The sequence below is a fragment of the Rhinoderma darwinii genome, chromosome 5 (genome assembly GCF_050947455.1).
Source record: "Rhinoderma darwinii isolate aRhiDar2 chromosome 5, aRhiDar2.hap1, whole genome shotgun sequence".
Taxonomy (NCBI): domain Eukaryota; kingdom Metazoa; phylum Chordata; class Amphibia; order Anura; family Rhinodermatidae; genus Rhinoderma; species Rhinoderma darwinii.
Window position 1 is genome coordinate 49,249,370 of NC_134691.1, and position 60,948 is coordinate 49,310,317.

At 43.6% G+C, this 60,948-nt stretch overlaps 1 protein-coding gene across 1 annotated transcript; it reads left to right on the forward strand.

Moving 5' to 3' along the window:
* Window positions 1–22,111: 22,111 nt before the first annotated feature.
* On the forward strand, window positions 22,112–60,726 carry MTDH (metadherin). Its single transcript, XM_075825937.1, has 12 exons — window positions 22,112–22,714; window positions 37,357–37,458; window positions 40,628–40,709; window positions 46,548–46,700; window positions 49,234–49,443; window positions 51,512–51,601; window positions 52,466–52,564; window positions 53,903–54,027; window positions 54,664–54,780; window positions 55,272–55,382; window positions 57,985–58,144; window positions 60,335–60,726. The coding sequence occupies exons 1-12, from the start codon at window positions 22,355–22,357 to the stop codon at window positions 60,403–60,405; spliced, it is 1,680 nt and encodes a 559-aa protein (XP_075682052.1). The 5' UTR covers window positions 22,112–22,354; the 3' UTR covers window positions 60,406–60,726.
* The last annotated feature ends 222 nt before the right edge of the window (window positions 60,727–60,948 follow it).

The following is a 60,948-nucleotide window of genomic DNA, read 5'->3' on the forward strand; positions in this document are numbered from 1 at the left end:
TAGGAGGAATTCTCTGGTTGGATTCCTAATTAGTTATCCGAATGTTTCGGATCAAAATTGCTTTTTATAAACAATGTAAATTAATAAACGGCTGCTGTGGCCATTTCACATCCAAACCTCGGTTGTCACGTCTCTTTTTCTTAGAGGAAGGGGGGATAAAAGAAAGGATAAGTAGAATGTTCAATAACACACGCCTCGACTTAGGCAAGTCATGTGCAAAAAGTTGCAAAACATAAAAAAGTCCTATAAAATAGGTATCGCCGGAATCGTACTGACCCGCAGAATAAAGTTAACATGTCATTTATAACGCTTGGTGAACGTTGTATAAAAACACTAAATAAAACTATGCCAGAATTGCGGTTTTTTGTTTACCTGGCCTCCCAAAAAATAAGGTAAAAGGTGATCAAAAAGTCGCATGTACCCCAAAATGGTACCAATAATAACTACAGCTCGTCCCGCAAAAAAAAAGCCCTCATACCACTACGTCTATGAAAAAATAAAATTAGTTATGGCTCCAATAAGTCAGGAAATAAAAAATGTGCAGTTGTTTGAAGAGGCGATTTATCAAGGACCAAAAATTAGGGAACCAGGAAAGGGAGGGACCAAACATGTCCGCTAGAAGCGCCGGTGCCCGTATTATACCAGGACAACACTTTCACAGCAAAATTCCTCAAACTGCAAAGGTGCGGAGTGTGGACCAAAAGGGGCATAAGAAAGGACGCCATATATCAGTGCGACACAGGCCTGTGCAGAAATCTATGGATCATTTTATTGTTTTTTTACCCCATTATTATACCACCTGACCATGCCCCTGATGTACTCTGCCCAGCTTACATATGTCCCCACATTATAAACCGAAACACCAGCAATACTAAAACAAAACTACTACCAAGCAATATCCACTCTCCAAAAGCCAAATGGCGCTTCCTCCGCTCTGAACCCTACAGTTAGCCCAAACAGCAGTTTCCTTCCACATATATGGCATCGCCATACCCGGGAGAACACTTTTAACAATTTTTGGGGTGTGGGTCTCCAGTGTCATAAGCTGGGCATGACATATTTGCCACTGAAATGGCATATCTAGGGAAAAATATAAATTTTTAATTTGCACCATCCGCAGCGCATTCATTTATGGAAAAGACCTGTGGGGAGAAATGCTCACTACACCCCTTAATAAATGCCTTGAGGGGTGCAGTTTCCAAATGGGGTCACTTCTCAGGGGTTTCTTTTTATTATTTCACATCAGAGCCTCTGCAATTGTGAACCAATACTTTGTAAATCGCCAAATTAGGCCTCAATTTCGCATGGTACTCTCTCACTTCTGAGTCCTGTCGTATGTCCAGGCAAAAGATTAGGGCCACATGTAGGGTGTTTCTAAAACTGGGAAACACTGCATAATAATTAGAGGGCTGTCTTGTTATGGTGGCACAAGCCGGGCACCACATATTGGCATATCTATGGAAAAAATCCCATTTTCACTCTGCAACATGGACTGCACACTAATTTTTACAAAACACCTGCGGGGTTAACATGCTTACTACACCCCTAGGTAAATGCATTGAGGGGTGTAGTTTCCAAAATGGGGTCACTTCTGGGGGGTTTCCACTGTTTTGGTCCCACAGGCGCCCAGAAACCAATCCAGCAAAATCTGCACTCCAAATGGCGCTCCTTCCCTTCTGAGCCCTGCCGTGTGCCCAAATAGCAGTTTCTGACCACATATGGGGTATTGCTGTACTCGGGAGAAATTGCTTTACAAATGTTGGGTTCTTTTTTTTCCTTTATTTGTTGAGAAAATGAAAAACTTTGCGCTAAAGCTACGTTTTATTGAAGAAAAAGGATTGTTTTTATTTTCACTGCCCAATTGTAATAAATTCTATGAAACATCTATGGGGTCTAAATGCTTACTACACCCCTAGATAAATTCCTCAAGGGTTGTAGTTTCCTAAATGGAATCACTTTTTGGGAATTTTCATTGTTTTGTCCCCTCAGGGGCTTTGCAAATGTGACATGGCCTCCGCAAACCATTCCTGCTAAATGTGATCTCCAAAGGCCAAATGGTGCTCCATCCCTTCTAAGCCCTGCCGTGTGTCCAAACAGCCGTTTATTACCACATGTGCGGTATTGTTTTACTCGGGAGAAATTGCTTTACAAATTTGGTGGTGCTTTTTCTCCTTTAGTCCTTGTGGAAATGAGAAAAAAAAATGCTAAACCTACATTTTCTTTGAAAAAATGTAGATATTAATTTTCACAGCCTACTTCCAATAATTTCTGTAAAAAACCTGTGCGGTCAAAATTCTCACTATACCCCTAGATAATTTCCTCAATGGGTGTAGTTTCCAAAATTGGGTCACTTGTGGGGGGTTTCCACTGTTTTGTCCCCTCAGTAGCTTTGTAAATGTGACATGGCCTCCGCAAACCATTCCTGCTAAATATGAACTCCAAAAACCAATTGGTGCTCCATGCCTTCTAAGCCCTGCCGTGTGTCCAAACAGCCGTTTATTACCACATGTGCGGTATTGTTTTACTCGGGAGAAATTGCTTTACAAATTTGGTGGTGCTTTTTCTCCTTTAGTCCTTGTGGAAATGAGAAAAAAAAATGCTAAACCTACATTTTCTTTGAAAAAATGTAGATATTAATTTTCACGGCCTAATTCCAATAATTTCTGTAAAAAACCTGTGCGGTCAAAATGCTCACTACACCTCTAGATAATTTCCTTGAGGTGTGTAGTTTTGGGGGATTTCCACTGTTTTGGCACCGCAAGAGCCCTTCAAACCTGACATGGTGCCTAAAATATATTGTAATAAAAATAAGGCCCCAAAATCCACTAGGTGCTCCTTTGCTTCTGAGGCCGGTGCTTCAGTCCATTAGCACACTAGGGCCACATGTGGGATATTTCCTAAAACTGCAGAACCTGGGCAATAAATATTGAGTTGCATTTCTCTGGTATAACTTTCTGTGTTATAAAGAAAATTGGATTAAAAATTAATTTCTGCAAAAAAATATGAAATTTGTAAATTTCAACTCTACATTTGTTTAATTCCTGTGAAAAGTCTAAAGGGTTAAGAAATTTTCTAAATGCCGTTTTAAATACTTTGAGGGGTGAAGTTTTTAAAATGGGGTGACTTTTTGGGGGTTTCTAATATATAAGGACCTCAAATCCACTTCACAACTGAACTGGCCCCTGTAAAAATAGCCTTCTGAAATTTTCTTGAAAATGACAGAAATGGCTGCTAAAGTTCAAAGCCTTGTAACGTCCCAGAAAAATAAAAGGATGTTCAAAAAACGATGCCATAATGTAGACATATGGGGGATGTTAATTAGCAACTATTTTGTGTGTTATAACTGCCTGTCTTACAAGCAGATACATTTAAGTTGAGAAAAATGCAAATATTTGCAATTTTTCACCAAATTTTTGTGTTTTTCACAATTAAATACTGAACATATCGAGAAAATTTTGCCAGTAACATAAAGTCCAATGTGTCACAAGAAAACAATCTCAGAATCGCTTGGATAGGTAAAAGCATTCCGGAGTTATTACCACATAAAGTGAAACATGTCAAATTTGAAAAATGAGGCTCGGTCAGGAAGGTCAAAAGTGGCTAAAGAGGGAAGGGGTTAAAGGTTGTAAAGAGAACTAAAATGGTCATTTGTTGAATTTGCAGCATCAGGAGGTCATATTTACAGAAATCGAAAGCTCTTTCAATCAAAAAAAACTGAACAGGCCAAGTTCCATGTTAACATAGGACCCCTTCTTTGATATCACCTTCACAATTCTTGCATCCATTGAATTTGTGAGTATTTGGACAGTTTCTGCTTGAATATCTTTGCAGGATGTCAGAATAACCTCCCAGAGCTTCTGTTTTGATGTGCACTACCTCCAACCCTCATTGATATTTTGCTTGAGGATGCTACAAATGTTCTCAATAGGGTTGAGGTCAGGGGAACATGGAGGCCACACCATGAGTTTCTCTCCTTTTATGCCCATAGCAGCCAATGACACAGTGGTATTCTTTGCAGCATGAGATGGTGCATTATCATGCATGAAGATAATTTTGCTACGGAAGGCACGGTTCTTCTTTTTGTACCACGGAAGAAAGTGGTCAGTCATAAACTCTACGTACTTTGCAGAGGTCATTTTCACACCGTCAGTGACCCTAAAGGGGCCTACCAGCTCTCTCCCCATGATTCCAGCCCAAAACATGACTCCGCCACCTCCTTGCTGATGTCGCAGCCTTGTTGGGACATGGTGGCCATTCAACAACCATCCACTACTCCATCCATCTGGACCATCCAGGGTTGCACGACACCCCATCAGTAAACAACGTGGTTTGAAAATTAGTCTTCATGTATTTCTGAGCCCACTGCAACCGTTTCTGCTTGTGATCATTGTTTAGGGGTGGCCGAATAATAGATTTATGCACACTTGCAAACCTCTGGGGGATCCTACACATTGAGGTTCGCGGGACTCCAGAGGCACGAGAGGCTTCAAATACCTGTTTGCTGATTTGCAATGGCATTTTAGCAGCTGCTCTCCTAATCCTATTAATTTTTCTGGCAGAAACCTTCCTCATTATGCCTTTATCTGAACGAACCTGTCTGTGGTCTGAATCAGCCACAAATCTTTTCACAGTACGATGATCACGCTTAAGTTTTCTTGAAATATCCAATGTTTTCATACCTTGTCCAAGGTATTGCACTATTTCACGCTTTTCGGCAGCAGAGAGATCCTTTTTCTTTCCCATATTGCTTGAAACCTGTGGCCTGCTTAATAATGTGGAACGTCCTTCTTAAGTAGTTTTCCTTTGATTTGGCACACCTGGCAAACTAATTATCACAGGTGTCTGAGATTGATTACAATGATCCAAAGAGCCCTAAGACACAATACCATCCATGAGTTTCATTGAAAAACTAATAATTAAATGTTTATGACACTTAAATCCAATGTGCATAATAATTTGGAACACGGCAGTTGATGATGATGATTTCCTTCGTGCGCGCGCAGCCTACGGGACACAGCAGACCGGAGCGGAAGTGAGCACTGGCGTCTCCTAGGAAGGAGATGAGGACCAGCGCTCACGGATCCATGGCTGCGGGCGTCGGGAGGTGAGTAAACCCGACGGACCGCAGCCATGGACGCTACAGGGAGGTTCTTAGTGCACATTTTGATCAAAAAGTATTGCCCACCTGCCACGACAAGGCGACCTCTGTAAGGTGGGGACCTATTCTGCACATACACCCAGAACTGGGACTAAGCCTACATATATATCTGGGAATGGTAGGAACCTGTAAAAAATGTACAGGTGTATTTATATTATTGTACATGTATATATGTACATGTCTATATATATATATATATATATATATATATATATATATATATATCAGGGCCGTCGCTAGCAACGGGCATTCGAGGCCTAAGCCCCAGATTTTTGGCCCGCTGCCCCGGATCCCTGGCGACTCGCACATTCAATTGTATCTGCATCCTATAAGAGGCTGGGACAGAATCAATGCGCATGCCGGGTCACTGGATCGCGCCGGCCAAGGATCCCGTCTCGGCGTCTCGTAGGCTGCAGGACTGAGGAGGCTGTGGAGCTCCGTTCATTGTGGGAACAGGGCTAGGTGAGTATAAGGTTTTTTAAATTTGTTTGGGGGCACCCAGGCAGTATATACAGGGGAGCTGTGTGGCACTATCTACAAGGGAGGGGTGTGTGTGGCACTATCTACATGGGGGGTGGCACTATGTACAAGGGGGGCTGTGTGGCACTATGTATAAGTAGTGTGTGTGGCACTATCTACAGGGGGCAGTATGGCACTATCTACAAAATGGGGGTGTACCTACAGGGGGACTGTGTGTGTCACCATACAGAGGGGTTGTGACACTATATACAGGGAAAACTGCATCACTCAAAGTTTCCAAAAATGTGTTGGTCTTTATTCACCAAGCATAAAACACTTGCAACGTTACAACCCATACTTGGTCTTTATCCAGCATGGGTTAAAATATTGCAAGTCTTTTATGACTAGTGAATAAAGACCAGCACATTTTTGGAGACTTTGAGTGCTGCAGTTTTCTCTACTATATTGAAAACATGCTGTCTCCTCCTTTGGGCCTGGCTGTGCTGCTGTTTTCTTGAAAATTATATGCAGGGAGCACCATGTGGGGCACTCTCTACAGGTGTCTTTAATTAGAGCACCCAGACAAAACTTTGCTTGGGGCCCCAGGGATGCTAAATTTGCCCCTGAGGGTAAGTACAAGGATACCCTGTATCTAAGCCTATCATGTATGATATTGACTGCTGGGACCATGTATCTAATACCCATCATATATAATACTGACTGCTGGGGCCCTGTATCTCAGCCCATTGTGTATGATACTGTCAGCTGAAGCAATTTATCCACTTCTATCCAGTGGTGTAGCTATAGGGGCCATAATCTTAGAGACATTCAGTTTCCGAGAAGGGGGGGGGGGGGTAAACACATGTTTTGGGGCTTGTGCCCCGAACTTTTAAAACCCTAGCAACCCCCCTGGTATGTGTGTGTATAAATATATATATATGTGTGTGTTCGTGTACACACATATACATATATATATACAACTTGTTAAATGCCGCATACAATAGCAACCGCGACATTTAAATGACTAGAAACAGTGGGGCAGCCCCCTGTAATGTTCCAACAGCCCCCTGTGATGCGATCGTGGAGTGCAGTTGGTTGGCATGATGAAGGCCCCCAGGTCCGCCATCTTTGTACTCCTATGAAGGTCTTCATAGGAGAATGGCATTATCATGATATACTACAATACATTGGTATTGCAGTATATCGTGCAAGAGATCCAACGATTGCTGGTTCAAGTTCTCTTAGAGGGACAAGTAAAAAACAGTAAAATAAAGTTTTTTTTAATAAATAAAAAAAATAAAAAAAATTCAAGTAAAAAAAAAAAAGTTTTCCCATTTTCCCTAAAGCACAATGTGAACAAAATAAAATATGAATAAAATTGGTATAGATGGATCCATAAAAGTCTGAACTATTACAATATATCAATATTTAGACTGCGCAGTGAACGCTGTAAAAAATAAAAACCGCCAGAATCGCTGTTTTTTGGTCACTTCATCTCTGACAAAAAAAAATGAATAAAAAGTGATCAAAAAGTCTCATGTACCCCTGCTTGCATCAGTGTAATAAATAAGATTTATTCTGCAGCACGAGTATTCGCCGAAGCAGGAATTGTCCAGCATCCCCTATGCAGTTGATAGACGGCTCTGGTTATCTTCATCGTCATACAGAGCCAAAACAGGTTTCATGTCCAAAGATCGCTGTATTAGGGTATGTTCACACGCAGTGTTTTCAGACGTAGTTCGGGCGTTTTACGCCTCGAATTACGCCTGAAAAAACGCCACTAATATGCCTACAAACATCTGCCCATTGCTTTCAATGGGAATTACGATGTTCTGTTCCCACGAGCCTTCATTTTACGTGTCGCTGTCAAAATACGGTGCGTAAAATGACGGCTCGTCAAAAGAAGTGCAGGACACTTTTGGGACGTTTTTGGAGGTGGTTTTCATTGACTCCATTGAAAAACAGCTCAAAAAATAGCCGTAAAAAATGCTGCGAAAAAAACGAGTTGTTAAAAAAACTTCTGAAAATAAGGAGCTGTTTTCGCCTGAAAACAGCTTAGTATTTTCAGACGTTTCTCGTCACTGCGTGTGAACATACCCTTATGCTGCCTTCTTCGCAAGTACTGAAAGTGAATGTGGCCGCATTGCGACCAGCAGGTTGCCACGACCGGGCAGTCGCAAGAAATCTAAACCCGCTAAATTTTTTGTGACAGTCTTGTCATGGTCACGGCAACTTACGGGTGGCAACGTGGCCACATTCACTTTCATTATTAGTGATGCAGGCTGTGTCATGGCCAAAATCACTGTGTAGCCATAGCCTTAAAGAAGCTCTGTCACCACATTATAAGTGGCCTATCTTGTACATGATGTGATCGGCGCTGTAGTGTAGAATACAGCAGTGTTTTTTATTTAGAAAAACGATTATTTTTGACTATTTATGACCTATATTAGCTTTATGCTAATGAGTTTCTCAAAGGACAACTGGGCAGGTTTTACTATATGGCCAAGTGGGCGTTGGAGAGAGAAGTGTATGACGCTGACCAATGAGTGACCAATCAGCGTCATGCACTTCTCTCCATTCATTTACACAGCAGATAGCGATATAGCTATATCGCTATCTGCAACCTCATTCTGTACACACACACACATACACACACACACACTAACATTACTGCAGTGTCCTGATAATGAATATACATCACTACCAGCCTGGACGTGATGTGTATTCATTCTCCTGACCACTTCTGTAGCGTCTCTGTGATTTACAGCATAGCAGGCGTAGTCTCGCGAGATTACGCTGTAAACTGTCATTCACAGCGAGATCTCGCTGTGCTGTAACTCACAGAGAAGTGCAGAGAAGTGGTCAGGATTCTGAATACACATCACGTCCTGGCTGGAGGTAATGTATATTCATTGTCAGGACACATGAGTAACGTTATAGTGTGTGTATGAGGCTGCACATAACGATATAGCTATATAGCTATGTGCAGTGTAAATGACTGGAGAGAAGTGCATGACGCTGATTGGTCACTGATTGGTCAGCGTCATACACTTCTCTCTCCAACGCCCACTTGGCCATATAGTAAAACACGCCCAGTTGTCCTTTGAGAAACTCATTAGCATAAAGCTAATATAGGTCAAAAATGGTCGTTTTTCGAAATAAAAAACACTGCTGTAATCTACATTACAGCGCCGATCACATCATGTACAATATAGGCCACTTATAATTTGGTGACAGAGACTCTTTAAATAACTTGGTATTGTAGAGAAGGGGTTGGTTTGTAACTGCATGTACTTGTCACATTAGGAAGCAGTTAGTGGGTTGATCACGTGGGACACTAAACCTAGATATAAATAATACATGTAAACAGGAGATAAACTTGTCCACAGTGATGGTCAGTCCGCAGGATTTTCTGCATGTTCCTGAAGCAAACAGTCAAGTAGATATCTTGCAGGGTTAAAGGGGATATCATGAAGACAACCCCTGTCCATATGCACATCTTGGGCAAATGGACATCATTTCATCATCACGACTATGAGCCAGAACAGAGAGCCGCTCTGTAAGAGCAGACACCGCTCTGGCGGACACGATCCGTCCATGCATTACATTGATGGCCATTCATCTGAATAGTCACCATGTAATACTAAATTTCCCCTGCAGTGGCCGCTGCAGGGGCTGGTCCTGCTGGACGAGGATTCCCCAGGTAAAACAAGCTCTTTCGGGTGTGTCTCAGTCATGAGACTAAATAGGATCAAAGAAATTTGAGGGAGGAATTACTGGGATTTTTTTGGTTGCGCTTTTCATGTACAGATTTTAGAGAGCTTCAAAAGTTGGAGCAATAACAAAATATGGAAGCAAGAAATTGCTAGCATGCTGCCATGTAATAAATGTTTGTAAGCAAATGATGTAAAATTATTGGCTTTCTGCAGCATACCAGAATATTCCAAGAGCCACCTGCCTAGCTGCACCCAGACCGTCAGTGTTCAGCACTATTAGGGTATGTTCACACGGCGGGGGTCCGTAACGGCTGAAATTACGGGGATGTTTCAGCCTGAAAACATCCCCGTAATTTCAGCCGTACCGGCATGTGCAGGCGCTTGAACGCCGCGTCAATTACGGCCGTAATTAGCGCTGCTATTCATTGGAGTCAATGAATAGCGGCTCCAATTACGGCCAAAGAAGTGACAGGTCACTTCTTTGACGCGGGCGTCTAGTTACGCGCCGTCATTTGACAGCGGCGCGTAAATATACGCCTCGTGTGAACAGACAAACGTCTGCCCATTGCTTTCAATGGGCAGATGTTTGTCAGCGCTATTGAGGCGCTATTTTCGGGCGTAATTCGGGGCAAAAACGCCCGATTTACGTCCGTAAATAGGCCGTGTGAACATACCCTTAAACCACCGCCTTCAGTCCTTCTTGTATCACTTCAGCATGTAGGTGAGTGACTACTTGCACCCGTTACTTCACCGGCACAATGTTGTTTACACTCTATCATGAACATTAATGGGAATCTTGGAAGTTTTTCAGGGGTTGGCCTAGGCCTCTTAGTTGCAGTGAAGGGAAATCTTAATGGTTTCGTGTACCAAGACATTTTGGACAATTGTAGCTTCCAACTTTGTGGGAACAGTTTGTGGTTCGGATATTTTATGTTCCAGCATGACTGCGCCCCAGTGCACAAAGTGAGGTCTATAAAGACATGGTTGGGTGAATTTGGTTGGAAGAACTTGACTGGCTGCACAGAGCCCTGACCTCAACCCCATCCAACACCTTTGGGATGATATGGAACGGAGATTTGCGAGCCAGGCCGTCTTATCTAATATCAGCGTCTGACCGCACAAATGTTCTTCTGGATGAATGGGAAAAAATTCCCACAGACAAAATCTTGTAGAAATCCTTTCCAGAAGAGTGGAAGCGGTTTTAGCTGCAAAGGGGAGCCAACTCCATATTAATGCCTATGGATTTAGAATGTGATGTCATAAAAGCTCCTGTAGGCGCAGTGTAGGTAATGTGTAGGTGTCCCAATATTTTTGTCCATATAGTGTATTTATATAAATTGCTTACGTAGTCTAAAATTACAAAAATAATACAATCATACAAATGTGAAGTTTAGAAAGCAGAGATGTAAGTTGAAACTCCTGGGCCCCAATGCAAAATCTGTAACAGGGCCCCCAACTATTACATATCATTCATTAAACCGGTCACCTTATATGGGGCAGAAGGACCTTTTCAGGCTCCAGGAACCGCAACCTCTGCACCCGCTATAGTGAGGGTATGTTCACACGGCCTATTTTCGGCCGTTTTGAGGGCCGTAAACGCCCGAAAGACGGCCGAAAAATCGGAAGTGGAACGCCTCCAAACATCTGCCCATTGATTTCAATGGGAAAAACGGTGTTCTGTTCCGAAAGTCCATCAGGCCAAGGAAGCGATTAATGTGATTTTAGTGGCGGCCATCCAACTTGTATGTCACCGGTAGCACGTTTTCTTCTGCAGACATTATCATCCTACTAAGGATTTCATCAATCCTCTCCAGAGAAACCTTTGATTTGTACATGTCAACCGACTGCAGTTTACATTTCATAGTTTTAGTATCTGAACGCACAAATCCAGAATTCCAGGTCTACAAAGACAGTTTTATACATTGAGAAACATATTCATATGGTACGATCCAAGTTGGAGCACTAATATGAGATATGTACATGCCAAATTTTGGTTGTCCTTATATTGATATACGGATGTAGCCATCTTTATCTTGACTGATAACTTACAGCAGCGTGGTATCACACAACAAAAGCCATTAAAAAAGTCAAGTTTAAAGTTTCTTGAATCTATGTATTTAATGCGTTACAAGTCAAGATAAAGATGGCTACATCTGTGTATATAGAAAAATAGTTTTAATATACCTAAAACTGGAAAAAAAACTAATTGCAAAATACTTACCTTAGTAACGTTGTGCCGTTCCCGCACGGTAAACCCCAGCTGGTCCTCAGGTGTATGTGATATCCATATGATATCACGAGATTGCAGTATCCAATCACCGCCGCATGATATGATGTCAGCATAGATGGAAGGCCATAGTGGCAGGCCACGATTGACAAACAAACAAGGGCGGGCGTCGATTGGCAATACGAAAGCTTAGCAGAAACACTGAGGTAAGTATATTGCAATATGTTTTGTTTTCCAGTTTTAGGCACATTAAACCTACATATATTTGCTGGAAAAACCCCAGTGTAATAAACTGTTCTTATTGGGTAACGTTTCTCTCCAAATAACTTGTAGCTGTACTGTGTAAAAAATTAATTTATATAATTAAAAAAAAAGATTCAACACATGCAACGTATATAATAAAAAGCATGGCCTACTATTCTTTTCAATAAAGCATACCACTTAAACCAGCGGTGCGGAACGTCCGGCCCGCGTGTAATATGACTTTAAGGACAATAATTACTGACACCGGGATTATATTCGTTTTGTCTTTACTGAACATGCAGAAAATATGACAACAGTCAAAAACTTGAGCTCTAGGCAAAATATAACTGGGGCTCGGTAAACAATACAGTCTCTGCTTTTATCCGGCACTTCAATATAACACAGTCTCTTATAATCCGTAATGATTAAAATATGTTCTCTTTATCCGGTGCCTTAGGATAATAAAGTCTCTTAGCTTCCAGGTTTAGTGTAATGTGATCTTTGAGGACCGGCAATGTAATACAATGCACTCTCTGATGATCCGGCACTTAATGGCTCTATGTTACCTTATGCTCAAAATGGCGTCTTCAGCTTCTTGCTCTAAACACTCTCTTCTTAACTCGGCCGGATCTCCTTAACTTGGAACTCCAGTAAATGCGTGTCTGATACTTCACATTACTTATGCTCTGCTGCTGGCCAGAATGCTCTTTATCTTTTACAGTTATCTGAGTCACAATGTCTTCCTTACTTGCTACAGCTCTCTCAGTCCAGTCTCTGTCTCTTCCTGTCCAACGCTTCTCAGACCTCTCTCCAGACACTTCCTCACTAGACCTCTCTTGTATAACACTCCACACACTAAACACTGTCGATGTACTAACCTCACAGCGCCCTCTAGTGGCCGGCCACAACCTCCCATTTCTCAATGCCATACAATCCTTTTGCTGGGTTACATCTTTTCCCCCAGGTTTATCAGTTGCCGTCCCGGCAACTTGCTGTGGCGTCACAAATCCTTCAAACCTAGAAGGAAGTCTTCCAAAATTGGATCGCTGAGAATGACGTACCTGTGACAACTCTTCTTCCACAGGAGTAACATTCTCTTCTTGTACTTCACTGGTACTTTCTTGTCTCTCTGGTACTTGAACCGGCGGACTCCACCAACCTTCATCTATGGGAACGGGTGTTGCAACAGGAGGATCTCTAGTGTTTGCTTCTGGTTCACGACTTATAAATGTGCAGGGTCTCAGCATATTTCTGTGTACGGTTTTCAAAGGGCCACTACTACCCTCCGGCTTGATCACAAATACAGGAATATATGGATTGGGCTGACGCACCACCTCATACGCCAAGGTTTCCCACTTCCATTGCAGCTTTCCTGCTCTTCTTGCACCCTGGTTTCGCACGATTACTCTATCACCCACTTGCAAAGGTAGTTCCTTCAATTTCTGATTTACTGTAAGATCATGAGGCCCCAGTCTCTGCGCCACTAAATTATACATTTCTTGTACCTTGCGTCGATGACCCCACATCCAGGTCTGCGGAGTCCACTCTTCTTGTTCTTCCGGGATAGGCATCATTAAATTTAGGGGACATCGTCCATTTCTTCCGAACATTAACAGAAAAGGAGAATATCCAGTAGTGGCATGTACAGTGTTATTATAGATCCAGATTAATTCTGCAATGTAGTCAGGCCATCTCTCTTTTTTTTGTTTCTCCAGTGTTCGCAACAACTGCAATATGGTCCGATTCATCCTTTCACAGGCCCCGTTCCCTTGAGGGTGATACGGGGTCGTGCGGGTCTTTTTAATCTGGTACAATCTGCATAATTCTTCTATTACTCGCCCCTCAAAACAAGCTCCTTGATCAGAGTGAAGCTGTGAAGGACATCCATAGGGTAAGATGAAATGAGTCCACAATCCCTGTGCCGCAGATTCAGCCGTTTGATCTCTGGTAGGTACGGCCACTGTGAATTTGGTGAAGTGGTCTATCACAACCAATAAATATCTGTACCCTTGTAAAGACTCATCTACTGTCAAATAGTCCATCATGACCAACTGTAATGGATAATGCGTCTGTATATGCCCCACCGGAGCTTGTTGTTCAGCCGCTCTGGCCAGGGTGCAATTTCTACAGTTCTGACACACTTTCTGTGCCACTGCAAACAGCAAAGGATGATAGTAGAATTGTTGCAACCAACGGAAAGTCTTTTCAGGACCATAATGCCCCTTTTTCTCATGCATCCACTTAACCGTACTTTCTAACTCTCGCTCCGGCAACACAGCTTGCCAGACGGGTCCTTCCATGGTCGGTAGGAATACTCGGCGGTACAATATCCCTTGTTTTACTGCCAATCTATCTCGTTGGCGATATATTCTCTGTCCCACTCCAGACAATCGCAATCGCTCTCGTTGATTGGGTCGGTATCTCTCTAGCACCCATCTTCTTACAGTCCGAATTTGAATATCTTGCAACTGCTGTTTCTTCCATTCTTCAGCAGTCCATTGATCGATGGTTTCTCTTATGGGCTCCCCAGTATGCACCGGAGCACTTTGAATATTCTCACCTGGCATCTGATCATGTACTTCATTGGCAAGGAAATTAGGAGTCTCTGTTTCCTCTAACTCCTCTTCAGTCAGTCCTTCAGGCAAATCTACTGGATTACGGGACAGGGCATCTGCATTCCCATTAGCTCGTCCTGGGCGGTACTTCACAGTAAATTTAAATTTGCTAAGTCGTGCTCGCCAACGTTGCTCCATAGCACCCAATTTGGCCGAGTCTAAATGAACCAATGGATTATTGTCAGTCCATAACACACACTCTGCGCCCAGCAAGATATCTGCAAATCGCTCGGTAACCGCCCATACGACTGCCAAAAGTTCCAACCGGAATGAGCTATAGTTGTCCGGATTCTTTTCCCCATCTCTCAGCGTCCGACTGGCATAAGCAATGACACGTTCCCGTCCATTCTGCACTTGAGAAAGAACAGCTCCTAATCCTTTTAAACTTCCATCGGTACACAAAACAAATGGTAGAGAGTAATCTGCATACGCCAAGACAGGAGCACCAGTTAGTCGTCTTTTTAACTCTTGGAAGGCTTGTTCAGCCTCTATTCCCCAAGTGATACTTCTCTTATGATCGACTCCCGGTTTGGTTCCATTCAGTAACACATATAGGGGAGCAGCCACCTTAGCAAAATTCTGTATGAACCGTCTGTAATATCCAATCAGTCCTAGGAAACTTCTAAGCTCTGTTACTGTCTTTGGTACCGGCCATTGTTGCACGGCTCGTACTTTGGCATCCATTGGTTGTACACCGTCTCTAGTAACCACGTGTCCCAGGTACTCAATTCTTTCTTTAAACAAGTGACATTTGCCCGGTTTTAGTTTTAGACCATGTTCTTCGATACGCGTAAGTACCACTTTCAATCTTTCCAAATGTTCTGTGAAAGTGGCTGAGAAGATAATGATGTCATCTAGGTAGATGAGCAAACATTCAAAGTTTAAATCTCCCAAACAAACTTCCATCAAGCGCTGAAATGTAGCTGGTGCATTGGTTAGACCGAACGGCATTCTCAAAAATTCGTATAACCCCATAGGGGTGATGAATGCAGTCTTTTCTCGATCTTCTTCTGCAACTGGTACTTGCCAGTACCCACTGGCCAAATCCAGGGTAGAGAAGTATTTGGCCTTACCCAAAGCCAGCAAAGAGTCTTCTATTCGTGGTAAAGGGTATGCATCTCTGACGGTGCAGGCATTCAATCGCCGGTAATCTACACAGAACCGCAAGCTTCCATCTTTCTTCTTTACTAATACTATGGGAGAAGCCCATGGACTTTTACTGGGTCGGATAACATGACTGTCTAGCATGCGTTTTAGCAACACTTTGGCTTCTTGATAAAAAGCGGGCGGAATGGTACGGTATCGTTCTCGTACCGGGTGAGCATTTCCCGTATGTATTTCATGTTCTAAAGTTGTTGTCAACCCAAAGTCTGCTTCATTCTTGGAAAAAGCCTTGGAGTGCTCTCCTAACACTCCCGCCACTTCATCTATTTGTCTGGTAGTCAAATCCGTTCCTTCTAAAGGTATTTGCTCCAGTAATCGCCTCCCAATGGTGTCATTAGCTTGAGTGGTGGCTCGACACACTGTAACCACAGCTACACTTTCACAAGGATAACTCACTTGCCAATCTGAACGGCTTTCCACTTGTTCCTCCCTCACCGGAAACACTTCAGCTACTACTTCCCGGGGAAATAAGGTTACATTTTGTTTCGTGATATTAACCACTCGTAATAATACTTGTCCAGCCTGTACCTTGCATATCGACCGGGCCACGGCTACTCCTTCTTTCTGCAGAGCTGATTCAATTAACACAGTGGTGCCCTTTAACACTTTATTAGTACCCACTGGCAAGGGTAACAACATTTCATGGCCTGCTGGTACTTGTATACTTCGAGAGGCTGGTATCTTAACCAGTCCTACCCTTCCAGGCCAATTTAAAAGTTCTCCATTAATGCGACAATGTTTTAAAGTGCGCTGTAAAGCCATTTGAGAAGGTCGTTGAGTGGGTATTTGTTTCCAGTATTTTGGGCCCAGCTCTTGTGACATTACTCCATCTAAGTCCCGCAATATATTCATTCCTAGAATCACGGGAATTTCAGAGTCCATAGCTTTTTCTACTATGATAACCCCCTTTTTGTTCAAATCACGATTCCATATTGAAATGTCCATTTGTATAACTCCCAGGATAGGGATAGGTAAACTATTAGCTGCCTTGAGTCTTATCCAAGTGTCACTCTTCTCACATAACAAGGAAGGGAAATAAGTTTCAAACACAACTTTATCCATAGTGGTCACTTGAGATCCAGTATCGATTAAACATGACAACTCAACGCCATTGAATTTTGCTACGACGACGGGACATTCCCCCACTATATCTGTAGCATCTAACGCAGGGCATGTATCCGTGGACTCCCCTGTAGTTTGCCCCTCAACTACAGGTCGTTCTAGTTTAAATTCCTGCGATTGCTCTGATAGTGAGAACGCATGCAATTTCTAGCAATGTGTCCTGCTCGGCCACAATTATAGCAGATGGTAGGGTCTGGAGCATTCCTACCTTGCTTCCTCCTATCTGCAAACGACTGTCTCTCTTGTGAGTATCGAACTGGAGTTCCAGGGTCAGGCTTATTAGTAATAGCGGCTTTCAACTCTCTCATGGCACCTTCCAATGACTCCATCCTTGCCTCCATGTCGGGGTTCTTCTTGGTTACAATTTCTGCTTGCCTGACCACCGTATCAGTGCTGGCCGATTCCTCTTTTTCCAATGCGATAGCTTCCGTCAATAATTGATGAATCGTCATATCTGGTTCTTTCTTTAACTTTTCCTTCAGAGTTCTCCTTAACGGTGGATTCTTGAGACCTATTACAAACTGATCCCGCAATACTACGTGTACATTGGTAAAGGACCCGGCTGATTGTTCTTCTTTACGTTGCAACATTGCCATTATTTCCTGTAATCCATTTGCAAACTGCGCCAGTGTCTCTTCTTCTTTCTGCTGGCGGGCAAAGAATCGCTTCCTTATCATGCCCTCAGAGGACGTATCCCCATACACATCATCTAATAGCTGCCGAATTTGTTCGAAGGTTTGTCGGTGTCGTGCTGGCTGTAACAAAACGGTTTTCCTAGCTTCTCCTTCTAAGGTACTTAGCGCCAATTCTACTTTTAAATGTGGAGCGACATTACAGAGCCGTGCCGCTCCTTCCAGCCGTTCACTCCAATCTTCCAACAATAGATCAGATCCATTAAACTTTGGCAAATGATTTAAGAGGGCTCCCACCGGTATCATTGGATGGGTCACACTGGATGATAATGTTGTCTCGTCCATTGTATCTGCATCCATCCTGCCGACTACGCCAAGTTGTAATATGACTTTAAGGACAATAATTACTGACACCGGGATTATATTCGTTTTGTCTTTACTGAACATGCAGAAAATATGACAACAGTCAAAAACTTGAGCTCTAGGCAAAATATAACTGGGGCTCGGTAAACAATACAGTCTCTGCTTTTATCCGGCACTTCAATATAACACAGTCTCTTATAATCCGTAATGATTAAAATATGTTCTCTTTATCCGGTGCCTTAGGATAATAAAGTCTCTTAGCTTCCAGGTTTAGTGTAATGTGATCTTTGAGGACCGGCAATGTAATACAATGCACTCTCTGATGATCCGGCACTTAATGGCTCTATGTTACCTTATGCTCAAAATGGCGTCTTCAGCTTCTTGCTCTAAACACTCTCTTCTTAACTCGGCCGGATCTCCTTAACTTGGAACTCCAGTAAATGCGTGTCTGATACTTCACATTACTTATGCTCTGCTGCTGGCCAGAATGCTCTTTATCTTTTACAGTTATCTGAGTCACAATGTCTTCCTTACTTGCTACAGCTCTCTCAGTCCAGTCTCTGTCTCTTCCTGTCCAACGCTTCTCAGACCTCTCTCCAGACACTTCCTCACTAGACCTCTCTTGTATAACACTCCACACACTAAACACTGTCGATGTACTAACCTCACAGCGCCCTCTAGTGGCCGGCCACAACCTCCCATTTCTCAATGCCATACAATCCTTTTGCTGGGTTACACGCGGGCCATATAAAGCTCCCGCTGCGTCATGCGCTACTTGGTTCCGTTTGCCCTACTCACTCACATTTAGGAGCAGGAGAAGGGCGGCCGGAGCCAAGTACAGTGGCGGCGGCGGTCTGAGTGAGGTCGGTACGTTCCCACCCAAGAGTAGAATAGCCCGGTCAGTGACGTGTGGTCAGGTGACCGGACTGGTCCACTCCCGGGCCGGCACAGTCCAGTCACCTGACCTCACATCAGTGCACTACTCACTCACATTTAGGAGTAGGAGAAGGGCGGACAGAGCCAAGTATGGCAATGGCGGTCTGAGCGAGGTCGGTGCATGCCGGCCCAAGAGTGGACCAGTCCAGTCACCCGACCTGAGTCACATGTCGTGAGGTCAGGTGACTGGACTGGTCCACTCCCGTCACAGCACGCCCCAACCTCACTCTGACTGCCGCTGCTGCCCTGTCATTGCCCCCTTGGCTCCGTCAGCCCTACTCACTCACATTTAGGAGCAGGAGGAGGGCGGCAGTCTGAGTCAAGTATGGCCGCAGTCTGAGTGAGGCCGGTGCGTGCTGGCCCGGGAGTGGACCAGTCCTGTCACCTGACTTGAGTCACCTAACGTGGTCAGATGACTAGACTGGTTCACTCCCGAGCCGGCACGCACCGAGCTCCTCACTCATACTGCTGTGACCGACAGTACTTGGCTCCATCTGCCCTCCTCCTGCTCCTGACCTAAAATGTAGAAACTTAGCTGAGGCCTAAATGTAGAAATTTAGCTGTAGTGTAGACATAGGATAGGACCTGTCCTACAAGCATGACATGAGGTCAGGAGACTTAAAGGTCTTTTTTTCATCAAGGACATTTATGATATATGTTGATTTACAGCACAGCAGGCGTAGTCTCACGAGATTACGCTGTAAACTGTCATTTACAGCGAGACTACGCCTGTTGTGCTGTAAATCAACCACAAACGTTAGCGAAGTGTCAGGATTCTGAATACACATCACGTAATGGCTGGAGGTAATGTATATTCATAGTCAGGACACTGCAGTAACGTTAGTGTGTGTGTGTATGTGGCTGTACATAGTGATCTAGCTAGATTACTATGTGCTGTGTAAATGAATAGAGAGAAGTTCCCCACCCCTGACTTAAAGAGGCTCTGTCACCAGATTTTGCAGCCCCTATCTGCTATTGCAGCAGATCGGTGCTGCAATGTAGATTACAGTAACGTTTTTATTTTTAAAAAACGAGCATTTTTGGCCAAGTTATGACCATTTTTGTATTTATGCAAATGAGGCTTGCAAAAGTACAACTGGGCGTGTTGAAAAGTAAAAGTCCAACTGGGCGTGTATTATGTGCGTACATCGGGGCGTTTTTACTACTTTTACTAGCTGGGCGTTCTGACGAGAAGTATCATCCACTTCTCTTCAGAACGCCCAGCTTCTGGCAGTGCAGACACAGCGTGTTCTCGAGAGATCACGCTGTGTCGTCACTCACAGGTCCTGCATCGTGTCAGACGAGCGAGGACACATCGGCACCAGAGGCTACAGATGATTCTGCAGCAGCATCGCCGTTTGCAGGTAAATCGATGTAGCTACTTACCTGCAAACGCTGATGCTGCTGCAGAATCAACTGAAGCCTCTGGTGCCGATGTGTCCGACACGATGCAGGACCTGTGAGTGACGTCACAGATCTGCACTGCCAGAAGCTGGGCGTTCTGAAGAGAAGTGGATGATACTTCTCATCAGAACGCCCAGCTAGTAAAAGTAGTAAACACACCCCGATGTACGCACATAATACACGCCCACTTGGACTTTTACTTTTCAACACGCCCACTTGGACTTTTGCAAGCCTCATTTGCATAAATACAAAAATGGTCATAACTTGGCCAAAAATGCTCGTTTTTTAAAAATAAAAACGTTACTGTAATCTACATTGCAGCGCCGATCTGCTGCAATAGCAGATAGGGGTTGCAAAATCTGGTGACAGAGCCTCTTTAAACGTATGCCAAAAGGAAATTTTTGCTATGCGTTGGGTCAATGGAAACATTGCTGCCGGACAACTAACATAGCACGGCCACTGTGTGTACAGGCATCCCTAAAGGGGTTGTCCAAGATTAGAAAAACTTGGCAGCTTTCTTCCGAAAACAGCACCCGTTTGGAAGTTTGAGGCAGATTTTCCTCTCCCTGCACGCCGATTTTCGCTGCGTTTTTCGCCCGCGGCCATAGAGCGCCGCGGGCATAAAACGCCACAAAATCCGCTTTCTCTGCCTCCCATTGAAGTCACTGGGAGGTCAGAGGCGTAAACGCCCGAAGATATGGCATGTCCCTTCTTTCTCCCGCAAGACGGTTTTACCGCTCGTGGAAGAAAACTGCCCCCGCCTCCCATTGAAATCAATGGGAGGCATTTTAGGGCTGTTTTTGACGAGTTTTGCGGCGCGGTTTCCGCGTGTAAAACTCGTCAACAAACTCTGTGTGAACTTAGCCTTAGCGGTCGTTTTTTTACGCGTAAAAAAACGCTGCGAAAAACGCTCCGTCGGAACAGAATGCCGTTTTCCCATTGAAAATAATGGGCAGATGTTTGGAGGCGTTCTGCTTCCGATTTTTCAGCCATTTTACGGCCCAAAAAATGGCAGAAAATAGGCCGTGTGAACATACCCTTATATGTAGGATGCTTATGTCGGTGGTATTCACTGCAGTGTGAATAGATCCTTTGTCCTTCGGTGAAAATATATTGTGTTTCCACTACATTTTTTTGAGAAAACATTTGCAGACTAGGCGTTGAAGCGTTGAATACGTCCGTGTGACGGCCGTTGAAACAACAACCGTCACACGGACCTATGTAATTCAATGGGGCCGTTCACACGCTTCGTGTGAAGGGTCTGTGAAAAAATGGGACATGTCGCCAAACTACCATAACCCGCACCGGTGGTATATCTTGTGTGACAGATCTGGCAATGTGACGTGGTTTCCGATATAAGCGGAACTTGCGAAGCAGATGTGAACATAGCCCTGTATGGGTTTTATTCCATACAATTATTTTTTTTGCTGTTACTTTTTTACATTTATTTTTTCACAAACAGTATTTCTTTTTTTTACCTTTTCACGATTATATATATATATATAATGCTTCTGAATTAGCACCTGCCTGTAACGGATATACCCATCACAGGTTGTTAAAGTGCTTAAAATTGGTAACATACATTTGGAGTTTATGTGGATATAAACAAGATTGTTCCCATTCACTGACCAGACAGCGGAGATCTTGAACATTATGAGGACTTGAAATGCAACATATATTAGGAAGTCGCAGACCCTTTATTTTCAGTAAATCGAAAAACCCCTTTTCAAAAGAACTGTTCCATGAATTTGGAAAGTTGGGAATAGAACCAGTGTAAACAACGGCGCATGCGCTACTAACAGCGGAAGTGTCCTAAATAGTGACATGCGCAGTTCGCCATGCTCTAAAATGACTGTCAGATGTGCATACGCCGCCATGTTGAGTACTGGCAATGAATTTGGTAAAGAAGGATCATAGTATTAACCCGAAAAACACAGGAACAGCTAGCTACTATTGGAACAACACATAAATAAAGTTTTTTTTCTTTAATTTGCCTTTGATCCTTTGGTGACGGCAAACATCACGTGACTATCCACACAACCGCTAGTCCACGTCAGCATCTCCCGCTGTACCACGTGATGCGGTTAACTCCCAGTTTACACCAACATGGCGACCGTTCGGCCGGAGTGATGACGTTGCTTCTGCGCTAGGCCTGGGCGGAGCCGGGACGCCGCTTAGTGCTCTCTGGCCACCGCTGTCTTTCTCGTTCCCTGTTGCTGACGTGCGCAGTCACCCAGTGGTACGGGCCAGAAGAAGGGGGCACCACGGGCCGCCTGGTGGCACATTTCTTCCCTTAGGTTGCTCCTCCACACACCATGAGCTCAGGCTGGCAGGAGGCAGCGGCCCAGCAGGCCGAGGAAGTGTCTGCCCGGTTGAGACAGCTGCTTATCACAGGGCTCGGTCTTCTTCGCTCGGAGCTGGGCCTAGAGTTAGGCCTGGAACCTCAGCGGTACCCGGCCTGGGTGTTCCTGGCTGTGCCCATCTCTCTGGGACTCTTCCTCCTCTTCCTGCTGCTGCATTGTGCTACCAGTCGGAGCTCCCCTAGTAACAAGCGGGTGACACATCGTGAAAAGGAACAGCCCGTGTCCCAGGTCAGAGCCCCTGTGCCCAACAAGACAGTGAAGGTGGAGGAGCCCAAGAAGAAGAACAAGAAGAAGCCGGCTGAGAAAGCCAAGGTGAGACATGACACCCTGCCGTGATGTGGAGGCTCTGGGGCACCGGAGCTTTTATATATATTTATTACATGACGCTGCAGCGATGATGTGCGTGACGGCGCGGTAGAGGTGACGGCGCGGTAGAGGTGGCGGCGCGGTAGAGGTGACGGCGCGGTAGAGGGTGCGTGACGGCGGGGTAGAGGGTGCGTGACGGCGGGGTAGAGGGTGCGTGACGGCGGGGTAGAGGGTGCGTGACGGCGGGGTAGAGGGTGCGTGACGGCGGGGTAGAGGGTGCGTGACGGCGGGGTAGAGGTGACGGCGGGGTAGAGGTGACGGCGGGGTAGAGGTGACGGCGGGGTAGAGGTGGCGTGCGTGACGGCGGGATAGAGGTGGCGGCGGGGTAGAGGTGACGTGGGTGACGGCGGGGTAGAGGTGGCGTGCGTGACGGCGGGGTAGAGGTGACGGCGGGGTAGAGGTGGCGGCGGGGTAGAGGTGGCGGCGGGGTAGAGTTGACGGCGGGGTAGAGGTGGCGTGCGTGACGGTGGGGTAGAGGTGACGTGGGTGACTGCGGGGTAGAGGTGGCGGCGGGGTAGAGGTGGCGTGCTTGACTGCGGGGTAGAGGTGGCGGCGGGGTAGAGGTGGCGTGCGTGACGGCGGGGTAGAGTTGACGGGGTAGAGTTGGCGTGCGTGACGGCGGGGGTAGAGGTGGCGGCGGGGTAGAGTTGACGGCGGGGTAGAGGTGGCGTAGGTGACGGCGGGGTAGAGGTGGCGTGCGTGACGGCGGGATAGAGGTGGCGGCGGGGTAGAGGTGACGTGGGTGACTGCGGGGTAGAGGTGGCGGCGGGGTAGAGGTGGCGTGCGTGACGGCGGGGTAGAGTTGACGGCGGGGTAGAGTTGGCGGCGGGGTAGAGTTGGCGGCGGGGTAGAGTTGGCGGCGGGGTAGAGTTGGCGGCGGGGTAGAGGTGGCGTGCGTGGCGGCGGGGTAGAGGTGACGGCGGGGTAGAGGTGACGTGCGTGACGGCGGGGTAGAGGTGGCGGCGGGGTAGAGGTGACGTGGGTGGCGGCGGGGTAGAGTTGGCGTGCGTGACGGCGGGGTAGAGTTGACGGCGGGGTAGAGTTGACGGCGGGGTAGAGTTGACGGCGGGGTAGAGTTGACGGCGGGGTAGAGTTGACGGCGGGGTAGAGTTGACGGCGGGGTAGAGTTGACGGCGGGGTAGAGTTGACGTGCGTGACGGCGGGGGTAGAGGTGGCGGCGGGGTAGAGTTGACGGCGGGGTAGAGGTGGCGTGCGTGACGGCGGGGTAGAGGTGGCGGCGGGGTAGAGGTGACGTGGGTGACTGCGGGGTAGAGGTGGCGGCGGGGTAGAGGTGGCGTGCGTGACGGCGGGGTAGAGTTGACGGCGGGGTAGAGTTGACGGCGGGGTAGAGTTGACGGCGGGGTAGAGGTGACGGCGGGGTAGAGGTGGCGGCGGGGTAGAGGTGGCGGCGGGGTAGAGGTGGCGGCGGGGTAGAGGTGGCGTGCGTGGCGGCGGGGTAGAGGTGACGGCGGGGTAGAGGTGACGGCGGGGTAGAGGTGGCGGCGGGGTAGAGGTGACGTGGGTGGCGGCGGGGTAGAGGTGGCGTGCGTGACGGCGGGGTAGAGTTGACGGCGGGGTAGAGTTGACGGCGGGGTAGAGTTGACGTGCGTGACGGCGGGGTAGAGTTGACGGCGGGGTAGAGGTGGCGTGCGTGACGGTCTCCCGGGACAGAGGTTGGTAGCACAGGTGAGTTCACGTCATTATATTCGATGGGAGATACGGAAGCAGCGGTGCACATTTCCTATAGTTTCTGTAGCGCCCGTTTACTTTAGAGTGGCTGATGCCCCTGTTCTAGGGATTAGGGGGGACCCTCTTTAGGCTATAACTGCACAGCCAAAGATCGCAAGTAATGAAAGTGAGTGTTTTCGCTTTGCAACGCCCAGGTTACTGCAACACGACACTCGCAAGATACCTTGTCGCTTGCGGGTCGCAAAGCAACCACATTCACTCTCATTGCCTGCGATGCAACCAAAGTCACTGTGTAGTCCTAGTCTTAAAGGGGTTGTTTCATCGGTTATGGATGTCCTAGAGGTGGGGGGGGGTTCCTCTGTACCCCCCACTACTAGCCATTGCAAGGAGTCGCTATCAAAGAACAGCTCTCGCTCTGATGAAATATCTATTACGTGGCCAATCACTCCAATGAATGTAATCCCACATTACCACAGAGTAACTGTATGGCTCGCGGCGATCAGCCGATCGCTGGGCCAGCTTCAATATAAAAAGGCTGTTATAAAGCTGGGACAAGCACAACTGTGTGAAGTGTTGGGTATAATCATTACTTACTGCATCTTTATAACATAAGCAGAAGGTATTTAGCATATAATAGTTTGGGGACTGATATCTTACCCATAGTCCCCAAAAGCTATTAGCAGTGGATATGCCCCGTGCATAAGGGCAGAATTGTAAAATGTCCAGCCCAACCCGCTGCACTGTTTTATAAGAAATGATGTAACTTCCTGATAAGCCATATTGTTCTGGATAGTCATGCCAGGTTTCTGCCAAGAAGTACACATGGCCTTTCCTTAAGGCTTCGTTCACACTGGCGTTGCGATCAGTTTATCTCTCTTCCATCAGTGGAATTGAGGATCGATATATTAAACGGAAAGCAACGGTTCCGATAGAATTACCATTAATTTCAATGGTAATTCTTTTGTATCAGTTGCTTTCCGTTTGTCTACGTTCGCTGGGTTCCCGTTTTTTTTTTTAACTGAAACAAAAGTCCTGCAGACTGCACTTTTATTTCCGTAAAAAAAAAAACGGAAACCTAACGAACGGAGACAAACGGAAAGCAACTGATACAAAAGAATTACCATTGAAATCAATGGTAATTCTATCGGGAAAGTGAGGTAACCTGATAGGAACGGTAGTGTGAACTTAGCCTAAGCAACTCAAAAGGCGGTTACCTTGTATTAGAGGGAATTCCCCCTCCCTGCAGCTAGTCAGGACTCCCATGCTGTTTTATGTCAGTCTGTGCTTGCAGCATCATATGCGTACACTGGGTTATCTTTTGCACGGGGCAGCAGGGATTTGTTTTTCCTACCGCTGTCCGTTACACTTGCTGTGAAAGGGCATGAGAAATATAATCAGGAATCGATGCAAATGCATTTCCCTGTTATACAAGTGTAGGTTCACCTACATGGCTTTTACATAGTGCTGCACATGACACAGGCAGATGCTGTATGACGTGTGCCATGTTACACATGGGTGCCCTGCGCTTTAAAAGCATTGTCCGGGGTTAGAAAGTGGGGTCTGTTTTTGTTGTCCATGTGCTCTGTGTGGTATAGCAGCCCGGTTCTATTCACTTGGATAGTCATAAGCTGCTATACCAGATGCAGCGCATGGGCGAGAGAGGCACTGTTACTAGAAGAAGAAAAAATACTGGAGATCATACAGTTTGTCAGTTGTGCCCAGAATATGCCTTTTAATTTCCATTTTGGGCCTGCCTGGCACTGATTTGGAGATCCCTGCCGTTTTTTTTGCAGGCCGCTCCTGGATCCCCTCTTCTCTCCTTTGTGGCAGTTGTCATAGGCTGCAGGGAGATAATGTGCAGGGGCCAGAGTTATTTCTTGTGCAGGTTCCTGGGTGGCCTGTTACTCCAGTCACTCAGCAGAGCCCTGCAAGAAGATGGGGGGGGGGGGGGGTATTTCGGGTAAGTGTGGGGAAGGCTAGGGCACGTGAATTCTGGGTAAATGCTGATTTCTCAGATTTGATTTTTTTTTCTTGATGCTTCACTTTATAGAAATATTCCAGGCAAACCTGTAATAGATGTTTGACCAGGGTATCTGCTCCCTTACCTTCAATCTTTCACATTAAACCCCCCTCCCCTGCAGTTATATTAATAGCACACATATGGAGGGGAGGGAACGCATGTGCGTAAAGTGTTAAATGTCAGTGACATGTGGTGGACCACAATTCGCTGATGTCTGCTCCGTTTATGGTGCGGCTGACCCAGAGATAACCCCACCTCACCCCCATCTGAAAGTGCCACAAGTATCAGTGCTGTAGTGAGAAAGCCCCATTGACTGTTATATATATATATATATATTTATTCTCTTCCTTCTTTCACATGGGTTGTCACCCAGCTTTCTCAGACACCTGTACTGTATGGCCTATTTAAAAGAGAATGTAAACTACTCCTATAGGAAATGTAAGTGACAATCACTATAATGCAGCCTATATTTTCAGTTTTCCTAAAACTGATAGAACTGAGAAGAGACTGGTTAGACTTTTTCATAACTTGACAGATGAGGACGACTGCTGAAGTTTTATTTCCTGGTGGTTTCTTTTTTTTTTATTTTAGCAGGATATAGGCTGTGTAGTATAGAGTAGATTGATGCTTGCCCTCTGCTCAGTGTCAGCGCTCTCACCATCACTGCTGGATTTAGAAACGTGTTCCCAGTCTTGTGCAATGTGTAACCCCCATCTAGCCCTTGGTATTGACTGTTATCCGGTCACTTTCAGGTCTTCTATACATACTGTGAACAGAATATTACACTAGATTAGGTGTACAGTAGTATATACAGGAGTGAGGGATAGACACATATCCATGTACAAGCAGCTGTGTGCATGACCAATACGCAGCCCACGTCCTGTCTAATAACTCACATTTAGGGTATGTTCACACGCTGAGTCAAAAACGGCTGAAAATACGGTGCTGGTTTCAAGGGAGAACAGCTCCTGATTTTCAGACGTTTTTTAAAGGACGGGTGTCGCGAAAAAAATTTTTTTTAGATCAATTTGCTTTTAGTGTTTTATTAAAAAAGTATTTATTTGTGTTTTACTTTTTTTTTTTTTTTTTTTTTAAACTTTCTTCTCTATGGGGGCTGCCATTTTTTTTTTCATCTCTGTATGTGTCGATTAACGACACATACAGACATGGAATACGGCACATACAGCCCCATAGAGAATGCGAACGGGAGCCGTTCCATTCACTATGGTGTACGCAGTCTGTGTGGGAACGGTGCATGCGCCGCTCCCACACAGTCCAAATGGAAGGTCTTTGGCCGAGCGACATCCGGCGCCATTTTCTTGTGGACCGGAAGCCGTGCCCGGACAGTAAGATTACTACTTCCGGTCGTGGCTTCCGGACATGTGTTCTGAAGCAAGCACTAGGCGCGGAGGGAGCAGACGGAGCGTACGGACCGGAGGGAGCGGCGGCAGGAGCAGGTAAGTTATGTCAGTGTTTGTTCGTGTTTTACTGTGTGATTACCACTGTATCTAAGCCTACTACACTGTGTATTCGCTCAAAAAATGGCGGCACACAGTGTAGGAGGTTTGAACATTCAATCCCCTCCTTTCTCCTGGCACTAGCCAGGATAAGGGAGGGGGGATTGTGTGAGGACACTAGAGCGAGTGTGTGTTTACACCAAATTTGCAGCATAAAGCAATGTGGTTGCTTTACCACATGCCAATGCTGCAATTTTGGGAATTGCTCCCTCTAGTGACCAGCACAGGGAAATGTTATAAATTAGAATCTAATTTATAATATTTCCTGACTTGTGAAAAAATGATAACAATGTCTAATCATGTATATACTAACTGTTTAACAAAAAAAAAAAATTTTCTAGCGACACATTCCCTTTAAGCCACTCGCGATTTTCGCGGCGGTTTTTGGAGCTGTTTTCAGTAGTCTATGAAAAACGGCTCCAAGAAGTGACCTGCACTTCTTTTTCGTGGCCGCATAAAAAAACGGCCCGTCGGAACAGAACGCCGTATTTCCCATTGCAATCAATGGCCAGATGTCTGGAGGCGTTCTGCCTCCGATTTTTCATCTGTTTACGGCACGAAAAACAGCCGAAAATAGTCCTTAGGGTATGTTCACACGCTGAGTCAAAAACGGATGAAAATTACGGAGCTGTTTTCAGAGAAAACGGCCTCTGATTTTCAGGCGTTTTTGAAGCTGAAAATAAATCTGCTTTTGATTTGGAGCTTCTTTTGAGGTGGTTTTGTGAGGTGTTTTTCATAGTGTTCAATGTAAAATCAGCTCCAGAAAACGCCTCAAGAAGTGACATGCTACTTCTTTTTACGCTCCGTTTTTTAAAACCGGCGTAAAAAGACGTCCCGTACGAACTAAATGCTGTTTTTCCCATTGATTTCAATGGGCAGTTTCCGATTTATTTTTTTATTTTTTTCCCCCAAGGTGTAAACGCCCCGAAATACGCTGAAAAACACTGCGTGTGAACGTACCCTTATTGGTAGTAAATTGCTTGACGTCTTAGTCTATTCCCTTCTACTGCCATATGCAGCAGCTGTATATGTAATGGACCCCTGTAGTACAACAACATTTCAGAAAGTCTCCTTGTTGCCCACAGCAACCAAGAGAACCTGTCATTACCAACAATAAAACAAATCTGGCACCGTAGCTTATTGCTTGTTTTCCCCTAATACAGTTTATTTTTCTTTAGGTTCCCCCATAATAGGCGCTGTTATTTTCAACGTCTGATAGGCTAATGAATAAATTGAACTGGGCGGTCTCCACCACTCAGTCAATGGGGTGTAAACAGGAACAGGTCTGACACTGTCCAGTCAGCTTAAAGAGGCTCTGTCACCAGATTTTTCAACCCCTATCTCCTATTGCAGCAGATCGGCGCTGCAATGTAGATTACAGTAACGTTTTTTTGTTTTTTTTAAACGAGCATTTTTGGCCAGGTTATGAGCATTTTTATATTTATGCAAATGAGGCTTTCTAAGGTACAACTGGGCGTGTTTAAAGTAAAAGTACAACTGGGCGTGTATTATGTGCGTACATCTGGGCGTTTTTACTTCTTTTACTAGCTGGGCGTTGTGAATGGGAGTGTATGATGCTGACGAATCAGCATCATCCACTTCTCTTCGTTAACACCCAGCTTCTGGCAGTGCAGACACACAGCGTGTTCTCGAGAGATCACGCTGTGACGTCACTCACTTCCTGCCCCAGGTCCTGCATCGTGTCGGACGAGCGAGGACACATCGGCACCAGAGGCTACAGTTGATTCTGCAGCAGCATCGGCGTTTGCAGGTATGTCGATGTAGCCTCTGGTGCCGATGTGTCCTCGCTCGTCCGACACGATGCAGGACCTGGGGCAGGAAGTGATGTCACAGCGTGATCTCTCGAGAACACGCTGTGTGTCTGCACTGCCAGAAGCTGGGTGTTAACGAAGAGAAGTGGATGATGCTGATTCGTCAGCATCATACACTCCCATTCACAACGCCCAGCTAGTAAAAGAAGTAAAAACGCCCAGATGTACGCACACAATAGACGCCCAGTTGTACTTTTACTTTAAACACGCCCAGTTGTACTTTAGAAAGCCTCATTTGCATAAATATAAAAATGGTCATAACTTGGCCAAAAATGCTCGTTTAAAAAAAACAAAAAAACTTTACTGTAATCTACATTGCAGCGCCGATCTGCTGCAATAGGAGATAGGGGTTGCAAAATCTGGTGACAGAGCCTCTTTAAGCAGTGTGATCTCGGGAGACTTACACCATCTCACGAGATCACGATTTGTTAAGACAACAGCCTGCACAGAGGGATGGAGCAGCCAAGTGACAGGCAGCCAGCCAGCCTGCAGCAGGGGAAGCAGAGGAGATCTAGACAATGCTCAGGTGAAGCTTCTGCTATGGTGGAATCCGGATCTGATCTTCTTGCTGTGGGCTGGCCGCCTGAAACTCGGCTCCTTGATCCCTTCTGTGCTGTATGAACAGATGAAATCTTATCTCTAGTTGTTATGTGCAATAAGGCCCTGTGTCTCGTGACTGATGGACAGATAAGCCGGATTACTCTTTTGCTTTCTCTGCACACTCCTGATTAGGGCTCATTCACACGCCCATTGTTTTCTTCATTGTCCTATCTGTTTTTTTTTGCAGATAGCATACTGAACCATTCGTTTCTTTGGGGCCATGCACATATCCGTTTTGTTTTTTTTGTTTTGTTTTTTGCAGATCCGTGTGTCTGTTACGCAGACTAATAGAACAGGTCGTATTCTTGTCCGTGTTTGCGGGCCGTCTCACCCATTCTAGTGTATTTGTCCGCAAAAAAAATGGGCAGCACACGGAAGCCACTAGGATCAGTGTTTTGCAGTCAGCAAAACTGCAACAGTCGTGTGCATGTTGCCTATGGTTTCCACAGAACAGATATGTCTTATTACGGCCGTGTTTTGCGGTCCAGGCTCATGGAAATTAATGCATGCGGCCATGTGCACGGCCCACAACTTGCGTATGACGCTCCGCGGCCGTCCGAGCTGCAAATGATACAAGAAAAAACACACGGCGCCACATAGCGTAAGTAAGCCCAAAAATAGCAGTCAAAATGTGACAGGTGTAGGCTTACCACAAGAAGTAAGATCAGTCACGTAGGATGGTAAGTGCTGCAGCCGAAATCCCAGACGGTCACACCAATGGGTCTCCGTGTAGAAATGATTGCAGAGGAAAAAATGGGATATGAACGGCGCTGCAACTCAAGAATGATGCTTGGAATGGTTATAATGATAAGATCTTTTATTCAATAGGCTACGCGTTTCAATGCCGCACCGGCATCTTCCTCAGGCCATATAAATTTCAGTTGAAACAACACACCTTAAATACAACATGCTGCCAAAAAAAAACGCCAATGTGATCAAGGTCAGAGTGCATCAGTGACGTCATCGATAAAAAAGATTTAAAAAACACAAATAAAGAAAGACAAGTGTAAAACCAATAGTAACACAATAAGTGACATCATGGGTTAAAAAATATAAAGAACAATACAAATAAGAACATTATACCATGAAAATGCTATCAAGGAATTTCAGAGAAATAGAAGTCGGGACCTGCAAAAAAATACATACTATTTGCTATTCGCGTAAGTGTGGTATTTACAAACACAACGATTTTTATCAAAATAAACATCTAATACTTTAATAAATAGGATAGAAAAGAAGAAAAGGATCAGTTTAAACGAATAAACCTCTGAATACATGTATATTTTGTATTTCTCAGCGTGTATGAACTTGAGGAACTAGATATCAAAAAACTCAAAAGAAGGTTTGAGATGCCGTAAAGAAGACAACTATTTTAATATCTGAAATCGGAATAATCATATATATATATACACACACCCCTCTCTTAATGGAAGAAGAAATAATCCACATATATATATAAAAATATACATAAACCCTCAAACCATCCAAATGGATGCTCAATAATGTAAATGCGGCAATTGCAAAATATGATGAAAAATATTAAATATACAAAAGGATACACATATCATGATAAAAAATGCACTAAGTAAAAAATTAATTAAGAACCAATACTGTAATGTAAACATTACAAATTAATATAAGATGCCTCATTGGGGGACTAACTATAATTTACTGAAATATTTATTCCGTGGAAAATTCATACACAGATAAAAGTTACAATTGATGATAAAAACTGGAGAATTAGGAGATATGAGATGAGAAAATTTGCCAAACAAACATGTATCTAAAAAACACACATAAAAATATATATAAAAAATACATACATATATATATATATATATACATATATGTAAAAAAAAAAAGGGGGTGAAAAAACACAAAACCACAGTCATAGACCCCCAGAGAATAAAATTAGTCGAGGGATGTTTCAGAAATATCATTTAAACCATTTGGTTGCAGTGTTAGTAATTTAAAAATCCAGAAATTTTCTCTTTGTTTTAATTTCTGGAACCGATTGGGAATGTCACAAGATATTTGCTCTATCGGAGTAATAGTAATCTTATTAAATTGACAATTATGAACCGAGGCACAGTGTCTTGAAACACTATGTTTTAAAAATCCTTTTGAGACATTGTACCTATGTTTATTAATCCTACTCCGCAGGCATTGAATAGTTCTCCCAATGTATTGTAACCGACACGAACATTCCAAGAGATAAATGACATAATCACTGCCACAATTGAGGAATGACCTAATAGGAAAAATTTCCTTAGTAATATTAGAACTAAAAGTATGTTTTCTATGTGAAATATTGATACAACAAAGACACCGTTTTTGTCCACATTTGAAGGAACCATTTAAAATGGAGAGGGTTTTTGGAATAGATGACTTAATATTATGGACCCGGCTAGGGGCTAATATATTTTTTAAATTTGCTGAGCGTCTAAATGTAATGCCTGGTTTGTCTGGCAAAAAATCTTTGAGGAATGGGTCATTTTTCAAGATATGCCAATATCTCGACAAAATTGATCTTACGGAATTATGTCCACTGTTATAAGATGTGATGAAATTATTTGAGTGTTTCTTCAAACTATTCTTTTTATCAACTTTGTCAGTCTCATTTGTACCATTAATGATAGCCTCCACCCTTTTTACTGGAGCAACACAGGATTTTTGGGTTAATTCCGCCGCCCTAGAGCGGGCCCCCTTAATCAATTGTATTGGGAAATTTTTTTCCCTAAACCTACCTTCTAAAATCTTACATTCCTCCTGAAAATTGTGGTCAGAGGAGCAATTTTTCCTCACTCTCCTAAATTGCCCAAAAGGCACATTTCTAATCCACGGCGGGTAGTGTGCACTTTTAAAATCAATATAACTGTTTACATCGACGGTTTTAAAATGGGTTTTAGTGTTGAAATTATTAGCAGCTTTGTCATAGCAAATAGTAAGATCCAAGAAATCAATAGAGGTAGTTGAAAAAGTATAGGTAAAGGATATTCCATAGTCATTTTTGTTGAGTATTTCCATAAAACTGCCCACTTCATCTTCCCTTCCATTCCATACAATAAATAAATCATCGATAAAACGTTTATATAAAAGAATCTTATCCCTAAAAACATGATCGTTGAGAATATGTTTATCCTCAAAATCACCCATAAACAGATTGGCATATGCCGGGGCGAACCTAGAGCCCATCGCACATCCCTTTATTTGGTTGTAGTAATTTTTTCCAAAACTAAAAACATTGTGCTTTAAAATGTATTCAACACAATTGGTTAAAAACTGAATTTGTGTTATTGGGAACTTGGGGTTTGAAGCTAAAAATGATTCCACAACTTCAAGCCCTCGATCATGAGGAATGTTACTGTATAAAGCGGTGACATCGGCTGTCAAAAAGCACACATTGGACACAAGTGGATCGACTACTAACTCCTGTAAGTTTCGGATAAGCTGGGTAGAATCTCTCAAGTAAGACGGTAATTGTAATACAAACGGTTGTAAATGTAAGTCAATATAGTGAGATAAATTACTGGTGAGGGACCCAATGCCCGAAATAATAGGGCGTCCAGGAGGATTGGTCATACATTTGTGTATCTTGGGGAGATGATACATAAAGGGTAGACTGGGGCATGGTACATTAAGAAAATTTTTTTCCTTTTTGGTTAATAACCCGTCAGAAAAAGCCATGTCAATCAAGTTCTTATATTCACCAAGATAAGCAGAAAGTGGGTTATCCACTAATTTTAAATAAAACGAACCATCAGATAGAATCCTTGATGTTTCATTCAGATAATCACTTTTATTTTGAATCACAATACCCCCACCTTTATCCGCAGAGCGGATAACAATATTCTCATTACTGCGTAATGATTTGATAGCTTGTCTCTCCTTGGGTGTTAAATTATCCGGCATGAATTGGGGTTTGTCCAATGCCCGAAATTCATTGCCAACCAACGTGGAAAACGTTTCCAAAAAGGCCCCTTGATGGTGTGCAGGGTAAAAGTTGGATTTGGGATGTACTTCCACACTTAAAGCCATTTGAGTAGGCCCCCTCTCACAAAAATCACTTGCCACAAGAGATGTGGGGGAGTGTTTAAACATAGAAAAATGTCTGGATAAGGTTAATTTCCGAACAAATCTATTTAGATCCATAAAAAGTTCAAACGTGTCTGGGGGGGCTACAGGACAAAAGGAGAGCCCCTTACTTAATAAGCTTATTTCGAACTCATTTAATTCATACGAAGACAAATTAAAAAGTTTTACTGGATGCACCTTGGTTTCTTCAACTGTACGTGAGGTAGTAGCGAATTTACGGTTCCTACCGCCCCTCTTTCCTCTATATCTTTGTCGTGTTCTAATTTTCTTTTTGTTGAAATTTTTTGTATTGTTGGAAAAAAACTTGTTATGGTTTGAATTTTGGGACTTATAATATACGGTATTAAACACTCTTTGCTTTTTAATACTGGAGTGATCGGGGGCATGGTCAATTGAGATGGAAGGCCTAAAAAAGAATTGGTAGAGATGGTGTTATCCAGAGATGTAGAGGGGTGATCAGAAGGGAATTCAATCTGTGTTGGAATACGTGTATTCTGCTGTATATCACATACGGAGTCGTCAGAGTTCATTGATGACTCTATATCATGTACTGAAAAAACAAGCTGTTCGTTGGAATTAGGGGTACTATGTACGGATAATTGCATCAGTGATGATATACTCCCTTGATTTTGGGAATTGATGGAATCATTAAAATGAGAGGACTGTGAACATTCAGAAGGAAAGCCACCCGATTGTAGATTTAGACGCATTAATTCAAAATCAAGATCCGTAGATTTGAAAGCGTTAACGGGTATAATCGACAATTGGTGGCTGGAGGAAGTTGTTCTTACATGGGCATTATTCGAAACCGAACAGTTAACTGGAATAATAGTATTCATTGTAGGATTGTCTTTATTGATATTGGTACCTTTGATAGGGACAACTGTATTCGGTTTATATTGGGGATTTAATGACCCTGTGCGCAAAGTTTCATGGCCCCTATATTTGGACTTATTACTAGGAGACCTCACGGTAGTAGGAGACGAATCCTGGTAATTATCCAAAGAAAGTATGTTCTTTTTAGGAATTGCTTTAAAAGTCCTTTTTGTTACAGTATTAGGTCTAGGGGTGTGTGGATTGGACCCCACTCTCCAGTCACCTAATTGATTCAAAGAGTAATCACTACGGTCTCTTTTTAATTTATTGGCCTTTTTTAGAACGAGCTCATTTTCATATTGAACTAATCTTTTATTAGTAGAGATCTCTAACTTGCAAAAATCCTGATGTTCAGAAAACTCCAGGAGTTTTTTAGTTAAAGAACTGATCTCTAAAGTGAGTAACTCACTAATTGAATGCCTCTTGCTTCTAAGTTTCTCTAGGAAACCTTTGCTACACTGTCCAATATGATGATACCAATCAACATTGAACACGATATCAGTAGGATAGGGATTATTGAAAAGAATTCTAAGACCCCTAGGTGAAATATTCTCATCAATATAGAATGTCAAAAACCGATAGTCAATGCTCTGCAAAGCCTCCTTTTTCAATGTATCCTCCAGCAGCAGAAAGAGATCAGTCATGGATTTAGTTTGTTCAGGAGTAAATCCCGTACTCACTGTTAGTGGTGTTGCAGGGGGGACCTCAACCCCGATGGATTGCAAAATGAGGCGTTCACGCAGGTGTTCTCTGTTATCAGCAAAGTCCAACATCATGGAGATAATATCAGCAACAGAGGGAAAACTCTCAACGATTGAAGAACTGGGTCAGGATAATGCGGCAGCCGATGCAGGAAGATCTTTGATTCCAAAAACGCCCCCGTAGGGTGGAGTAGTGGATCAGATACCTCCAAAATTCGGGTTGCTAACTCCCAAAGGAGATAATGCAACCTGATCTAAGTGAATGATACAAGAAAAAACACACGGCGCCACATAGCGTAAGTAAGCCCAAAAATAGCAGTCAAAATGTGACAGGTGTAGGCTTACCACAAGAAGTAAGATCAGTCACGTAGGATGGTAAGTGCTGCAGCCGAAATCCCAGACGGTCACACCAATGGGTCTCCGTGTAGAAATGATTGCAGAGGAAAAAATGGGATATGAACGGCGCTGCAACTCAAGAATGATGCAAATCACAGCCGTGCAACACCACTACGGTCATGTACATGAGGCCTTAGGCTGGAATCACACATGCTGATTTTTCAGTCAAACCCAGGAGTGGATCCAAAAGAGGAGACCTATCAGTCTTTCCTTCATAGTATTTTCACACGCCGCAGATATATTGCAGGAATTTCATTTGAATGGAGTTGTTTTGGCAGCAAGCCTCGTTTAGATGAAATTTCTGCGACAGATTTGCCATGTATGAATATAGCCTCATACGGTTTCCTTTTTTATTAATACTGCATATGTGATTCCAGTCGCTATGTTCACAGAGTTTTTTGCAGGCGGAAATTCTGCCTCAAAATTCAGTTTGGAAGTTTGAGGCAGATTTTCCTCTCCCTGCACCCAGATTTTCGCAGCGTTTTTCGCCCGCGGGCATGAAACGCCGCGAAATACGCTTTCTCTGCTTCCCATTTACCGCTCGTGGGAAAAAGACGCCTCCGCCTCCCATTGAAATGAATGGGAGGCATTTTCAGGCCGTTTTTGACGAGTTTTGTGGCGCGGTTTCCGCGTAAAAAAACTCTGTGAACATAGCACGGTGTTGTCCACTTACGTTACCTCAGTTGCCCATTTTTAAGTGCCGATGTTACTTTGCAGTATTTCTGATGCCTGCTGCAGTGTTGAACACACGTGGTACACAGCAGGCAATTTCTCCATTATTATTATTATTATTATTTTTAATATCTATATATTTTTTTCTTTTAAATGAAGGATTATCTAATGTTGCCAGTTTCTTTTCCAGCCCAACGGTCGGCCTGTGGAGCTCTCTGAGGAGGTGGTGATCCCCGCTGTAAAAAAGGAAAGTCCAAATCAGTCACTTGATACAGAAAAGAAGAATGACAAGGTGACTTCTTCTGAAACCTCTTTGCCAGTAATTTTCATGACCTATTTCTCACTGCAATTATGACTAAATGGAAAAACTCTGCACAACACTTGGTAAATAAAATGACAATACAATATTTGGTGAACTCTTCTAGTAACAGGAAGGGAAGAGGTCAGGTCAGCCTTTTCTCCTCCTATCCAGTAGAATTCTCGCCATCTCCATATAGGATCCTCCTTGGGGACATGTGATGTAACGGTATGTTACATCCGCCTAGGGAGTGTATGAAGCGGGTTTATGGGCTGAACCCGCTCTATAATCAGGTGTCGGCTGTTTGTTAGAGCCGACACCTCTCCGAAAAGAGCTGAGATCAGAGATAACTAAGATGTTCGGAAGGGGGCAGCCCCTTCTGTCTGCCCAACGGTCCCCTGCCGCAGTGTGCTGATGGTAGCCTGGGGGCTTAATAAAAAGGCCCTTTGGTCTGCCATCTTTCGGCGCTTACTAGGCCCACAGGCAGGGCTTAATTAATAGGAGCTGGTATAATTAGGTATTGCAGTGTATTGTACCTTCTAGGACCTAAAATAAGTGAAAAACAGTTAATTAAAATATGTATTGTACCAAAAATAAGTTAAAATAAGTATCACCGCCTCTGTAAAAGACGTAAATATTAAAATATGTTATTTAATCCTCCGAAATTTGTTTTTTTTGGTCACCTCGCTTCCCTAAAAAAATGGAATAAAAAGTGATCAAAAAGTCGTATGTACCCCAAAACGGTACCAATAAAAATGACAGCTTGACAAGTAAAAAACAAGTCCGCACACCACTCCATAGATGGAAAAATACTAACGTTATGGGTCGCACATTCTGGCGACACACAAACAAAGAAAAACATTGAATTTTTATTTTTTTAAAAGTAGTACATAATGAAAAAAACAAAACCCATACAAAGTTGATATCGCCGTAATTGTATTGCCCTTCAGAAAAAAGTTAATGCCGTAACAACGAAACCCAAAAAACAATGACGGAATTTGTTGTTTTTGTTTTTTTCCAATACCACCCCACAAAATTTATTTTCAGTACATTATATTGTACTTTAAACGGTGACATTAAAAACTACAACTCGTCCCGGGAAAAAGGATGCTCTCATACGGCTTTGTGGATGAGAAAATAAAACAATCATGGCTTTTAGAAGGTGGAGAGGAAAGAATGAAAAAACTAAAAATGGCTGCAGTGCCAATGGGTTAAATGAAGTTTACCAAACTTACCACAAAGTGTATATTTCCAGGGTTTATTATGCTGGCAAGTCAAATATATTAAAGGGGTATGCCATAAATGTCAGATGCGGGTCCCACACCTATCTCTAGAACGGGGACCCTTAAACCGCCGTTCTACCTCTCTGTGCTCCGGTTGACGCGTGTGATTCCCGACCCATGAAGATGAAAACAGCATAGCTCGCTGAGCTATGCTGTTTCCGTAAGTCCCATAGAACTGAATGCTAGTTACGGAAACATCATAGCCTGCATACTACGCTGCTTCTAAAACTGACATTCACTACTATGGGACTTACGGAAACAGCGTAGCTCCGCGAGCTACGCTGTTTTCATCTTCATGGTTGGGAATCACACGCGTCAACCGGAGCACAGAGAGGTAGATGTATCCTGTGGATATGCCATAAATGTCCCTGATGGGAAAACCCCTTTAACCCTTTCATGATCAAGGGTCATTGATGCGCCTGTGTCCAGATCAAATTTTCCATTTCTGATATGCAGTTCTTTGGAACCGCTTTGAATATCACAACTATTTTTACTTTGTTTTTTTACAAGACCTATGAGGCTTTCATTTTCTAGATTAGGTTAATTCAGTGATTTTAATTTTTATTATGAGCAGACAAATCACAACAAAATAAAGAAAAAACACTACTTTGTAATTTGTTTATTTTTTAGCCCCACTGTACTTCTTTGTTGGAGCGGAATCCCTCTGGCTGAAGATTCTGCTCCTACAGGAAGCCTCCGATGTCTCTCCTTATATTGACAGTTATAAAGAGAGAGAGGCAGCACTCAAAGTCAAAAATGAGAAGTTTATTCACCCATCAGTGAAAAGTTGCAACGTTTCAGCTGCTCAATACAGCCTTTGTCAAAGGCTGTATTGAGCAGCTGAAATGATGCACCTATTCACTGATGGGTGAATAAACTTCTCATATTTCTGACTTTTGGAGTACTGCCTCTCTCTTTATACCATTGGGGATTTACAAGTCAGATCCCTGGAGGCTTGCACCCGGATGCCCTGGAGGTTGTTCTTCTTATACTTATGAATACTTATATGGACAGTGATGTCAGGGGTTAACTCTAAAAGAGGAATCCCCTGCCAGAGCGGGGATTCCGCTCCAGGAGTAGCCCCTGACCTCACTGTCCATATATGGATAGTGACACAAAGGACTTCTCCAGTAGCGGAATCCCTGACGCAGAGCGATCTGAAACGGGATTCTGCTCCTAGAGTCATTTCAGGTGGCGCTATTTACAGTGGGGGGTGCAGTGCTAGATAGCAACCCTCCGCTGTAGATTGCATCGCACCTCCTATCTGGACAGTGCGATCTGACACCGGGGATTCCACTCCTAGACTCCGTTCAGGTGGCGCTATTTACAGCAGGGGGGGTGTTAGTGCAACCCCTGCAGATATCTACAGCGGGGATGGAAAGGCGGCAGGGGTTCCCTCTAGGAGAGGAATTCTCGGCCAGAGCGCTGGCCAGGGATTTCGATGCTGGAGGGAGCTTAGGTGGCGCTATCTACAGAGGGTTTTGTGGGGGGGTGTATTCCGCGGCTCTCAAAGCCCCGGCACACGAGTGCAGTGCTGCTCACACTGAAGCAGCACTGCACTCATTAAACCTGTTCCTGGCTGCCGACGTCTATACACGTGCTAACTGCACGAGGCATTGGCAGTTACAACGTATATAGCCATGTGGGCAGTCGTGAAGGGGTTAACTACCCACCTATTCCTTTCAGTCAATACAAAGGCTGTTTAGTTGTGTTTTCATCTTCCCATGTACCAACTGAGACTGTAAACTTCAGTTAAATAGAAATAACGTTACCCCATCCTTCGTGATACTTTAGAGAACATTGTCCCCTCAGTTTAGCGTGTATCATGAGTTTTACATGTATATGTGAATTGATTTCGAGAGTTTATTTATTTTTTTTAGATCAAGAAGAACAAAAAGAAAGCAAAGTCGGATACAAAACAAACACCATCATCCAGCCATGATAAAAAGGAAGCTGAGGAAGGTAAGCTGAAAACAGTGGAATAAGCGTCTTTTTAAGGTTCCTTTCCTCCTGACCTTTAATTTAAGGCATCGCCTGGAAGTGGTAGGGGGGTTTTTGTGGCACAAAATCAGGTGACTGGAACTTCAGTCACTCATGAGGAACCAGCTTCACCTGCCTTTGCTTGCCAATTTTGCCTTGAGTTTTGGCTAGTTCTTTTCTGTAGTGTCACGATCTCAGGAGGGGGGTAAGGAGGGGAGATAGTGTAGCGCTTGTGCCACTGAGTTATATCCAGTGATTACATTCATCCAACTAGGACCAGCGCCCCTCAAGGTATGTTATTGTCATTGTTATGGGGATCCTGTGGCTGTCACTATCTTATGGTGGTACTGTGGCAGGCATTTCATGTTTTGTTTTGGTTTTTTTTGTTCATATTTAGGCTGATATTGTAGTAAAAGCGTGTTGAGATTAGCAATATACCTCAATTTACTGTCACCATGTAGTCCTGGCCTTATTGGTACCTTGGCTCTCAAGACTTTCCAGATTGCTAATTTTGGCAATCTCAGACCAAAAGGTTTGCTCCCCCTGCCCTAGGCGTGTTAGTGTGTGATTGGTGAGGGTCCGACTGTTGGGACAATCAGAAGTACGGGGATGCCTTGTCCCGTATTGCTGACGAAAGGTTGGCTGCATGTCCACAGTCGCTCTTTTGGGACCCCCACTAATCACACTTTGATGGTATAGTCTCGGCATATATAACAATAATAGGTCAAAAATCCCTTTATCTAAAATAAAAGCTGAGTATCTTTGCAAAGACTTTACTCTTCTGTTTTTGCACATATTTCTTGTTTTTGCATTCGTGTATATATAGCTGCTTTAAGAACTTATTTTCTCAGAACAGGAACCCATCAGTATTCTGAATTTGTTTAGACAAGAAAACTTCATGTAGCAGAACATCTGCTCAAGTTAAAGCATACCTAACTTTTCAGGTGACTTTTTTTTTTTTTAGACTAAGGCCCCATGCACACGAACAGACTTTTGCGGCCGCAATACACCCGCAAATTTGCGGCTGAATTGCGGCCCCATTCACTTCAATGGGCCCATGAGCACGACAGTTTCCACGGTCCGTGCATGGCCCAGGAGCCTTATTACGGCCGTGCTTTGCGGTCCAGGCTCATAGAAATTAATGCACGTGGCCATGTGCACGGCCCGCGATTTGTGGGTGGCTGCGGGCGACACTCCGCGGCCGTCCGAGCCACAAGTCACGGCCCTTGCACACCACTACGGTCGTATGCATGAGGCCTAAAATGGTATTTTTTTTATTTATAACTTTGAAAAAATGTTTACACTCCTGAAAATTGATCTAACGTTTTTTTAAATTCCCTTAGAGGACTTGAACCAGCGATCGTTAGATCGACCGCGGCATTTAATTCTCAGTTTTCATTAGATCGCTGGTACAACACACCGCAATACATGGATGAGTTCCGGAAACAGCGTAACTCGCTGAGCTACGCTGTTTCCGTAACTCTTATTGTAGTGAATGGCAGTTCCAGAAGCAGCGTAGCATTCTATGCGGTTTCTGTAACTACTATTCAGTTCTATGGGAGTTATGGAAACCGCGTAACTCAGCGAGTTAAGCAGTTTCCGTAACTCGACCTTGTAACCAGGAAGTGGCCGGGAGGCAGCGGAGTCGAGGTAAGAGAGAACGGTGTTTAGGGGCCCCATTCTAGAGCTAGGTGCAGTTCCCAGAGGTCATCTATCTGACATTTATGACATCCTGTGGATATGTCATAAATGTCCTTCATGGGAAGACACCTATAAGTGCCGCGATCGCTATTGACCGCGGCATTTAACTAGTTAAACGGCCAGGAAGACGCCATCGCTGTTCCTGGCCGTTAGAGCAGCGTGTCAGCTGTAAAACACATCTGACATCTGCAGTGTATGGAGCGGGATCAGCGCGTGAGCCCACTCCGCTCCACACATCATTTGCTCCATGATGTGCCGGTACAACATGGTTCGGGAAGGGGTTAAGTAAGGAGCGGTCAGGGGGCCCGGCGCTGCCGGGACCCTTGACTGCCGACTATAAGATGCAGGGGCTTTTTAGCAAGATTTATTCTTCCGAAAAAGACGTTACATTTTTTTTTTAGTAGTTTCTATCTCTAAGGCCTCATTTACACGAGCGTAATATACGCGCGTGCTTTTCACGCGTGTCGTACGCACCTATATTAGTCTATGGGGCAGTGTAGACTATGCGTGAATTTTGCGCAGCGCGTGTGCGTTGCGTAAAACTCACGACATGTTCTATAATCGTGCGTTTTTCTCGCATCACGCACCCATTGAAGTCAATGGGTGTGTGAAAACCACGCATGCCGCACGGAAGCACTTCCGTGCGAACTGCGTGATTCGCGCAAGAGCTGTCAAAAGGATGAATGTAAACAGAAAAGCACCACGTGCTTTTCTGTTTACAAACATCCAAACGGAGTGTCAAATTAGAGATGAGCGCACCGAACTTCACCGGGTTCGGCCGAACTCGTTTGGACCGAGCCCGGCAAAAAATGTTCGGGTACGCGACGGCAGGAGACAGTCACTGTCCACGGTGCTGAAAGAGTTAAACTGGTTCAGCACCATGGACAGTGACTTCCGATCACAATATACATATACGTGTAAAAAAAACGAGGTTCTGACTTACCGATAACTCCCGGCTTCTTCCTCCAGTCCGACCTCCCGGGATGACAATTCAGTCCAAGTGACAGCTGCAGCCAATCACAGGCCAAGCACAGCCTGCAGCCAATCACAGGCTGCAGCGGTCTCATGGACTGCCGCGTCATCCTGGGAGGTGGGGCCGGATGACAAGAGGGACGCGTCACCAAGGCAACGGCCGGGAGACCGGACTGGAGGAAGCAGGAAGTTCATGGTAAGTATGAACGTCTTTTTTTGATTCACAGGTTGGTGTATATTGTGATCGGAACTCACTGTCGAGGGTGCTGAAAGAGTTACTGCCGATCAGTTAGCTCTTTCAGCACCTTGGACAGTGACGGGCGTCGACTAGCCTCATCTCTATGATGGCGGCTGCGCGAAAATCACGCAGCCGCGCATCATACACGGATGACACACGGAGCTGTCAAATGCCTTTTGCGCGCGCAAAACGCAGCGTTTTTTGCGCACGCAAAACGCACACGCTCGTGTAAATCAGGCCTAATTCTCATTTTTCTCTGAGTTAGTGGTCAGAGCCTAACTTCTATCATGTCTTCTATACACCTCACACATAGATAAGAGAGCAGGATTCTCCTAATTTATCTCTATTGCACATATATAGAAGCTGCAGCAGCATGGAAGAGATTATTCGGTAATAAGCAATTTAACCTTGAATCCAGCACTGGGATGTCATAAAAGTCTAACCAGGAGCTGCAGCAGCTTCTGTCTCTCTCTCCAGGCTCCTGCTCCCCTCTCCACAGACTTGTTTGGGCAGCAAATACTTGTATGGGCATCGTGTCTGTGTCTTTCTCTCCATGCTCCTTGCCCCTCGCCTTTCTCCATAGACTTCATTTGGCATCGTGTCTGTCTTTCTCTCTGTCTGCTCCCTCTTTCCCTCTTCATAGACTTCTATGAGCAGGCTGTGAAGAGACCTCCATCCCCCCCTCCCCCACGCTTCCTGCAGTCCGTCAATTCTGCTCTGTAAGTAAGGGCAGATTTTGCTTGACAATGGGCTGGACAGCAGATTACCGGAAGGGAGACACCTAGTGGCAGTAACTTCACACAGAATTTGCATGGATAAAACATTAGATCAGCATAAGTTGTTTGAAAAGTTAGTGTCCATTTAAGGAAAGTATTTACAAAGTTTTTCAACGCCTTCTGTGAATTTGAGTTGGATGGAAATTTCAGTCCTTTTGTTAGAGGCTCTGTCACCAGATTTTCAAACCCCTATCTCGTATTGCAGCAGATCGGCGCTGCAATGTAGAGAAGAGTAACGTTTTGTTTTTTTTCAAAAACGAGCATTTCTGGCCAAGTTATGAGCATTTTTATATTTATGCAAATGAGCCTTTCTTAAGTACAACTGGGCGTGTTTAACTGGTTGCCGACACAGGACGAGTATGCTCGTCCTGAGCGGCGAGCACTTCGCGCATTAGGACGAGCATACTCGTCCTGTGTGACAGCCGTCCCTGCGCGCGTCTCTGCGCGCGATCGAGAGCGGGGCAACGGCTGTAATACACAGCCACGGCCCCGCTCTGACAGCGGAGAGGAGAGAAACATCTTCTCTCCGCTGTTAACCCTTTGAACGCCACGATGACAGCTGATCGCGGCGTTCAAGGAGAGGGGACTGCACATTGATCGCGTCACAGAAAATAACTGTGACGCGATCAAAGCCAACAACTCGTATGGCCAGACAGCCCAGGGTCCAGTGAAGGACCCCAGGGCTGTCTGAACATATTTCCTGTTGTTAGGGCATACTGAGGTATGCCCTAACAACTGCCTGTGTACGATCAGTAATAGGCTAATGTACTGGCATATAGATCTATGCCAGTACATTATAGTTACAAAATAAAAATCAAAATGATAAATCCCTTTATGGGATTAAAAAAAAAAGTTAAATGAATGTAAAAAAAAAATAATGGTAAATAAATAAAAAGTAAATAAAATACACAGAAATACAAATTTTTTATAATAAATCAACTTTTTAAAATATAAGTCCTAAAACATGAAATAATATAGACATATTTGGTATCGCCACGACCGTAACAACCTGGACAGCAAATGTATAACATTATTTATGATGATCGTGTATGGTGTAAAAAAAAAAAATATTAAAACTGCTGCACAACTGCTTTTTTTCTGCATTTTAATCTAATTAAAAATTTATAGAAATTAAACGATAATGTATTTGTACCAAAAAATGGTACGTACATAAAGTACAACTCGTCCCGCAAAAAACAAAGTCTCGTACAACTACATCGTACAAAAAATAAAAGCGTTATGAGCGTCGGGATGCAAAGAGGGAAATGTAAAAAAAATTGCTCTGTCCTCAAGGCCAAAATTGGCCGTGTCCTTAAGGGGTTAAAGTCCAACTGGGCGTGTATTGTGTGTGTACATCTGGGCGTGTTTACTTCTTTTACTAGCTGGGCGTTGTGAATAGAAGTGTATGATGCTGACGAATCAGCATCATCCACTTCTCTTCGTTAACACCCAGCTTCTGGCAGTGCACAGACACACAGCGTGTCCTCGCGAGATCACGCTGTGACGTCACTCACTTCCTGCCCCAGGTCCTGCATCGTGTCGGACGAGCAAGGACACATCGGCACCAGGCGACAGAGGCTACATTGACTTACCTGCAAACGCCGATGCTGCTGCAGAATCAACTGTAGCCTCTGTCGCCTGGTGCCGATGTGTCCTCGCTCGTCCGACACGATGCAGGACCTGGGGCAGGAAGTGAGTGACGTCACAGCGTGATCTCGCGAGGACACGCTGTGTGTCTGTGTACTGCCAGAAGCTGGATGGTAACGAAGAGAAGTGGATGATACTGATTCGTCAGCATCATACACTCCCATTCACAACGCCCAGCTAGTAAAAGAAGTAAAAACGCCCAGATGTACATACACAATACACGCCCAGTTGTACTTAAGAAAGCCTCATTTGCATAAATATAAAAATGGTCATAACTAGGCCAAAAATGCTAGTTTTTGAAAAAAAAAAACACGTTACTGTAATCTACATTGCAGCGCCGATCTGCTGCAATAGTAGATAGGGGTTTCAAAATCTGGTGACAGAGCCTCTTTAAAGTGAATGTCTACCCTCTAGAAAAGCTGAGCTTTTTATTTTTGAGTGATGAATGGAAATAGACAATTTAGTGACGACGTGAATGTTTTATAGGAAACTGGGAAACCAAAATCAGCAACAAGGAAAAAAGGCAACAGCGCAAACGTGACAAAGGAGCCGACTCTGATGTAAGCGGACCTGATACCTCAGTGGTTGAAGCTTTCTCCGTTATATCAACCCAGTCTACAAACGTCCGAAAATCTAAAGGTAAAACACGCCTTATCTTATTTTACTATTTATTCCGAGGACCTTTATTCATTTCAGCGACCGGATTCTTGTAAATCAGTTATGCTTTAATTGTCTGCATACAGGTAGAATTATTTTTTATTTAACGTGTTTTTTTGTTTTGTTTTTTAAAGCCTCATGCACATGACCGTAGCCATGCGCACGGCTGTGATTTTCGGGTCGGCCAGCCACGGAGTGTCAGCCGTGAGCCGCCTGCAAATCGCGGGCTGCGTGCATTGCTGCGGCCATTATTTTCAATGAGCTCAGACCACAGAATACGGCCATAATAAGGCTTGCCCGTTCTTTCTGTGGCCATGCACGGACCGTGGAAATCACGGTCGTGTGCATCGCCCCATAGGAATGAATGGGGCCGCAATTCTCACGTGGATTTTCGGTTGGAATTGCGGCCGCAAAAGCACGTTTGTGTGCATGGGGCCTTAAATACCTTGTTAGGGAATTCTGAGTTACTAGAGGGGGGGTCCCCCTGCTTGTTGCTAGCCAGGGTAGAGAACTGCCAAAAAGGATCTCACTAGAGGTTGCAGCATGTCTATAATTTGGACAAACCGTGGCAGCATTGCACGGGAATTAAATACTTGCTGGCAAGTTCTCAGGCAGATTTTAGCTGACTGCTTGAGGTCTCAACATTGTAGTGATCAGTTTATCATTGGAGAGGGCCGCTAACAAAAAGGATCATTCTCGTGTCTGTTTCATTTTTTTCTGCACCCCTTTTCGGTATTTGTGTTAATAAGTTCATGAGAACCATAGGCCATTCAGACGCATCCAACCAATAGTTATGACATGCCTGTTGATGGTTTCCAGGATGAATCCGATTTGAGGATATGTTTCAGTGATTCCTGACTAAAGTGAATGTGAAGCAGCATGTGTCGCAGTTAGATTGTGCTTTAAGGTTATGTTGCGCTTCAGAATATTCAGTTACTTGTTTGTCATTCAGATGTCTTAAAGGGAATGTGTTGCCAGAAAAACATGTTTTTTTTTAAAAAATTAAACATTTAGTGTGTGGGTGATTAAACATTGTTCAAATTTTTTTTATTTTTTTGCACGAGTCCAGGTAATATTATAAATTTTTTCTAATTTATAATACTACCCATTTTTGGTCACTAGATGGAGCTAGTTCCCAAAATTGCAGCATTGCAACATTGGGTTAAAAGCCCTCGCTCTAGTGAGCTCTCAGCATCCCCCCCCTCCTTTATCCTGGCTAGTGCCGGGATAAACGAGGGGTTTGAACGATGTAACCTCCTACACTGTGTGTCGCCATTTTTTGAGCTAACCCACAGTGTAGTAGGTTTACATACAGTAGTAAACACACACAAACACTAACATACATTGAAATCTCTTACCTGCTCCTGCCGCCGCGGCTCCCTCCGGCCCGTCCGCTCCCTTTGCTGCCGCTGTTCCATGTGCACAAGTCCGGAAGCCGCGACCGGAAGTAGTAATATTACTGTCCGGCCGCGACTTCCGGTCCACAGGAAAATGGCGCCGGACGGCGCCAATTTCGAATAGGACTGTGTGGGAGCGGCGCATGCGCAGTTCCCACACAGACGCCGTACACGGCAGTCAATGGGACGGGAGCCGTTCGCAGTCCCTATGGGACTGTGGCTGCCGTATTCCATGTCTGTGTGTGTCGTTAATCGACACACACAGAAATGGAACAAAAAATGGCAGCCCCCATAGGGAAGAAAAAGTGTAAAAATAAGAAACAGTAAAACACAAACACACAAATGAAAATAAACGTTTATATTAAGGCACTAACATCTTTAACATATAAAAAAATTATTTGTGATGACACTGTTCCTTTAATGAAATCTCAATTCAATGCCAACAGGTCTAAGGTTTATCTATATCTAAGTCTGTTGACTTGTAGACTTGTCCAATGAGGACTATGACCAAATCACATTTACTGTTAAGCATGAACATGATGTATGACAGACCAGTTGCCAGTGATGCTATAGACTGAGGGAGCCTTTCAATAATATACTCTAAGGCCGGATTCTCACGAGCGTGTTCGGTCCGTGATATACGGTCTGTATTTCGGCCGCATTTCCCAGACCGAACACCGTTCATGGAGCCGGGCTCTTAGCTTCATAATTATCTATGACGCTAGGTGTCCCTGCGGAACTACTGTCGCGTTCTGAAGACATGATTGCAGTAAGGGACAGTTTTCCCGCAGGGACTCCTAGCGTCATAGATAACTATTATGCTAGGGGTCCGGGAAATGCGGCAGACGGTATATCACAGACAAAACACGCTCGTGTGTGGGATGCCTAAAGTGCTGATTAGGGATTGAGCCTCAAACACCGGCACCATGCGGGAAGATCACAATGTTTCAATTTAATAGCTTTGAAATAGCACAGAAAATATATTCTAAAACCATTGACGCAACAAATACTGAAATTACAGTTGTGTGACAGATGCCCTATAATCAAAGAAGGGGCTTAAAGGATAAAAATATAGAGGTACAAGTTTGTTTTCTTTATTGCATTTGTGCATTTTCCAGGCCCAAGTGAAGCACTCAATGGAAGTAGTTGGAATGAGAAGCCTACAAAAGTGATTCCCTCTCAACTTGTGGATGTAAAATGGGTGCCCCCTACCAATACAGCAGGCAAGAAAAAAACGGAACCATGCACTTGGAAGAAGGATACTGTGGACGCTAATGGAAAGGAGTGGAGCGCACCGTGGAGTGAACGTTCAATCTTCCCTGGAATAGGTAATAAGCTGTCGGTCGTAGTTTTTTATTTTGTAGTTTAAACTCTCGCTAAAATATTTTCATATATTTGTGGTCTCCAGTGCTCCCCAGATCTCCGTTGTGCCATACACTCACTTTTGAATAACATTGAAGACTATGTACACCTGTGACATCGGTTTTCTTTTTAATAAAATTGTGCATCTGTGTTATTGGTGCAACTTGTGTTACACAGCCAGGACCTAGCGGCAATGCTTGTGATTAGAAAAATTTCTGATCACAAGCGTTTAACCCCCTCAGATGCCGGTGTCGGATGTGACCACTGGCATCTGAGGGGTTTTTACTGCCCCTTTCATTTTGAGGCTGGTCACCGGCTCCCGTGCGGCGAGATTGCGGGAGCCGGAGTATTCCTCTAGCAGCTGGGAGCCTTCTGAGCACTCCCAGGCCTGCATATGAGGATTGTGGCAGGCCTCTATGGCAAAATCAGTGCATTGCTATTGACTGCAATACTGTGATATTGCAGTCTATGGCAAAAGTGATCTAATGATCGCAGGTTCAAGCCCCGTAGGGGGGGCTAAAAAATAGTAATAAAAAAAATATACTAATTAAAATCGCCCCCCTTTCCCTAGATTACATATAAAAATAAATAAACCATAATAAACATGATCACATTAGGTATCCCCACGTCCGAAAATGCCCAAACTACATAAAAATATTTATCCAATGGGGTGAAAGTCGTAGTTGGGGACAATGTCAAAGTGGCCGAATTGCCGCTTTTCTGCTACTTCAACCCCGCCCAAAAAAATAAATTTTGATTTGAAATGCCAGACATTCCCCAAAATGGTATTAATAAAAACTACATCTTTCCCCGTACAAAAAGACTCCTTACCCAGCTCTGTACAAAGAAATGTAATAAAAAGTTATGGGGGGTCGCAATATGGCGTTGCAAAAAAATGTTTGTTTCTTTCAAACTTTTTTAAATTTTTTTTAAAGGTTCTAAAACATAACAAAAACTATAGAAGTTTGGTATCGCCGTGATCGTACTGACCCGTAGAATAAAGGGAACGTGTAATTTTCACCATACAGTGAACACTGTAAAAACAAAACCGATAAGATTATGTAGTTACTGCTGGTTTTTTCCAATTCCACCCAATTCTGAATTTTTTTCAAGCTTCCCAGTACATTGCACATAATATTAAATCGTACCATTAGAAAGTACAACTTGTCCCTCATATGGCGGTGTCCACGAAAAAAAATAAAAACATTTATGACCTTTTGAAGGCGGAGAGGAATAAGCAAAAACAATGACAATTAGTCTGCTCCTGAAAGGGTTAAAGGGCAAGTGCAATTTCGCAAAGCTTTTGATACGTCATGGGGATATCAAAAGTTTTAATCGGTGGAGGTCTGGCTGCTGAATCCCCCACCAACACTTAATCGATAGTGCAGAAGCGCTCAGCTGTGCACCTTCGACTGATTGGCGCTCCTTGTTAGGTTTAAGATGGCCTCATAGACGCTCTATGTGCACTTGTCTTCAGCCTCGACATATCAGAAGTTTGTTAATGAATAAGAGGCTGTCGGGGTGATCTTGTTTAAAGTCCTAGCTTGTAACACAGTGAGTGGCACTGGACTGACATGTAGGCCCACACAAATGTGACCCCTCACAAATGATCCCCAAGAACAGGTAGTGATTGGAGCAATCACATGAATTTTGTGACACCGCATAAAATGTACGAAAATAATATATATCTATAAGTGTCTCTTTTTTTTTTTTCGAGTTTCGGGCTCGCTCGCTCCCTGGGTTTTGGTCTTGCTCGCTCTGCTGCGCTGACTTAGTGGGAAATAGGTGCGGGTTAAAATACATATTGGGCCCAAATTTGGACTAAAAACTAGCGTAAGCGAAGTCAACCAAGAGCTGGTAAAAGGGAAAGTCTAGCTAGATGCACCAGATCATACAGCATGCATTACTTTGATAAAAGAATAGCTTTTTCTGACTGCCTGGTGTAAGTTTACACTGTTCATCTTAGACGGTATTAGTAAGTCTGCCCCAATGTGTTCTGAGTATCTGGTAACTGAACATTGATTTCTTTGTCAGCCACATGGTCCAATGTGGATACAAGACTGAAGAATTCATCAGAACAGAGGCCACCATTTTCCACTATTGGATTAAACAATGCTGTTTCTGGTATGCGTGACTCCACTTAATGATTTCATTGCTGTGTTTTTGTTCTTTTGTTGTTTTTTTTTCTCACACTAAAGTTTGATATTCTCTTTACATATTAACCCTGTGACCATTTTTTCAAACTTTTGACAATTACAAATAAAACCTGATTTATAATCTATGAAAAAAATCTAATTGGCTCATTGTTAAAATGCCACCTGTCACTTTACAATGATGGGTGCCCTCATAATCACATAAGAATTCACGTATGAGGCTAATAAAAGTTCATGGGTCCCTCCAGTTATACTGACATTAAATAGAAAAAAACATTATAGTGCAGGAGTGTGCGCGAAAATAGTTTTCCTAAATGACTTGTGTTACCGTTTCTGCTTCTAATTACAGAATGTTCGCCAGCGCTGTAGGATCACATTACCTTCTACAGCGCTGCCGGCCGTTACCTGGACTAGATCGTCACCACAGACCATGGTCATTCCGTGCTGCTTTTAGAAGAAAAATCACTAATGCAATATATTTAGAAAAACTATTATGATGTACAATCCTGCACTATAATAATGTTCTATATTATCAGTATAACTCTGGGTACTCTTTCTAGATGTGCAGACTTGACTTCGTATGTGTCACTATTTCCTATACAAAATAGACCAGAGATCCAGATACCATTAACGTTTGAGTTACCGAGTGGGATTCCCATTTTGTGTTTCAAAGTTTACGAATTGTAAGCAGAAGTTATTTTTGTCTTTCCTATATTGCACTGGAATAAAGTTTAGCGTGGTGTTGTATGTGTCAGTGTGATTTTAATGCAAAATTGTGATATGTACATCGTGGTAATTTACTGAAAATCACTCTCTTGTTCTTTTTTTTTTTAAGCTACAGTCAGTGAATCCGTACCTCAAACAAGTGTCACTGATAACCAATGGGAAGTGACCGCTACAGAGCCCAGCGTTGATGATGAATGGTCCGGCCTGAGTATGTGTGGACTTCTTAGAAAAAAAAAATAATAATAATTATTTGCTCTTATTTATTTTTTTTTTTTTATATAAATGTTATCTATAGAGTAGAGTTATTTAGTGGTGTGTAATACAGTATATTTAAAGAGTACCTAACCTTTCAGATGATTTTTCAGAATATGTGCGGACGTGAGAAATAACACTGTTTCTTGCCATTATATGAATTGTATTCTGCATTTTTAGCGGCTTTCCCCTCTGCATCTGTTTCTCTGCCTCCTCCCCTCTCCATTGACCTCTGTGGGTAGCTGTAACCTGATCCCGTCTTCATGTCGATGTCGTAGGTGCTGTCAGTATTACACAGCTCTGAACCTGCCGGGATTAGAGTGAACTCTGATCCCGGCAGTTAATCCCTTCATCACTATGAGCAAACATGATCGCCGCTTTCTACAATGGAGGGAGCCCCCTTGTAGCGGTGATCACGAGTCCCGGTGGCATAATCCCTATGGCTGATGTCACCATGTTGACAACCATGAACCTAACAAAGATCCCTACATTGTCTCATGTGTTTTCTTATTAGGGCATACATGTAATATCAGTTAATAGGGGACTGTGCATATTTCTATGCAAAGGCGCAATAAGTTGACATGCAGAAGTTTGCCAGCATATTGTTTAGCAAAAAAAAAATATATACCCTTCAATTTAGGTCTTCAATGAACAGGGTAAAAAGGGGGAAAAAAACAACTATTTGTGGGGTTTTATTTATTTGCTAGTACCCCCAAAATTAAATGAAACCCTAATATATGCATACCCCCCCATAGTAAAAATAGAAAGTACAACTTGTCTAACAAAAAAAAAGCTCTCGTTCCCTCTAGTCGATGCAAAAATAAAGTTTTATAATCGATAAAACTAAAAATGTGTCTGGTCTTTAAGACTAAAAATGGCCTGGTACTTAATGGGTTAAAGCAGGTTTTATATTTATAAAGGCAAAAGGTTTATGCCCCAAATAGTTTGATTTTTTTTTAAATTTTTATACTAAGGCTCTGACACCACGCGGGACGTATAGCCCTGACGTATGCAACTGTACCATGCGACAAGTTTTTAGGCGATTTGTATTGAAAAGCATAGCTGACGCATAGTGACAAAAGGCATATGTCAGACCCACAGATGTCTTCGGATATCCGCTGCATATACGCCAGGAACATTTGTGAAGGGAGCCGAACGTTGTCAAAAGTATCAAAGGAAAAGTGCATTTGTGCTGCTCGTGTCTCGTATACCAGGATGAAACGTTGTCATTTTGCATAATGGCTTTAAAATCTTTACTAGAGTGTGGCATATAATTCACTTAAAATCTCTACAGATGGCCTCAATAAAGGCGACCCCAGTTCTGACTGGAATGCACCAGCAGAGGAGTGGGGTAACTATGGAGAAGAGGAGCCTGCACCAAGTCCACAGGCTGAGGAGCCGGAGCAGGAAGTCCCGAAGGTAACTTTAATTCTCATCAATATTTGAAATGGGAACTGAGCAATATCTGGTGGTTGTGGGATGCTTTTGTATGTTGTGGTGAAATGTGCAACATTATATGAAATCAGTACATTACCTGGACTAGATCAAACAACGACTTGTATCCGGTGGCAACATTTATTTCACAGTATTGTACGCATGACAAATCGCATGAAAATGACTGGTGAAAAAAATATTCCCAATTTATCTTTATGGACAGTGTCTACAACTACAACTCGTCAGCTTATCTGGCTCTTTTGTTTCCTTTGTAATCTAAGGGTATGTGCACACACACTATTTACGTCCGTAATATACGGACGTATTTCGGCAGCAGGTACCGGACCGAACAGTGCAGGGAGCCGGGCTCCAACCATCATACTTATGTACGATGCTAGGGGTCCCTGCCTCGCTGCAGGACAACTGTCACGTACTGAAAACATGATTACAGTACGGGACAGTTGTCCGGCAGGGACTCCTAGCATCGTACATAACTATGATGCTAGGAGCCCGGCTCCCTGCACTGAGTTCGGTCCGGAACTTGCGGCCGAAATACGTCCGTATATTACGGACGTAATTAGTGTGTGTGCACATACCCTAAGTGTTTTGTGTGCGCCGCAGGTTTCTGATGATAAAGAAAAGGAAGAATCGGCTGCTCAAACTTCTGCTGGAAGCAAAACTAAGAAGAAGAAGAAAAAGAAGAAGCAGCCAGGAGAGGAGTCTGGTTCTCCCACACAGGTACCAGTGTTGTAGTCCACCTATCAGAATTTTACCACACTTAAGACCATTTTTGTTTATGGTACGAATATCTAAAACTCACCTTGAGAATTCTTAGAAAAGCTGTAAACCACTCTGAATGTCATGTGAATACTTACCTGACTTCGTGATGTCAGGATACCGTTTTCTTCTGGTGTATTGTTTAATAACAGTCCAGGCTTGTATCTGGTGACAACCGTAGATCTGTTATCACTTCTCAATGAGATCTTGTAGGTCACTTTCTGTACCCAATAGAGGACATTTGGATATTACCCTATCTCTCTCTATCTCCCACCCTCTCGGCCATCTAATGCCTTCCTGCGCTGACAGATCGGTGTAATTGCTACAAATATTGGCCTTCGCATGACAAATGCTTGTGGATACACATTTTGCTTGATCACATACACAATTTTTGTAAAACTAGGATTGTCTGTGGCTATATGGTGATATTATATCATATGTTTATATTCTAGGAAGCAGAGAGCACAAGGGACACTGGGAATGACTACAAAGAGGTTTCTGCCCCAGCTTCATTAACTCCAGTAATTCCCACAGTAGTCACAAAAAGGAATGAATTGAAAGAGGTATGTTCAAGTGTTAAATTCACACCACATCTTAAGCTTCCAGGTGACTCCAGATTAAGTGGTCATGTGTGTACATGAGAAATAACACTATTTCTGGCCATTATATGACTTGTATCCTAATTCTCAGTTATCCCTGAGCTAATGGGAAGAACCTAACTGCTATCATGTCTGCGATACGCAGCATCCATAAAGAAGAGCACGTCCTTCTCTCCAATCTCTCTGAAGAACCCCCCTGCATAAAAAAGGACATCCGCAGTAATGAGCAGTCTAGCTGTGAATCCAGCACTGGGGTGCGATAAAGCACTTACTAGAAGTTGCTGCAGGGTCTGTGTCCTTCTGCCTCTCCCTCATCCTTCTTCCCCCTCCCCCTGCATAGACTTCTATGGGTGCTCTGTGACCTGATCCTTCAGTGAGCTTGATAGTCCATGGATTTAGCAGTAAATTTAGAGTAGGTGAACAGTTAGGAATGGGGCAGGGCCTGATAAGTGGAGAGAGAGGCATTTTTCTCTAATAAGATATATTACAAAGCTTCTTATATTTGCTTGTATTGATTTATGCAAAGTTTGTTGAAAAGTAAGTTTAATTTCACTATGTAACCAATTCTATTAAGCAGGATAGAACATATTAACCCCTTAGTGACCACTAATACGCCTTTTTACGTGATTCACTAATGGGCTTTAGGCTAGGCTGACGCCTTTTCACGTCAGCCTAGTCGAAGTCCTGCACGGGTCTCCCGTGCAGGCAGGAGCCGGGGCTCTGCTGTCTGATGACAGCTGAGCTCCTGCTCCAACGCCTGCGATCGAAGTAAACCCGTTAAATGCCGCCGTCAATAGCGACCGCGACATTTAACTTTGTTTTCAGAGGGAGTGCGCTCCCTCTGTCACCCATCGGCAGCCCGCGAATGCAATCGCGGGTCTCTGATGGGGTGTCATGGCAGCCGGGGGACTGATAAAAGCCCCCAAGTCTGCCCTGGACATATGCCTGTTAGGACGCGCCGGAGGCACGTCCTAACAGATTGCCTGTCAGATTTACACTGACAGGCAATAATGCTCTGGTATACGAAGTATACCAGAGCATTATAGCAGCGATCGGAACATCGCACAGTAAAGTCCCCTGGTGGGACTAATAAAATAAGTCAAAGTGAAATAAAGATTATTAATAAAAAGTACAGTGAAAAAATAAATCCATTTTTTCCCATAAAAAGTGGTTTTATTTAGTAAAAGTGTAAAAAAAAAAAAAAAAGTACACATGTGGTATCGCCGCGACCGTAATGACTCCATTAATAAAGTTAATATGTAATTTAAACCGCAAAGTGAACACCGTAAAAAAAAAACGCAAAAAACTATGGCGAAATTGCAATTTTTTTCCATTGCCCCCCAAAAAAGTCATAATAAAAATGAATCAATAAGTCCCACGCACCCCAAAACAGTACCATTCAAAACTACGTCTTGTCCCGCAGAAAACAAGCCCAAAAAATCACTACATTGATGGAAAAATAAAAAAATTACGGCTCTTGGAAAGCGACGATGGAAAAACAAATAATTTTAGTTCAAAAGTGTTTTTATTGTGCAAAAGTCGTAAAACATAAAAAACCTCTACATATGTGGTATCGCCGTAATCGTACCGACCCATGGAATAAAGGTCACATGTTATTTACGTCGCATAGTGAACGGCGTCAATTTAAAAACGCATAGAACAATGGCGGAATTTCAGGTTTTTTTTATAATCCACCCCAAAAAGGTTAATAAAAGTTAATATAAAAATTATATGTACCCAAAAATAGTGCTATTAAAAAGCACAACTAATCCCGCAAAAAACAAGTCCTCATACAGCTATGTAGACGAAAAAATAAGAACGTTATAGCTCTTTGAATGCGACTATAGAAAAACGAATAAAATAGCTTGGTCATTAAGGCCTAAAATGGGCTGGTCACTAAGGGGTTAAATATTGTATGTGTAGTATTTCTAGTTTCTACTATCTTGTAAGGGTAACCACTCATAATGTAGGCAAAAAGCCTGTTTGTTTTTCTGTTCTACGTTTTCTTTACTTCTCCCTTGCTTACATTTTTATATACATGCTTAATGGAACATCGTAAATAAGGATAATGCTCCAAGTTTATGCTGCTAGTTTATTAACTAATAATTGTAATAGTACCCAAGCAATAGTCACATTGTCACTGTTTTGGATAGGATGTCATAAATAGATATAGTCAGGCCTGACATTTGTCTAGTAGGATCAATCCAACAGCTAAAAGCCTGTAACACTATTCTGGTGGTAGTCGCTATGATTTTCAGATTACTGATTCAGCAGCAGTATAGCGGACGTGGTAGTCTGAGACTGTGCTTATGACTGTAAGTAGACGTCCACACAGTCTTAAGTATATAGGACAGTAAGGTAGAGCTGGTGACGTCCATCACCAGAGTCTTCCCAGACACTCAATTTTTAGCAGCGAGCCGCGGGGGAATGGCGACTAGATGAGTATTAAATAATATGACGCGTTCGGGAGTGCCAGAATAACTGAAGTTTCCCAAAATTGTAATGGTGCTTTTACTGGATTATTATCTGCATATATCGCTCTGTAACCGCTCTAAATGTATTCTAGAAAGTGTCTGTGCAGGAGAAGCGCCTACATACTGTACTTACTGATGCTCCTGCATCTGTCAAGCGTAACATTTCTGAGAAGAGTCCTGCCCAAGTGCAGCAGCCGCAGGAGGCCAACGCTTCCGTTACCAAGCAAAACCGTGTGTCTCCACCATCACAAGGTAATGCTCATGTAAAGAGAGTAAGACACGGCACCTCTTAAGTAAATGATCACCTCTTCTGTTTGTAACGACTAACCACGTGACTAATTTTTTTTTGACACTTCGGTAACGTTTGTGTGAGACTTAATGACAGCAAGCGTAATCTCGCGAGAATACGCTTACTGTGCTGTAAATCACACACAAACGTTACTGAAGTGTCAGGATTCTGAATATACATCACGTCCTGGCTGGTAGTGATGTCTATTTACTGTCAGGACACTTGAGTAACGTTGTGTGTGTGTGTGTGTGTGTATGTGGCTGCCCATAGTGATTTAGCTAGATCACTGTGCTGTGTAAATGAATAGAGAGAAGTGTATGACGCTGATTGGTCACTGATTGGTCAGCGTCATACACTTCTCTCCAACGCCCACTTGGTCATATAGTAAGTCACGCCCAGTTGTCCATTAAGAAACTCATTAGCATAAAGCTAATATAGGTCATAACTCCGTCAAAAATGATAGTTTTTCTAAATAAAAAACACTGCTGTAATCTACATTACAGCGCCGATCACATCATGTACAAGATAGACCACTTATAATGTGGTGACAGAGCCTCTTTAACTTCTGCTCTGTTCACACTCCTTATGTGGGTTATGAGGAACGGGCTCAGGGTCCTCGTTCAAGTGATTGATGAGGGTTACAGCAACTAAACATATATCTCCTATCCTTTTGATGATAAATGTGTTTGGTGGGAAGAAAAAAAAAATGTTTTTGTATCTCTACATGCAATTTTGGGGTACATACAACTTTTTTTGATTACTTTTTATTGTGTGTGGTTTGTTTTTTTTAAAGGTGGAATGAAAAGTAAACCGCATTTATGACATTACTTTTTAGTATGTTTGTTTTTTTTAAAAGACGTTTACTGTGCAGGCTAAATAACGATGATTTTATAGTTTGAGTTGTTATGGACTAGGCTATACCACTTATGTGTTGTGTTGGTTTACTTTTTTCATAACAAATCATTTTTTACTGAAATTTTTTTCTTTTATAAAAGATAGTCGGAATAAAACGACTAAGTTTGGCTATTGAACTTTTCGATGCGATCGCTTGATCTCTTTTAGAATATGCTGCAATACTTCTGTATTTCAGTGGATTATGCCTGTCAGTGTAAAACTAACAAGCATGCTAATAGGCCTTACCTTGGGCAGAGCCTAATAGGAGTACAAAGATGGCAGACCTGGGGACCTTCATTAGGCCCCTGGTTGCCATGGAATCCCATTGGGGATGAAACCACTTAATCTAATGGTCGCTTCTGCCTTTTTTGAAAAGTTGGCATTAGACTGTGTTCAGACATGGTGGATTTGTCTTGGATTCTCCCCACCAAGTTATAGTACAGTACATGTGGTTGAGGCTTTGAAAGCCCTATCCACGCTGAGATTTTTGGCTCTGATTTCAATCTTTGCAATGCATTTGTAGCAAAATCTGTTGTGTTGGGGGTCTGAACCCACCCTTAGGCCCCCTACACACGGTTGTAGCTGTGTGCACGGTCCATGACTATGGCACGGACAGGCCGCAGAGTGTCGTCCTCGGGCTGTCTGCAATCATGGACCGAGCACACAGGAGATGTGCATTGATGTCTATGAAAACCAGTCGTGTGCATTGGCCCTATATGAAATCATGTGTTGTATACTATCTGCAATTGTGGATAATATACGGCTGCAAAAACTGTAGTTGTGTGCATGAGGTCTTAGGTCTTATTTTATTTTTATACGGCTATGTTCACACGGCAAACCAAGAACGGCCGTAAATACGGAGCTGCTTTCAAGGGAAAACAGACCCTGATTTTCAGCCGTTTTTTTGCGGCGTTTTTTACATCCGTTTTTTGAGCTGTTTTTCTATTGTCCATGAAAAACGGCTCAAGAAGTGACATGCACTTCTTTTTTACGGAGCATTTTTTTAAGCGCAGTTTTTAAAAAAGGTCGTATAAAAAAGGCCCCGTGGGAACGGAACAGTTTTTCCCATTTAAAATCAATGGGCAGATGTTTGGAGGCGTTCAGCCCCCGTATTTTAAGCCGTCGTTCGGGGCATTTACGGCCCGAAAAACAGCTGAAATAAGGCCGTGTGAACAGACCCTAAGATTACTGTGCGCACTTTGAGATTTCATGGTGGTTAACAAGCCGGTTTCTAATTGGAAAACAATCTTACCTTCCAGCTAAGTCTGAAGAAAGTTGGGAGTCCCCAAAACAAGTGAAGAAGAAGAAAAAAGCCAGAAGAGAGACGTGATTTTCTGTCCTCACTGGAGAACATGTTCAGACACTCTTGAAGATTATGCTGTTTATGCAATAATTTGTGAACATGTACAGAATTTTATAAAAAGAAAAGTCTGCATTTTTAAAAGTAACTGCTGTCAACGTGACCTCCCTACCGGCAGGAGGGAAAAAATAAAAATAACGAAGGAACTCAATATTCATGGACAAGATCAAGACCACACAGCAACGACGGAAACACGCAGAAGATCATGTATTTGCCAACTGAGAACTTTTAATTTGGTATAGAAGAGACATCAATTCCTGATTTTACTAAACGGTGACCTGTTTACATTCATATTGTGCCCGATCTAGTCTCTGAGAGAGTGGAACATACGTGGGGCCGGTCAGTGACATAACAATTTTGCCATCTTCGTGTTGACACTTCCTCATTGTCCTTTTTTTAATATCGGTGGCTATTGTTATACAGTAGCCTTGTGCCAGCCTGTAGTGTTATGTATCGTTCAAGAGTATCATGGGATGTGTGAGCCGTCAAGCACTGAATAGGAGACTGAATTGT

Excerpts from the sequence above, each read along its gene's own strand:
- MTDH (XM_075825937.1), top strand. The coding sequence starts at position 22,355 with ATGAGCTCAGGCTGGCAGGAGGCAGCGGCCCAGCAGGCCGAGGAAGTG. Across the intron at positions 22,715-37,356 it reads AGCCGGCTGAGAAAGCCAAG|CCCAACGGTCGGCCTGTGGA; the intron begins GTGAGACATGAC and ends TTTCTTTTCCAG. Across the intron at positions 52,565-53,902 it reads TGATGAATGGTCCGGCCTGA|ATGGCCTCAATAAAGGCGAC; the intron begins GTATGTGTGGAC and ends AAATCTCTACAG.